Here is a 72,089-nt window from a genome sequence, read left to right on the forward strand (position 1 = left end):
AAAAAGTTGAAATATTAACATGTTACACTTTTCTATATTCTGGGTCACATTAGGAGAAGTCATTAAATTTCAGGCTGTAAGAAAAAAGTGTTTAGTGTGCTTTTACTCGTCTCACGTGTAAAAATATATCACATTTGACTCTGACCAGAATGTAACTTTATGTTCCACCAACATTAAGTCTAACACTTTGAGCTTAGCTGAACAGCAACTAACCACTTCCTTTTCTCTGAGCCACCTCAACAGTGATGTTTAAGTTCCAGTCTTTCATTTCATTCTGAAGGTTATTATGTTCAGTCAAGACCAAGCAGCTCTGCTCTCCATTCAGCTATTAATTATGTGCCATGTCTTTGCAGGTAAAGTGGAGATTTATGTTTGTGATTCATTTTCTCTTGATTTCACTACAGATTTCATGTTATAATGATTGTTTCCTTTAATGTTAGAGGTTCATCAAGTTGACTTCGCGGACATACTGGTGTCTGAGGGAGACGCCATCGTTTTCACTTGCAACATGACAAATGCAAAGCAAATCATCTGGACCAAAGGAAGATTACTTTTTACTTTTAAGGTCTTAAACAATCAGACATTTTCAAATGTCACCTCTCAAAGAATGAGCATAGACTCAAACTTTCCTTCAAGGCTGAATATTCTTGATGTTCAGCATGAAGATGCAGGACTTTATAAGTGTGAAGTAATTTATGAAAAAGGTGTAAGGATTACTGAGTGGAATTTAACTGTTGGAGACGGGGTGTTGGAGATCTCTAAAGGTAGGTAGAGCATGAAGCAGGTTAAATCATGTCTACACATTCCAAAGCTCAAACTGCATGCTACATCAATAATTCACATCTGATTTTATGCAGAAATCAGTTCATGGAGCTATTGTCTATACATACTTACACCTGTAATTGGATTGCTTCTTTGTGGCTTGGCTGCAGCAGTTTGCCTCTGCAGGTGAGTAATAGCTTTTAGATTTCAGATTTGAAATTTATTTCATTCTCATTTGTTTTGGTGCAGAAACGTTGTCAGTACCGGGAACTAAGGCTGATTTCAATATAAAACTCAACCACATCACATCTGTCCGACTTTAAACGGTCAGTTTATCTAAATTATAAACAAACCAGTTTCTGATTTTCTGCCTCCATTGAGCCATGCAGATAGACTTTTGGTTTTGAAATTCTGTGAGATTTCCGCCTCCACCCCTCCAGGGGAGGTACGAGGAATCACATTTCGATGTTTGGTGTTTCCAATACTCTGAATAATCCATAAATCTATCAACTAGAACTCAACTGTTTTCATAGTGACTTTTTCTTCAATTTCATTGTAGTTCCATTCAAATCTGTTCACAGTGAGACCTGTGGATTGTCTGTAGTAACGAGGACATTGTTTCTGCAAAGACAAATGTTTTAAATGCCATTTTCAATACTGTGAGCAGCATAAACTAAGTTTCATTCATCTGCATCGTAGAGTGGATACAGAAATCTGAAAATCTATTTAATTAGTTAATACACATACAACTATTTTACTGACCTTGAAATGTCCTTGGTCTGTGGTATTTTGTGCACAGCTCAGGGTACAAGGAAATGCAGAAAGTGACGCGACCTGGGGGAAGTGTACATCCTGACAAAGCATTCAATGCTGACTTTCGATACTTGACACTTTTTTATACTTTGTGATACATTTTGATTCAAAGTATTGAGGTGCAGCCCTACAATCATCAGTATTTCTCCAGCGTGATATTTGAAACAGCAGTTGTACCTTAATACCGGGAAATACACACAATATAATTCAACATAAAATATGAATGCAATATAAATTTAAAAAATAAAAACATATAGCTAATCAAAACATTTTAGAGACATTTTTTGATGTTGGTGGGCACTCAGGACCTTAGTATTTCTAAAGTCCTTGTTATGGCCCTGATTGCTATAGAGATTAGGCATGTACCTGTAGCTACATGCCTAAGCTCCAATGCATGTATCTATGGTGTATATGCAGAGAATGCATGGATACTTGTATGTCACTGAATAGTAATGCAAACAGAATAACTATAAAGAATTGACAATAATGCAACTGAGCGTCAACAAACTATTGCTTCATTCACAGTTCTGCCAGAAATAGGATTTCCTCAACAAGTTAACCAAATGTTGATAAATGTAACCATATTGCTGTTAATCACAACAGTAATAAAAACATGATAACAGTCACTAATGGCACAAAATGATACTTGTGAGTATCAATGTATAACAAAATAAAAAGACCAGAATATTTTGAAGAATCCATGTTGATGACTTCAAACATTTAGTTTTTCCAGACAAACAGTCCAAAACCCAAAGATGTTCAATGTACAATAATATAAAACAAAGAAAAGCAGCAAATCCTCACATTGGAGAAGCTGCAACCAGAGAATGTTTGATATTTTTACTTGACAAATGATTAAAATGATTCATCAAATATCAAAATAGTTGCTGATTCATTTTTGAGTAATCAATTAATCAATTTCTTTTTCACCTCTACTTTTAAATCATTTATTTGTATTCCACTGTCCCATGTGTGAACTCAGTCTCTTAGAATAATGTGTCTGAAACACCTGGCAATAGTCTGGAGCAAAGTGTCATAATCGATCACAATTCTATCTCAGCAGAAAACTCAGGACCACGACATCAAACCAGGACCCAGTCCCAGACCAGTTTCCTCTTCAGTCGGGGGGAGAGGTAAGAAGAACTTCACATAGTCATGTTTTTCTGCTTTGCTTTGCTTTTCGTTTTTCCTTTCTGCATTGAACTTTATTTTTACTTTCTGTCTCTATAGGTGGTCCCTCCTCAACTGCAGGGTGATGTGGACCGTAGGACGAATAATAAGCAGAGGAGTCAGTACTTGGAGAGGCTCAATTCAATCTATGGTATATAATGAAGTAGTTGTTTAAACTGTCCAGCAGATGGTGATAAAGGCTCAGCCAAAGTTGTGTGAGAAAAGATAAAGGATGTTACTGTGAAGACAAATGCATTAAATTAAAGCCCCAATCCATTATTGGTGCACATCACTAATTTTGTCCAGGTGCAAAGGGAAAAGCTATGAGACTTTTTATGTGTGTGTGACTTTTGTATATGTGCTTCTAAAATACTTGCTTATTTGTTTACATGGTTTAAATTTAATAAAGAATCATCTGAAGTACTATTTCTACTTCTTTACATACTGTACATGTGTTACTGTAAAAATGTTCTAAGATTTGTAACAGAGACTTTTTTATTGAAAGATACTGAAAATAAGTCTTATCAATTGGCTACAATCATTTATAAGTACAGGATACTCTTAGAAATCACATCTTCTGAAGTAGACTGTCCTGGATGTTGAAACCAGGGTGAACAGCAAGCAGTCGGTTTTTAAACCAATTGCATGTCAGTACATTTATGGCTCAAAAGGAGACGTGAGACGCTCTGTTTCAGTATAAAACAGAACATTTATCAGAGCTGACATCTTATTTCAGTAATTGGCTTTCAACATCATTGTGTAAACTAAGAGCAGGGAGAAGATTCTGCATAACTCAAGTAGCATGAAATAAAGATGACGGAGAAGATGATGACCAGCCTCTTATGAGTATCACTCATTTTTCAGTCTGTTGTTGTACAATCCTGCTGTGGAACATGAGACCTCGTGGGTTTGCATCACCTTGAAGGCCATAAACATTTAGTCAAAAGGTTGAAGAAAACTGATACTATCTGTGTAATATTGACAAACATCTACTCATTCAAGCAACACATACTCTAACATATAACTCAATTCACTGACACGTCATGATCTGTTAACCTGTAGATTCCAGCAGGATTCTTCTGTTTGAAAAACTAGAGACAAACAATTATACGGATGTCCATGCTAGTCAGTTACAGTTGACACATTTAATGATGCATTTAAAAAATATTACACATTATAGCCACTAGCTAGATAACAAATATATCACAAATGATGACATCACTCTTCTCTTAGACTTTTATCAGATTTGGTCTTCTATTCAGATTGATTAGGAATTACAGTGTCAGTCACTGTGTTCACCCAGGAAGTGCTCTATATAACATCATAAAGGCCAGGCCGTGCGTTTTACAAGCTTTTCAAAGCAGAGGTGATTGTGTATAGGAAGAGGGAGGCAGCTGATGCTGGTAAAAGACTACATGTTGAATGGTGAGGAAGTTAATTGTACTCTGCACCAGCAGGGGCTGCTGGAATCACTTTTTCCCTCCTTCCTACTACTTCTCACAACATAAAAGTAGTAGGTCAGCATATGAAAGGAGAGTATGTGCCACTGTCTGTGTGTGATGGCATTGACTGCTTTTATAATGATATTAGCATTGCTAAAGAAGCATAGAGTTATGTCAAGCAGTCAATAAAGTCAGTTACTGAAGGCCAGTGTGCAGTAGGTGTCCTGCAGACAGCTTCTTTGCTTTCTTCCTTTCTCTCCTCTCTCTCTCTCTCTCTCTTATAGCAGGGCTGATGGAGCAGAATTTCATTATATGTTGAAGATCTATTTAAAGTTTGACAAGAGGCCTGCAGAGGCCATGTGGTTCCAAGGAGAAAAAAAAGCAAGCTACTTCAATTTATTTGACAGTGGTAGAAACACTGTTCAGTGTGTCTTGGTGTGTTTATTGTGCTTGTATGAAGGGGCATCAGTGCTTTATAGATGCCTAATGAAACACACATGACACCTTCCACTCTCTCTGCTTTGTTGAGTGCATGATGTTACTGCATGTGTTTGTGTGTGCATGAGAGGATTTTTTTTCTCTTCAGTAATGGCAGTCAGCAGGCACCCTTGACCACATTCACCAGAGACTGAGTGAGAAGAGGACCGGATACCAAGCAAGAAAAGAGAACGTTGCTTCTCACCAACCCTGAAAGGTTCACACCCACCCAACAACACATGAACCTCTTCAGAATCATTTCATTTGTTTCCATTAAGGGAGTGAAAACCCTGTCTTTAAAAAACATGTCATTAGCATAGATTCACCGTTATGATTCCTCTTTCCCTCTCTTCAATATCTGCAACTACTGTAGGGAATTATGAGGGCACAACAGTATCGTGGGCATTAGAGTGAAATAGTCCTCAAGCATGATATCAAATTCTGCAAGGCCCTTCCACAAATAAATGCACCTAACACAGGAAGCCTCAACCCTTAGACACATACTTTCACACCCACGTACACATGCACATGGGCACACACACACATATGTTGTCATCTTACACGTACATACAGAATCAATAATACATGACTTGTCAAGTCACCAAGAGCGCTTAAGGTGTATACACACACATGCATGCACAAACACAGAAATCGAAATCGAAATCGAAATCACCTTCAAACTTATTCTGCAGCTTCTCAAGACAAAGAAACGTCTCCTCTGTTGTTTCCTCAACTGCTGGAGAAGTGAAGGGGGTTAGAGCTGAAGTTAGCAACAATCTAACCTAACCTGATGACGCTCTTTTGCTGTCTCAACAAATGCAGATACAAATACAAATACTGGGATCTCTGCACATCCCTAATACGCACAGGAGCTCCTCACAAGATTGTTGGCCAGGCAGTAAGAAAATAAGTCAGAAGAGTAGCCCAAGATCCAAGGACCACTAAAAAAGAGCTCCGGAAAGACCTGGAAGAAGCAGGTACATTTGTCACAGAGAAAACAATAGGCAATGCACTCCACCACCACAGTCACCATGCACGATCACCCTGTAAGACTCTATTACTGAGGAAAAGACATGTTGAAGCTTGTTTGAAGTTTGCTACTCAACATTTAGAGAAGCCTGTAGATTACTGGAAGAATGTGGTGTGATCAGACGTGACAAAATTTAAATTTTTGGCAGCAACACTACACGCCATGTTTGGAGGAGAAATAGCTCTGCATATGACCCTAAAAATACCACACCTACAATGAAGTTCGGAGGTGGAAGTATTATGGTATGGGGCTGTTTCTCTCCTCATAGTACCAGCAGAATCCACATTGTTGAAGGAAAAATGAATGGAGCCATGTATGGGGATATTCTTGAGAAGAATCTGTTGCCATCCACCAGGACAGTGAGGATGAGATGTGGGTGGACCTTCCAACAGGACAATGATCAAAAACATACTGTTGCCTTATTGAGTTAATACCAATGTCTGGTCTTAATTGCATGTGAATAGCTGCACTGGAAATATGTTTACTGACAAAAATGTCAACATGTAGAATACTTATTTCCCCCACTATGTATGTATGTTTGTCTTTTGCATAATCATTCGTCTGATCTACTTTATACCTGGCAGGTGGATTGCTGGGGAATCAAGGAAGTGCAATGTTGATGTATGAAGTTGTTGATATGAGCAGTTCTCGAGAAATATATAAAAAATACCTCATAAACAACGTTGATTTGCTTTGAGTCAATGTGGACAGTGCCACTCTGCCGTTGCAACCCACATTGTGGTTGGAGGTGGGATTACATCCGTAGCGTTAAAGACTTATGTTGGGGGAGACTCAGCAGCCACACCTTACTCTGTTTCTGTGTTTAGCGTCATCAGGTTAGGTTAGCTTGTTGCTAACTTCAGCGCTAACCCCTTCATCTCTCCAGCAGTTGAGGAAACAAAAGATGAGACTTTTCTTTGTTTTGAGAAGCTGCAGAATAAGTTTGAATGTGATTTAGATTTCGATATCTGTGTTTGTGCATGCATGTGTGTGTGTACACCTTAAGCGCTCTTGGTGACTTGACAAGTCATGTATTATTGATTCTGTATGTACGTGTGAGATGACAACATATGTGTGTGTGTGCCCATGTGCATGTGTACGTGGGTGTGAAATTATGTGTATAGGGGTTGAGGCTTCCTGTGTTAGGCGCACAAAGACAGGGTTTTCACTTCCTTAATGGAGTGGATGTGTGCAAACAACCATGTGTGTTTCATCAAGCATCTATAAAGCACTGATGCCCTTTCACACAAGCACAATAAACACACTAAGACACACTGAACGGTGTTTCTATCACTGTCAAATCAATTAAAGTAGCTTGTTTTTTTACCTTTTGAAGACCACAGCCTCTGCAGGCCTCTTGTCAAGCTTTAAATAGATCTTCAATCAGCTTCTTTAGCAATGCTAATATCATTACAACAGCAGTCAATGCCATCACACACACACAGTGGCACATACTCTCCTTTCATATGCTGACCTACTACTTTTATGTTGTGGGAAGTAGTAGGAAGAAGGGAAAAAGTGATTCCAGCAGCCCCTGCTGGTGCAGGGTACAATTAACTTCCTCACCATTCAACATGTAGTCTTATACCAGCATCAGCTGCCTCCCTCTTCCTACACACAATCAAGTCTGCTTTGAAAAGCTTGTAAAATGCACAGCCTGGCCTTTATGATGTTATATAGAGCACTTCCTGGGTGAACACAGTGACAGACACTATTATTCCTAATCAATCTGAATAGAAGACCAAATCTGATAAAAGTTTAAGAGTAGAGTGATGTCATCATTTGTGATATATTTGTTATCTAGCTAGTGGCTATAATGTGTAATATTTTTTAAATACATCATTAAATGCGTCAACTGTAACTGACTAGCATGGACATCCATATAATTGTTTGTCTCTAGTTTTTCAAACAGAAGAATCCTGCTGGAATCTACAGGTTAACAGATCACAACATGTCAGTGAATTGAGTTATTTGTTAGAGTATGTGTTACTTGAATGAGTAGATGTTTGTCAGTATTACACAGATAGTATCAGTTTTCTTCAACCTTTTGACTAAATGTTTCTATTTATGGCCTTCAAGGTGATGCAAACCCACAAGGTCTCATGTTCCACAGCAGGATTGTACAACAACAGACTGAAAAATGAGTGATACTCACATGAGGCTGGTCATCATCTTCTCCGTCATCTTTATTTCATGCTACTTGAGTTATGCAGAACCTTCTCCCTGCTCTTAGTTAACATGATGATGTTCAAAGTCCATATCTGAAATAAGAAGATGTCAGTTCAGGTAAATGTTCTGTTTTAGACTGAAACAGAGCGTCTCACGTCTCCTTTTGAGCCATAAACGTACTGACACACAGTTGGTTTAAAGTTTGGTTCAATATTTAGATTTATTGCACTGATCTGTAAATACCCTCTGAAATTATCCATTTTCATCAAAGAGTTCAAAATTATATTAAAAAAAAAACAACAAGGTGAAATGGTACAAAATTATGATAAACAGACAAACAATGATAACGTCAAGTTAAACTGTTCACTACAGACTATAACTTTTCTCTGGTAGTATATATATAATAGTAATAAATACAGTGAAAACACCCTCATTTTTCCAGTTTTTATTTAGATTTAAGCAGTTCCAACCCAGGAAGTCCAGTGAATAACCTTAAATGGTAGAAATGTACAAATGTAAACAGTTAACTGCCAGAGGTAAAAAAAAAAAAAAAAAAATTTAAAAAAAGGGTTTAGGTTACCCTATAGGTGTCCCAGATTTTGTTGATTACTTCCAAATCCTCTGGCACCCTGGACCAAAAGGGCTACCACTGCATTTAACAGAGCCATGCAATACTCACTGGTCTAGTTGGTCAGGGGTTCCTCCTACAGCAAGATAATGACCCAGAACATACATCCAGGCTGTCAGAACTACCTTAGAAGAAAAGAACAAGATGGTAGGCCTCATGAAACCAGCACAGTCATCATACTGGTTTGGGATGAACTGGAGAGACAGATGAAAGCAAAGCAACCTGCAACACCTTTGTGGGAACAACTGCAACAGTCCTGGGAGAACTTTCCAAACAATATTTGAGTCCTATTGTAGAACAAATGTCAAGTGTGTTAGACTGTAATATCTGTAGAAGGTGTTTTTGCAGATACATTTTAGGGGGTCTTTTCAATCTAAATAATTGATTTCCAAGTTCACTATGAATATGGTTGTTTAACTTGGATCACTTATATTGTATGACAGGTTCTCAGTACCAAGCCTCCAGATGTAGAACTGAAATGTAGGACATGAACTATGTAACTAAGTCTCCAGTATTTGCACTATATGCAACCTGGGGATCAATGTTGTAAAAAGAAGTTGTAAGATAACAGATTTGATTCTTGTAAAAGTGGAAAAAAAAATATCGTGATCAAGACAGTGAACTATTCCTAAGTAGGATGAGTCAATTTATCTGGGTAAATGTACAGTATGATATGTAATTCAGAGGGAAGGACCTTAAAGCTGCTGCTTGCATTCAGCTTCTTACTGATCATTACTCCTCCACCAAAATGTTCATATCATAGACGAAAGAGCCAAGAGAGTTCAAGTGGATGCACATGTTTCTTTTTTACTTTACTGACATAAATCTTTTGTAAAGGGAAGCCATTATTCAGGACCACTATCTGTACATTTAATGGATGAGCAATTCATATTATTGCTTAGGATGGAGGGTTTAACAGTAACGGTGCAGAAGAAATACAATATTTCTTGTTGCAACAGATGAATATTGTCAAAACCTGGCTGTTATGCCACCATAAGCATCATAAAGCATGAAATGAGTTCAACACAATGCAGAGGTGGTTTTCACTGAACATGCATATTTTGTGCATTCTATATGTAAGGGACAATCAACGAGTAGGTGTGTGTTAAACGGTTCACGTCGAAGCGGAGGGTGGTACTTTGCCTCCACGTCATGTCTTAAAACCGTTTAACACACACCTACTTGTTGGTTATCCCTTACTTATTACAAGACTAACTGAAGTGAAAAATGAGTAATGTAATCATTTTCACAGTTTATTTTCAAAAAGGACCAAGCTTGAACTCAATTTGAATTAGATTATTGTATAATAATGATAATACATTTAATTTGTACCACACTGTTCATTCATAGTGAAACTCAAAGTGCTACAGTATTATAACATGTGACTTAACCCTCACATACTGAGCTCTATAACACATTGCTGAACCACAAATCATCCATGAATACCTCATCAGTCATTAATAAATGTGTCATTAATCCTTAATGAAGCTTTCACAGAGCAGACAGAGATCTTTTTCTTCAGGCTTTTATACTTTTTGTTTATGCAGAAAAAACATTTACTATCACACTATATAACAGTCCGATATCACATAAAACAGGAGAGTGATGAATTATATGAAATGTAAAGAATGCAACATGTGTATCAGATAATGTGTGTCAGCTCTACAAAAATGTTTTTAAAAAGTTGAAATATTAACATATTACACTTTTCTATATTCTGGGTCACATTAAGAGAAGTCATTAAATTTCAGGCTGTAAGAAAAAAGTGTTTAGTGTGTTTTTACTCGTCTTACATGTAAAAAATATATCACATTTGACTCTGAACAGAATGTAACTTTATGTTCCACCAACATTAAGTCAAACACTTTGAGCTTAGCTGAATAGCAACTAACCACTTCCTTTTCTCTGAGCCACCTCAACAGTGATGGTTAAGTTCCAGTCTTTCATTTCATTCTGAAGGTTATTATGTTCAGTCAAGACCAAGCAGCTCTGCTCTCCATTCAGCTATTAATTATGTGCCATGTCTTTGCAGGTAAAGTGGAGATTTATGTTTGTGATTCATGCTTTTCTCTTGATTTCACTACAGATTTCATGTTATAATGATTGTTTCCTTTAATGTTAGAGGTTCATCGAGTTGACTTCGGGGACATACTGGTGTCTGAGGGAGACGCCACCGTTTTCACTTGCAACATGACAAATGCAAAGCAAATCAGCTGGACCAAAGGAAGAACACTTTTTACTTTTAATGTCTTAAACAATCAGACATTTTCAAATGTCACCTCTCAAAGAATGAGCATAGACTCAAACTTTCCTTCAAAGCTGAATATTCTTGATGTTCAGCATGAAGATGCAGGACTTTATAAGTGTGAAGTAATTTATGAAAAAGGTGTAAGGACTACTGAGTGGAATTTAACCGTTGGAGACGGGGTGTTGGCGATCTCTAAAGGTAGGTAGAGCATGAAGCAGGTTAAATCATGTCTACACATTTCAAAGCTCAAACTGCATGCTACTTCAATAATTCACATCTGATTTTATGCAGAAATCAGTTCATCGAGCTATTATCTATACATACGTACACCTGTAATTGGATTGCTTCTTTGTGGCTTGGCTGCAGCAGTTTGCCTCTGCAGGTGAGTAATAGCTTTTAGATTTCAGATTTGAAATTTATTTCATTCTCATTTGTTTTGGTGCAGAAACGTTGTCAGCACTGGGAACTAAGGCTGATTTCAGTATAAAACTCAACCACATCACATCTGTCCGACTTTAAACGGTCAGTTTATCTAAATTACAAACAAACCAGTTTCTGATTTTCTGCCTCCATCGAGCCATGCAGATAGACTTTTGGTTTTGATTTCCGCCTCCACCCCTCCAGGGGAGGTAAGAGGAATCACATTTCCGTGTTTGGTGTTTCCAATACTCTGAATAATCCATAAATCTATCAACTAGAACTCAACTGTTTTCATAGTGACTTTTTCTTCAATTTCATTGTAGTTCCATTCAAATCTGTTCACAGTGAGACCCGTGGATTGTCTGTAGTAATGAGGACATTGTTTCTGCAAAGACAAATGTTTTAAATGTCATTTTCAATACTGTGAGCAGCATAAACTAAGTTTCATTCATCTGCATCGTAGAGTGGATACAGAAATCTGAAAATCTATTTAATTAGTAAATACACATACAACTATTTTACTGACCTTGAAATGTCCTTGGTCTGTGGTATTTTGTGCACAGCTGAGGGTGCAAGGAAATGCAGAAAGTGACGCCATCTGGGGGAAGTTTACATCCTGCAATTACAAACATACACATTGTTGTTTTACAGGCTCTTTCCAGTATGTTTAGACTTGATATACTTAATTCTGATCACTTATAGGCAAAAAAATTACAAAATAAAAAAGAACAAGGGCTGAGCATCGATATCGGTCCTTATACAATACTGTAGGAGATATAAACATGATTTGAACCTTTAATTTTAATTTATCAAAATATATCAAACTACTCAATGTGTCAATGTTAAATAAAATGTTTTGCCTACATAAAATATACTCTAAAGTTTAAATGTTCCTGGAAGAATCTGACAAAGCATTCAATGCTGACTTTTGATACTTGACACTTTCTTATACTTTGTGATACATTTTGATTGAAAGTATTGAGGTGCAGCCCTACAATCATCAGTATTTCTCCAGCGTGATATTTGAAACAGCATTTATACCTTAATACCGGGAAATACACACAATATAATTCAAAATAAATATGAATGTAATGTAAATTTAAAGAAAAATCTCACTACTCAAAATATTTTAGAGATGTTTTTTGATGTTGGTGGGCACTCATGATCTCAGTAAGTAAGTCCTCGTTATGGCCCTGGTTGCTATGGAGATTAGGCATGTACCTGTAGCTACATGCCTAAGCTCCAATGCATGTATCTATGGTGTATATGCAGAGAATGCATGGATGCTTGTATGTCAGTGAATAGTAATGCAAACAGAATAACTATAAAGAATTGACAATAATGCAACTGAGCGTCAACAAACTATTGCTTCATTCACAGTTCTGCCAGAAACAGGATTTCCTCAACAAGTTAACCAAATGTTGGTAAAAACCATATTGCTGTTAATCACAACAGTAATAAAAACATGATAACAGTCACTAATGGCACAAAATGATACTTGTGAGTATCAATGTATAACAAAATAAAAAGACCAATATGTTTTGAAGAATCCACGTTGACGACTTCAAACATTTAGTTTTTCCAGACAAACAGTCCAAAACCCAAAGATGTTCAATGTACAATAATATAAAACAGAGCAAAGAAAAGCAGCAAATCCTCACAGCGAGGTGTCATAATCAATCATGATTCTGTCTCAGCAGAAAACTCAGGACCACGACAACAAACCAGGACCCAGTCCCAGACCAGTTTCCTCTTCAGTCGGGGTAGAGGTAAGAAAAACTTCACACAATCATGTTTTTCTGCTTTGCTTTGCTTTTCGTTTTTCCTTTCTGCATTGAACTTTATTTTTACTTTCTGTTTCTATAGGTGGTCCCTCCTCAACTGCAGGGTGATGTGGACCGTAGGACGAATAATAAGCAGAGGAGTCAGTACTTGGAGAGGCTCAATTCAATCTATGGTCTATAATGAAGTAGTGGTTTAAATTGTCCAGCAGATGGTGATAAAGGCTCAGCCAAAGTTGTGTGAGGAAAGATAAAGGATGTTACTGTGAAGACAAGTGCATTAAATTAAAGCCCCAATCCATTACTGGTGCACGTCACTAATTTTGTCCAGGTGCAAAGGGAAAAGCTATGAGAGTTTTGTGTGTGTGTGTGACTTTTGTGTATGTACTTCTAAAATACTTGCTTATTTGTTTACATGGTTTAAATTTAATAAAGAATCAACTCAAGTACTATTTCTACTTCTTTACATACTGTACATGTGTTACTGTAAAAATGTTCTAATATTTGTAGCAGAGACTTTTTTATTGAAAGATACTGAAAATAAGTCTTATTAATTGTCTACAATCATTTATAAGTACAGGATACTCTTAGAAATCACATCTTCTGAAGTAGACTGTCCCGGATGTTGAAACCAGGGTGAACAGCAAACAGTTGGTTTTTAAACCAACTGCATGTCAGTACATTTATGGCTCAAAAGGAGACATGAGACGCTCTGTTTCAGTATAAAACAGAACATTTATCAGAGCTGACATCTTATTTCAGTAATCAGCTTTCAACATCATTGTGCAAACTAAGAGCAGGGAGAAGGTTCTGCATAACTCAAGTAGCATGAAATAAAGATTATGGAGAAGATGATGACCAGCCTCTTATGAGTATCACTCATTTTTCAGTCTGTTGTTGTACAATCCTGCTGTGGAACATGAGACCTCCTGGGTTTGCATCACCTTGAAGGCCATAAATAGAAACATTTAGTCAAAAGGTTGAAGAAAACTGATACTATCTGTGTAATATTGACAAACATCTACTCATTCAAGCAACACATACTCTAACAAATAACTCAATTCACTGACACCTCATGATCTGTTAACCTGTAGATTCCAGCAGGATTCTTCTGTTTGAAAAACTAGAGACAAACAATTATACGGATGTCCATGCTAGTCAGTTACAGTGACACATTTAATGATGCATTTAAAACATATACGTTACTCTTTATAGCCACTAGCTAAATAACAAATATATCACAAATGATGACATCACTCTCCTCTTAGACTTTTATCAGATTTGGTCTTCTATTCAGATTGATTAGGAATTACAGTGTCTGTCACTGTGTTCACCCAGGAAATGCTCTATATAACATCATAAAGGCCAGGCTGTGCGTTTTACAAGCTTTTCAAAGCAGAGGTGATTGTGTATAGGAAGAGGGAGGCAGCTGATGCTGGTAAAAGACTACATGTTGAATGGTGAGGAAGTTAATTGTACCCTGCACCAGCAGGGGCTGCTGGAATCACTTTTTCCCTCCTTCCCACTACTTCTCACAACATAAAAGTAGTAGGTCAGCATATGAAAGGAGAGTATGTGCCACTGTGTGTGTGTGATGGCATTGACTGCTGTTATAATGATATTAGCATTGCTAAAGAAGCATAGAGTTATGTCAAGCAGTCAATAAAGTCAGTTACTGAAGGCCAGTGTGCAGTAGGCACCCTGCAGACAGCTTCTTTGCTTTTCTTCCGGTCTTCCTTCCTCTCTCTCTCTCTCTCTCTCTCTCTCTCTCTCTCTCTCTCTCTCTCTCTCTCTCTCTCTCTCTCTGTCTCTTTCTTATAGCAGGGCTGATGGAGCAGAATTTGATTCACTGTTCAGTGTGTCTTGGTGTGTTTATTGTGCTTTTATGAAGGGGCATCAGTGCTTTATAGATGCCTAATGAAACACACATGACACCTTCCATTCTCTCTGCTTTGTTGAGTGCATGATGTTACTGCATGTGTTTGTGTGTGCATGAGAGGATTTTTTTTTCTTTTTGTCCAAATGCCAGGTTAATGCACAAGGTCTTCAGTAATGGCAGTCAGCAGGCACCCTTGACCACATTCACCAGAGACTGAGTGAGAAGAGAACCGGATACCAAGCAAGAAAAGAGAACATTGCCTCTCACCAACCCTGAAAGGTTCACACCCACCCAACACATGAATCTCTTCAGAATCATCTCATCTGGTTCCATTAAGGAAGTGAAAACTCTGTCTTTAAAAAACATGTCATTAGCATAGATTCACCGTTTTGATTCCTCTTTCCCTCTCTTTGATATCTACAACTACTGTAGGGAATTATGAGGGCACAACAGTATCGTGGCCATTAGAGTGAAACAGTCCTCAAGCATGATATCAAATTCTGCAAGGCCCTTCCACAAATAAATGCACCTAACACAGGAAGCCTCAACCCTTAGACACATACTTTCACACCCACGTACACATGCACATGGGCACACACACACATCTCACACGTACATACAGAATCAATAATACATGACTTGTCAAGTCACCAAGAGCACTTAAGGTGTACACACACACATGCATGCACAAACACAGAAATCGAAATCGAAATCACATTCAAACTTATTCTGTAGCTTCTCAAGACAAAGAAAAGTCTCATCTTTTGTTTCCTCAACTGCTGGAAAAGTGAAAGGGGTTACAAGCTAACCTAACCTGATGACGCTAAACGCAGAAACAGAGTAAGGTGTGGCTGCTGAGTCTCTCCCAAAATAAGTCTTTAACGCTACGGATGTAATCCCACCTCGAACCACAATGTGGGTTGCAACGGCAGAGTGGCGCTGTCCATATTGACTCAAAGCAAATCAACGTTGTTTATGAGGTATTTTTTATATATTTCTCGAGAACTGCTCATACTAACAACTTCACACATCAACATTGCACTTCCTTGATTTCCCAGCAATCCACCTGCCAGGTATAAAGTAGATCAGATGAACGGTTCTCAAGATAAACATTCATACATAGAGTGGGGAAAATAAGAGAGAGAGAGAAGAAGAGAAGAAGAGAGAAAAAAGAAATCACAACATTCCAATCAATAAAATAAGTTATGTGTATTAAATGGGAGTGACACAGAAAAAAAGTATTGAACACACTAAATGAAATGTAGTTAATACTTGATGGAGAAGCCTTTGTTTGCAATGACAGCTTCAAGATGCTTCCAGTACAAAGAAACTAATCTCTCACATTGTTCAGAGGAGGATTTTGGCCCATTCTTCTAAGCAGTCTTCAAATGTTGAAGGTTCTGGGGGGCCCGCTGGTGAATCTTTATCTTCAGTTCCTTCCACAAATGTTCTATTGGGTTCAAGTCGGGTGATTGACTGGGCCATTCCAACATCTTTATTTTCTTTCTCTGGAACCAGTTGAGTCTCCTTTGCAGTATGTTTTGGATCATTGTCCTGTTGGAAGGTCCACCCGCATCTCATCCTCACTGTCCTGGTGGATGGCAACAGATTCTTCTCAAGAATATCCCCGTACATGACTCTATTAGTTTTCCCTTCAACAATTTGGATTCTGCTGGTACCATGAGGAGAGAAATAGCCCCATACCATAATGCTTCCACCTCCGAACTTCATTGTAGGTGTGGTATTTTTAGGGTCATATGCACAGCTATTTCTCCTCCAAACATGATATGTGCTGTTATTGCCAAAAATTTGAATTTAATTTAATTAAGACTTATTTTCAATATCTTTAAATTAAAAGTCGTTCTGTTACAAATATTAGAAAGTTTTTTACAGCAACATATGTACAGTATGTAAAGAAGTAGAAATAGTTCTTTAGATGATTCTTTATTAAATTTAAACCATGTAAACAAATAAGCAAGTATTTTAGAAGCACATATACAAAAGTCACACACACAAAAAAACTCTCATAGCTTTTCCCTTTGCACCTGGACAAAATTAGTGATGTGCACCAATAATGGATTGGGGCTTTAATTTAATGCACTTGTCTTCACAGTAACATCCTTTATCTTTTCTCACACAACTTTGGCTGAGCCTTTATCACCATCTGCTGGACAGTTTAAACCACTACTTCATTATAGACCATAGATTGAATTGAGCCTCTCCAAGTACTGACTCCTCTGCTTATTATTCGTCCTACGGTCCACATCACCCTGCAGTTGAGGAGGGACCACCTATAGAGACAGAAAGTAAAAATAAAGTTCAATGCAGAAAGGAAAAATGAAAAGCAAAGCAAAGCAGAAAAACATGATTGTGTGAAGTTCTTCTTACCTCTCCCCCCGACTGAAGAGGAAACTGGTCTGGGACTGGGTCCTGGTTTGTTGTCGTGGTCCTGAGTTTTCTGCTGAGACAGAATCATGATCGATAATGACACTTTGCTCCAGACTATTTCCAAATGTTTCAGACACATTATTATAAGAGACTGAGTTCACTCATGGGACAGTGGAATACAAATAAATTGTTTTAAAAGTAGAAGTGAAAAAGAAATTGATTAATTGATTACTCAAAAATGAATCAGCAACTATTATTATATTTGATGAATCATTCTAATCATTTGTCAAGTTAAAAAATATCAAACATTCTCTGGTTGCAGCTTCTCCAATGTGAGGATTTGCTGCTTTTCTTTGTTTTATATTATTGTACATTGAACATCTTTGGGTTTTGGACTGTTTGTCTGGAAAAACTAAATGTTTGAAGTCGTCAACATGGATTCTTCAAAATATTCTGGTCTTTTTATTTTGTTATACATTGATACTCACAAGTATCATTTTGTGCCATTATTGACTGTTATCATGTTTTTATTACTGTAGTGATTAACATCAATATGGTTACATTTACCAACATTTGGTTAACTTGTTGAGGAAATCCTGTTTCTGGCAGAACTGTGAATGAAGCAATAGTTTGTTGACGCTCAGTTGCATTATTGTCAATTCTTTATAGTTATTCTGTTTGCATTACTATTCAGTGACATACAAGCATCCATGCATTGTGAATGTGAATGAAATAAATTTCAAATCTGAAATCTAAAGGCTATTATTCACTGCTGCAGCCAAGCCACAAAGAAGCAATCCAAGTCCAGGTGTAAGTATGTAAAGATAATAGCTCGATGAACTGATTTCTGCACAAAATCAGATGTGAATTATTGAAGTAGCATGCAGTTTGAGCTTTGAAATGTGTAGAAATGATTTAACCTGCTTCACGCTCTACCTACCTTTAGAGATTTCCAACACAGTTAAATTCCACTCAGTAATCCTTAAACCTTTTTCATCAGTTACTTCACACTTATAAAGTCCTGCATCTTCATGCTGAACATCAAGAATATTCAGCTTTGAAGGAAAGTTTGAGTCTATGCTCATTCTTTGAGAGGTGACATTTGAAAATGTCTGATTGTTTAAGACATTAAAAGCAAAAAGTATTCTTCCTTTGGTCCAGCTGATTTGCTTTGCATTTGTCATGTTGCAAGTCAAAATGGTGGCGTTTCCCTCAGACACCAGTATGTCCCCGAAGTCAACTCGACAAACTTCTAACATTAAAGGAAACAATCATTATAACATGAAATCTGTAGTGAAATCAAGAGAAAAGCATGAATCACAAACACAAATCTCCACTTTACCTGCAAAGACATGGCACCTAATTAATAGCTGAATGGAGAGCAGAGCTGCTTGGTCTTGACTGAACATAATAACCTTCAGAATGAAATGAAAGACTGGAACTTAACCATCACTGTTGAGGTGGCTCAGAGAAAAGGAAGTGGTTAGTTGCTATTCAGCTAAGTTCAAAGTGTATGACTTAATGTTGGTGGAAAATAAAGTTACATTCTGTTCAGAGTCAAATGTGATATATTTTTACACGTGAGACGAGTAAAAACACACTAAACACTTTTTTTCTTTTAGGCTGAAATTTAATGACTTCTCCTAATATGACCCAGAATATACAAACATGTTAATATTTCAACTTTAAAAACATTTTTGTGCAGCTGATACGCATGTTGAATTCTTAACATTACATATAACAATAAACAATGAAAATGTCAAGTTAAACTGTTCACTACAGACTGTAATAACTTTTCTCCAGCAGTGTATATAATAGAACTGTATACAGTGAAAAGTTTTATAACACCCCCATTTTTCCAGTTTTTATTTAGATTTAAGCAGTTCCAACCCAGCAAGTCCAGTGAATAACCTTAAATGGTACAAACATAAGTAGTAAACTGCCAGAGGTAAAAAAAAAAAGAAAAAAAAAAAAAAAAAAGAAAAGAAAAGAAAAGAAAAAGGTTAAGGTCACCAGAAACTGAAAAATAATGTAATTTCAGAGTTATAAACTCAAGTAATGGTTTAACAACTTAAAGCTTTTCTGCAGCAATGAATGTAAATGAAGCATTTAAAGCTGATGCAAATATTTCCTGCAGGTGTCCAAAATTTTTTTGATTTCTTCCAAATCCTCTGGCACCCTGGACCAAAAGGGCTACCACTGCATTTTGCAGAGTCATGCAATATCCTCTGGTCTAGTTGGTCAGGGGTTCCTCCTACAGCAAGATAATGACCCAGAACATACATCCACACTGTCAGAACTACCTTAGAAGAAAAGAACAAGATGGTAGGCCTCATGAAACCAGCACAGTCATTGAACTGGTTTGGGATGAACTGGAGAGAAGGATGAAAGCAAAGCAACCTGCAACACATTTGTGGGAACAACTGCAACAGTGCTGGAAAAATCTTTCCAAACAATATTTGATTTCTATTGTAGAAAGAATGTCACAAGTGTGTTAGAGTCGAACAGAATGATGTCACGCAGGCTCAATCTGGTGCTACACATCTAATGAGGGTCTGCAGAATGCACAAATATCACTTTAAGTTGACAATCGATACACAGTGTTTTCTGCTTCTATCTTGCACACACAGATTCTCAGTATCTGATTTGCTCACACAAGACTTTGTTGTGACTTCCCCCTGCACATACACTGCTCACATAGTGACACTGACACCTGTGGTGATTTAGTGGTACTGCTGCCTAACAATGACACTGGCAATGAATAACGTACCATAAATTTTTAACTAAAATGAACATTTTCCTCTCATAAACACACATAACGCCTAGGAAACATATATATATGTATATATCAGTGGAAGCTGGTCCATAGAGGCAGAGGAGGTTGCTCCTCCTCTATTTTTTGAGAGGCAAGAGGGAGATCAAAATATTAAAAAAGAATATTTGGTATTCGGTATTATTTATAAAATCTTTTTTTTCTCTCTTCTTTGGAAAAAATCCATTATTGAAATTCTGGTTAAAATGCTTCAACAATGACACCTGCAGGGCAGAAGGAGAAAGGGCAGTCTGTGTGAAGTGGTGGTGGGGAGCAGTGGGGGAGAGTGAGGGGGAGTGGGGGGACAGAGGAGGACAGGCTCATGCTGTCCTCCACAGGGTGGAATCTCCTACATCAATTTAATGTACGTCACTTTTTTCATGCTAATCTATGATTGGCCAAGACACGTAAAATGACGCCCCATTTTTACTTTCTGATGTGAACCTACACTTTTAGATCTGTGAATGTTTTTAGTGTTCAATCTTTCAAGTATTCAGCACTGATCTGAACCTGTATCACATTATAAGCTTTGTGGTACTTTATATATTTCTGTATACTAAGAAAATACACAGGAAACACATGTAAATCATGTGATATATTGTCTGTTTCTGATGAGAACATAAATCTGTTGTCACAGTAGAACAATACTATTATATAAATTTGAAATGCTAAAATGAGCACTTCTTTGTTTAGAAACAATATGTAAATGCTAAATGTCTTTAGATAAGCAGCCTTTTCACCACTCAGGCGTTTTTGTTTTTGAAAGAAAATTGTTTTATTGGCATATAAAATTGCCGTCCACCCCTCTGATTTCATTGAGTGGGGGACAATGATATAGTACGATGCGGTTTGTTGAAGGATTCCATGTTGGTGTTCCTCCTGTCCTCCCCAGTTTTTTGAGTCACCAGCCGCCACTGGTATGTACGCTAATGATGCTGTGCGACACATATGCTTTCTCCTCTAACCGGAAATGCGCCCAACACATGCTGCTTATTCATCTATACAAGCGGCTTTGAGTGAGTGTTTAAATTTATTTGTTTTCTGCAGCAAATAAATTTTAATTTGCAGCTATTTCTGAGTGCTGCGCATTCATTTGCCTGTGTTATGTGTTTTTTTCTTCATAGCTTTATTTACAAAGGACATGCAGAACAAAAACACGATAACAGAAAGAAAAAGAGAGGGAGATGACAAGGGGATTATTACAAAGACACAATAGCCACACAACAACATAAATGCACAGAAAATCATTATTTTACATACATTTCAGAATAATAACAAGTCAGAAGTCTGCCAGTCAGAAGTCCAAACTTTTGACTGGTAGACTGTAAGTCGATGCAATTTCATGGCTTCTTTTGTTTAGTTTAAGACATTTTGTCAGGAAGTCAAAGTAGGTCTATAATTTAGTCATTCATGAAGTGGGGGAAGCTCAGTAAAGTATCTTTCATTTACACACGTTAACATGATATTTACCCATTGATACTATTAATTATTGAAAAACAGAATGTAACTTTATGTTCCACCTACATTAATTGATACACTTTGAACTTAGCTGAACACGCAACTAACCACTTCCTTTCCTCTGAGCCACCTCAACAGTGATGGTTAAGTTCCAGTCTTTCATTTCATTCTGAAGGTTTTTATGTTCAGTCAAGACCAAGCAGCTCTGCTCTCCATTCAGCTATTAATTATGTGCCATGTCTTTGCAGGTAAAGTGGAGATTTGTGTTTGTGATTCATGCTTTTCTCTTGATTTCACTACGGATTTCATGTTATAATGATTGTTTCCTTTAATGTTAGAAGTTCGTCGAGTTGACTTCGGGGACATACTGGTGTCTGAGGGAGACGCCACCGTTTTCACTTGCAACATGACTAATGCAAAGCAAATCAGCTGGACCAAAGGAAGATTACTTTTTACTTTTAATGTCTTAAACAATCAGACATTTTCAAATGTCACCTCTCAAAGAATGAGCCTAGACTCAAACTTTCCTTCAAAGCTGAATATTCTTGATGTTCAGCATGAAGATGCAGGACTTTATAAGTGTGAAGTAACTTATGACAAAGGCGTATGGATTACTGAGTGGAATTTAATCGTTGGAGACGGGGTGTTGGAGATCTCTGAAGGTAGGTAGAGCATGAAGCAGGGCAAATCAAGTCTACACATTTCAAAGCTCAAACTGCATGCTACTTCAATAATTCACATCTGATTTTATGCAGAAGTCAGTTCATGGAGCTATTATCTATACATACGTACACCTGTAATTGGATTGCTTCTTTGTGGCTTGGCTGCAGCAGTTTGCCTCTGCAGGTGAGTAATAGCTTTTAGATTTTGAAATGTATTTCATTCTCATTTGTTCTGGTGCAGAAACGTTGTCAGCAATGGGAACTAGGGCTGTCCAAATTCAAACGGTCAGTTTATCTAAATTACAAACAAACCACTTTCTAATTTTCTGCCTCCATCAAGCCATGCAGATAGACTTTTGTGAGATTTCCACCTCCATCCCTCCAGGGGAGGTAAGAGGAATCACATTTCCGTGTTTGGTGTTTCCAATACTCTGAATAATCCATAAATCTATCAACTAGAGCTCCGCTGTTTTCATAGTGGGCCACAACACCAAACCAGGACCCAGTCCCAGACCAGTTTCCTCTTCAGTCGGGGGGAGAGGTAAGAAGAACTTCACACAGTCATGTTTTTATGCTTTTCTTTTTTCCTTTCTGCACTGAACTTTATTTTTACTTTCTGTCTCTATAGGTGGTCCCTCCTCAACTGCAGGGTGATGTGGACCGTAGGACAAATAACAAGCAGAGGAGTCAGTACTTGGAGAAGCTCAATTCAATCTATGGTCTCTACTGAGCTGATATTTAAATGAAAGCCACAACTTTTAGAACAACCCCATTTTTCCAGTTTTTATTAATAGTTTAATGTCTTAATGTACTCTGAGATTAAAACATAGAACAAATAAACTAGAGTTAAAAACAAGAAATGACGAAAACCTTTTGCTTAACATTTTCTTGAATAGTAGGTGAACAATCAATAAATGTAATATACTGTATATATTTAAATTTGAACAAATCTCAAGACTTTTGTGTTGATTTTTTTTTTCATTTGGGAAGAAAGAAAGAAAGAAAGAACTCATTTACTGTGATATCTGTGAAATGAAGTAGTCATTTAAATTGTCCAGCAGGTGTTGATAAAGTCAAGTGCATTAAATTAAAGCCCCAATCCATTATTGGTGCACATCACTAATTTTGTCCAGTTGCAAAGGGAAAATTTATTATCTCACTACATTTATTAGGCAGCTATAGTTACTATTAACTTTTTATGTTAAGTTTTCATCCAAAACATGATCAGTTTATGATGTGTTTTAGAGAAAATTACCCAACAGTAAATTAAACAGTTAATATTGAATCCGTTGTAAATACCGAAATAATGAGTTTCAATTTCCCCGGTGCAACCCAACCTTAAGAAATGTGTCATTTTCACTGTGCTAAAAACTTTAAATATGTGTCTGAGGAAGAGGAGAAGGAGGAGTTTAAACCAAAATGGCGAATTGACGGTGCATCTATGAGCTGTATAAGTGAACTGGATGGATGGAGACATATTCTTTGTTCCTGTCCTTCTCCGGGACTTCATATTACGACAACTTATCAGCATGTTATGCCTTAATGAGCTGCAAATTGCTGTTCGTGATATCTGCATCAATCCTGGTCAGAGATACACAGGGTATGTATGCTGGCGTAGCATGAAATATGTGTCGCGTTGCTGATTCATCTGTCCACGTTTTGGGAGGGTGTTTAAATATATTGTCTGTCTGGATTCGCAGCAGTTTTCTTCATAGCTTTATTCACAAAGGATATACAGAGCAAGTTGGGGAAAACAAGGGGGGGGGAGATAGTGGGGGCGGGGCGAGAGAGAGATAACAAGGGGATTTTACAAAGACACAAAAGCCACACAACATAACTGCACAGAAAATCATTATTTTACATACATTTCAGAATAATATCAACGGAGACATACAGTCTGCCAGTCAGAAGTCCAAACTTTTGACTGGTAGACTGTAAGTCACCACAGTTTCATGGCTTCTTTTGTTTAGCTTGACACATGTCAGGAAGTCAAGTGGGTCTCTAATTTAAAGTTATTCATGAAGTGGGGGAAGCTCTGTAAAGTATCTTTCATTTACACATGTTAACATGATATCTACCCTTTTAATACTATTAATTATTGAAAAACAGGGATATCTCTGATATTAAGAACTTTCTTTCTTTACAACAGAGAGGTACAACAATTGTCACACAAACAGTAAAAACAAAAAACAAACTTTTTACAAGCCAGATGAGTCCATTCAGTACATTTAAGTACATTTATTGTAAGTCATTTTAGAGTTCAAATAAAATTAACTTCCTTTAAAAGATTGAAAGTCTTCCTAGCTTTTTTGTTCTTCAGATCTTCGATTAAGGTACCATACTGCTTGAGTTCAACAATAAACCCGTGAAAGCAGGGTCTGGACACAAGCATATTCTACTGTATATTTAGGCTAAATCTTTCCAACATTTCCATTTACAGGGTAAATCTGATATAACTTTATTACTAATGCAGTAGTTAATCACCCATAATAGATGACCAAAAGAATTTTGAGGTGTTACCACAGCTCAAAACATTTCTGATGTGTCTGTTTCTGCATGGTTTATTGAGAATAGCTCCAATAAAAATGTGCTCAGAGCTAATAATGTTAGTCTCTGTGAGATTACAATTCCTTAAAACTGAAGAAAACCTGAGGGAACTGCTTAAAAAACAATACGGTGTTTCTCCTATAGCTGTACAGGCCAGGCCTAAAAAATCTTTTTCTTAATGCCAAAAATAAGGCCAAATATGAGGTCATTCAACCCGCTTAACTTAAAAGTATTAATAGAATCCAAGATCTCAAGAGCGCCTTGTTCTCTACTGCCTCAAATAACTTCTTTTTTAAGTTGATGTTTTTTTCCTTCTCCAAATACAGCCTAATCTAACATCTAATCCATCTCCTTGATTACATTTTTTGGGACATAGAGCAACAATGACTGATCTAGTCAGATTTCTTCCGTTTTTGATAACAGAATCTTACCATATATAGAAATATCTTTCATTAACCACAAATTCAGTTTCTTGTTTTTTCAATAATAGGGTCAAAAATTCAGCTTACATCATTGTTACAAATTCTTACAAACAACAGTGCCTAAGTATGTCAGCTTTCTTTAATTAGGATCCCATAACGATCTGTGTCATGGACTCTTTGTTCTCTTGGCTACTCTTCTGTTTCTGTTCTGTCCAGTCCTTTTGGTCATATGGTTTTGCTCATTTATGATTTGAGTTGTATCTTCGAAGGACTGCCTTGCATTATTGGTTAGCTTATGGTGTTGTGTACTTGGATTTATATTCATGTTTATTGTTGGATGGATTAATGTATGCTGGGTTGTATTTTGAGTATTGTGTTTTTTGAGGGGTATTCCATCAACGCAGCTAAAGAAAGCTGTGCTTACTTGAAAAAGCCTGGCCAGAATTAACTGAATCAACAGAATCAACTTTCACTTGAGGCTCAAGCCGTTCCACTAAAGCAGCTTAGCCGTGTCTAGTCAACGCTAACTCTAGCCAGGCTTGAATAAGCTTGCACCGTGTGCACCATGCGTGTGCAGAGTACACAAGCAGCCCAGAACAGTTGATTGTCGTAAAGAAGATACTATGTCACAAAAAGAAGGGAACACTAGAGCGATGCTCTTCTCAGCAGCAGAACAAACCCTGCTGATGAAACTATATGAAGAATATAATGGAGTCATCACCAAAAAGGGCAATACTGCTGCAATTAACAAAGCAAAGGAGATGACTTGTCAAAAAATTGCTGACAGATTAAAAGGATAAATTATACATAGCCATGTAGGAAGCTAATGATAGCCTCAAGGATAGAGGAACAAACTTGTGTCCAGGTGGTTGACGGTTTGATCCCTCGGACCAGCAGTATGAATATGAACATTCAGATCACTGACTGTGGCTATATTTTCAGAAGCTAGATAATATCAGATGTAGGCTATGTAAAAATTATGGTGTAGGCAACTCAGGAGAACAAACTTACCAGCTACATAATCAGCTACTCTTTGACACATTTGCTCTTTTGTAGGATGTCTGTTTGACTTACAAGCATCATTCAAAGTTAAAAATTAAGAAGCTGTAGTTGGAGATGAAGAACCTGGAGAAGGATATAAGTACAGTGGAAGCTGCTTATATTGATCATGTATGTCTGGGTCAAATATCACTATGAGCTAATAATTGTTACAACCGACTTTTTTCTTCATTTCTCATGCAGAATACCGTCTAATTGACATTTGTATATTTATTAGCCTACATGAATATAAAGTAATGAAACAGACAGCTTCACTATTTACTCAATTTTACAGACTGTTTCAGAATACAGTACAGCTGTTTCAAACACGTCTGACTTTTGCCAATGACAAGTTCATCCTTTCCTTAGATTTCTTTCCCTCCTTTTATTGTCATAAGCTTCATGGTGACTCAGCCACTTATCATCGGAGTAAAATACAAAATATAGAATAACCGTAGTTTTAAAATGTTTTTCCATATGTTGTCATGTATGAAGAGACAAAAAATGAACACTGTAAGTGGACAAAACAATGCTGCCACACTTTTATTTCTTACATTATAAATGCTAAGCTTTTAAATAAACGGGTTCACTCCAAAACAAAGGTGACCATGAATAAAAAGGGTGATTAACTGAAATAGGTATTTTTGTAAAGGTCTCTCACAGTTCTTCCATCTTAATTCCCTGAACACGGTCAAAAGTTCAGAGACAAAAGTAATCCAAACAGGAAAAGACACATGACTGAAGTGTCTTGTGGGAGTCTGTTTCCAGACACACAGATAAAGTTAGCTTGACAGTTAGCCTGCCATGGAGCCACAGTAATGGAACAGAACTCTTATTTAAAATAGTGAGTCATATAAAAAAAAAAAGCCAGGCTTTTCCTTTAGATTCAAAATTCAAGATCTTTTATATTATGTGTAGTCTGTAGCCCCCCCAGTGCCACTCACAAAAATAGAAACCACACAAATGGACCAACAAACAACAAGTCACAAAAACAAAACTATTTTTTATGTTGTAGTGAGGAGGGTGAATTGAGGAGTCTCACAGCCTGAGGAAAGAAGTTACTCTGTAGTCTGGTGGTACGACAGTGGGTACTTCTGTATTTTTTGCCAGATGGCAGCAGGGTGAACAGGCTGTGGTTGGGGTGGGTATTGTCTACTAGTATCCTTTGGGCTCTATGCATGCTTGTCACCTCACCGATATCATTGATGCTCAGTAGATTGGAATTTTGCCTTCTTAAGTTTCCTTAAGAAATACAGTTGTTTCTGAACTTTTTTTTATACTGGGGTGGAGATGTGTGATGTCCATGACAGGTTCTCTGTGATGCTGATACTCAAGAACTTAAAACTGTTCACCTGCTCCACCTCAGCTTCACTGATGTAGACAGGGGTGTGTGTCTTTGCCTCCAGAGTGCTAAGTTTTCTAATCACTTTTATGGGGGAGATTGTATTAAATGCTGAGCTGAAAGCAACAAACAGCATTCTGATGTAGGTGTTGTTATTTTCAAGGTGTGCGAAAACTGAGTGGAGGACAGTGGAGATGGCATCCTCTGTGGATTTGTTGGTTCTGTATACAAATTGGTGAGGGTCCGGGCTGTCTGGGATGTTGTCTTTGATGTGCTTGAGAATCAGTTTTCAAAGCACTTCATCAGAATAGGTGTGAGTGCTACAGGGCAGTAGTTGTTTAGACTAGACATAGACGCAAACTTTTTCAGCACAGGGATGATGGTGGCTGTCTTGAAGCAGGTGAGAGCACTCTACTGTGACCGTGATATGTTAAAAATGTCAGTAATAACATCAACTAGCTGGTTGGCACATGTTTTTAGTACATCTGCCCTGCATCAAGCCGTTAGCCCCGCCCTGCTTCCTTTGTTGCATTCGAGTCCACCTGCTCCGCATTTCATGACAATCTGTTCAATTATAAGTTTTAATTGGTAATAAGATATTTATCCATATTCATCTTCAAACCCTGAAACCCTAACACTTCTCCACTGCATTTATTCTTATGAAAGGTGACTTTTAAAATAATCTACTTTGAATAATAATTTGTGTCTGATATAGTTTTTCCACAAAAACATTATTTCTTAAAATAACATCTACTCATTATTCCTAATCCTGAATCTATATATATTTAATATAAGTTGAACTGTTGGAGACAAGATGTCTCCTACTTCACTGTAAAGTCAGTTCTCAGTGTTTGTGCACTGGAGGCTTAAAGTTGCCACATCACACATGTGAAAGTTGGATATTAAACCAGCCAAAATAGTTTTTGATGTCCTAAATACTGTTCGTAGACCCACCCCTTAGATTTTCAGTGAACACAGAGAAACTTTCCACTGTCAGCGGATGAAAGTGAAAACAAGATCACTAGAAATGAGCCAGAAATTAACATTTATTCTTCTGAGGGTTTTTCTATCTCCAAATATCCAAGAATCCCATTCGTACACGTATGTAAGTTCACAGTCAGTAGTAGTATTCCTTGGAGGCCATCAATCTGTATTCTTGTCACAAAACGGTATTAAAAATCACCTTATTATATTACTTAAGTCGAAGGATAAACTAAATAGAGGAGGGACTTTTGCTTCAATATTTTGGACAATGCAGAGTTACTAAACTTATTGTTGGTATATTGAAGTCCTCTTCCACTCAAAAATGTTTTCTTCTTGTTCCCTCAGTTGGATGTTTGAGCTTATCTGTTCAGAATGATGTTTGTGCAGAGTTTGACACTGAAAGGCTGTTTCCACATTCATCTATTTTCCACTTACTCTTGATGTTTGTCATCAATCTGGTTCAGATGTACAAATTTGTTAATTCTTGAGTCTTTTGTTTTCTTTTTACAAGTTTGGTACATTCAGAACAGTGTGTTTCATTAAGAGCTTGATTTGTCAGTTAGTGTATTATCTAAACTGTAAAAAAAAAAAAAAAAGCTTGTGTTGTACATAATTTTAAATTGTTTAGCAATTTTGTTTGTGCTCTTCTGTTTTTCTCAACCATTTTTGAAGCCAATTCTGGTCCAATATTCAACTTGTGCAAGTGTGATGTGGAAACTTGAAGCCTCCAGTGCGCAAACACTAAGAATGAACTTTTTATTATAGGAAAAGTAGGAGACATCTTGTGTCCAGCAGTTAAACTTCTGAAATGAAATATATTTATAGATTCTGAATTTTTAATGAGGGAGAAGGAGTAGATGTAATTTTAAGGATTTTAACATAGTAATTATACTTCTTTTGTGGAAAAAATATCAGACACACATTTGTGCTACAAGCAGAGTGTTTCTGTATGTCTTAATAACTGTCTGGAGGGGATCTTTAATCAGAATAAATTGACTGTGATTTATATCTACAACTAAAATAATCCATCTCCAAGACATTTTCACTGTGTAATATTTGACCTCTAAATGTATCCTTTAAAATAGCGAACCCTGCTGTCAGATTACTGCCATTGGAAAACCATATCATCAGATTCATCTGTTGAACATGCATGAGTTTCCTGAATAAAATGAAAATCAGCATCTTTGCAATATAAAAGAGCTTTTCTCTTAAGTGGCTCACATGCTGTATACCTCTGACATTTATAGAAAAGACTTACAGACATACACAAACAAACATACAGAACAAAGAGGAAAAAAATACTTGTTTAGAGTCAACTCAACCTTTTTCTATAGGCTATGGGATTCTGCGCAGTTTTAAGGCTGCAACTAACAATAATTTTCATTATCACTTAATCTGCCAATTATTTTTTCAGTTAACTGATTAAAAATTAGTGAAAAAATGCCAAGAGTCCAAAGAGAGTCTTTAAATGTCCTGTTTTATTCAAACATAAGTCCAAAACCCAAAGATTTCAGTTTACAATGATATATGACAACAAAAAGCAGGAAATCCTCTAATCTGAGAAGCTAAAACCAGAGAATGACTGGCATTTTTCACTATTTTTGCTTGAAAAAGAACTGAAACAATGTATTACCAAAATGGTTGCTGATTGTTTTTCTGTCATCTGTTCAGAAAAAGGCAAGCAGTTGTGTTGGTGGAAGTGTGTTTTTTCAGGCACCAGTGAGAAGAACTAGTAAGTCTAGCTCAGGTCTGTTCTGTTCAAGCCTGGTGTGAATGTTTGCATCCATGTTTGTTTTTATGTATGTTTGTGATCTGATTGCCTGATAAGATTTTATGTACCTTACAGGTGTCAAGGTGACTGGAGGAGAAATAACTGTGGTGCAAGGAGAGACAGCTATCTTACCCTGCAAACTCACTGACACAAAGGAAAGCCTGACACAGATTTCCTGGCAGAAGAAGACCAGAGGAAAACCACAAATTGATAATTTTTTTACAATCACTGACACAGGTATACCACATTTTCACAATGGAAAAGATGATCGATTTCAATTTGTTGGGAGCATTACTGACTTCAATGGATCTATCCAGTTATCTGATGTCTCACTCTCGGATGAAGGTGTTTACACATGCATCTTCACTTTGTTCCCCAGTGGAAATTACAAGGCAGAGATACCTCTAGACCTGCATGGTATGACAAAACTTTGTGTTAAAATGATCTGTATTTTGTGTGTGTGTGTGTGTGTGTGTGTGTGTGTGTGTGTGTGTGTGTGTGTGTGTGTGTGTGTGTGTGTGTGTGTGTGTGTGTGTGTGTGTGTGTGTGTGTGTGTGTGTGTGTGTGTGTGTGTGTGTGTGTGTGTGTGTGTGTGTGTGTGAGAGAGAGAGAGAGAGAGGGAGAAAGAGAGAATGTCTTGTTTTTATCTTCTTGCTTGCATGTTGACTTAATTATGTACGTTAACTCCCCTAGTGCCTCCCATCACAAGCTTGAAGGACAATCGTCCTACCTTGGGTAATCAAGAGGTTTCCCTTGTTACCTGCATGGCTGCAGGGTCTCGGCCTCCTGCAGAAGTGAAGTGGCAAATTGATACTCTGACAGAAAAGGTGAAGCCAATAACCAACTCTACCCACCATGACAACGGTACGACCACCACAGTCAGCTCGCTGTTTGGGGTACCCACCAGAGAAATCAACCAGCATTCAGTCCTGTGTGTCGTCACCAGTGTTGCCCTGTCGAAAGAAAAGATCCTGCCCTTCACCATACAGGTCTACTGTGGGTATACACTTACTTAAACCTAAACCAGTTTCTCATGTAGTTTATTTTTCTTGTTGATTTTTTTTTTTTTTTTTTTTTTTTTTTTTTCATCCTCAAGGTGACGTATTGTGCACATTTCCAGGTCAATAATTATGCTGGGAGAAACCTCTTTCCCAGTGATTTAGGGGGGGGGACTAGTCAAATAGTCTGATTTAGATGAGCTCAGGAAGAAGTTGATCTTACCTTTCAAGGAACACCTTGGTCATCCTCTCGCTTTGTTGTTGCAATGGATTTTGTAATTCAGTTTTGTCAAATTCCTTGTAACCTTTTCCTTTTCCAATAGCCTTACATGTGATTTTCATACAATTATTAATTGTAATCATTTTTAAACATTGTCTGTTGTTCAGATATGATTGTTTCTCAACATTTCTTTAGACAAAAACACACAAGTATCAAGGATCCATGTGTGCCAAAAAATTCATTGACTGCCTTGTACAATACATTTGTCTGTTTCTTTTGTGATCTCTTAAGGCTGCTAAACAGCTATTGGTGTGAATTCCCTTTGTGACTGTGACATCATCCCTTGTGTTACTCTCCATTGCTGTTGCTTCATGTTTCAACAAACAGGCTGTGAAAGGGGCTTTTCTTCTTCAAGACAGAGATGAAGAAATCAGCTAGAAAAAAGACAAAGGGCACAGTCAGGCCAGAAAGAGGCAGAGCAAAATGCCATCTCAGGTCAAAGTTATAGGCAGTATCAGAAGCTAGCTAGTTCTCCAGCTACTAGCTTACTGTCTTGTGATCTTTCAGTAGCAGACCTTCCCATGGGGCTTTAGCACTGAACTTTTAGTTGTACCAAAGTTCACTTGAAACTCTTGGTAATCTCTTGAATTAACCCAATTGTGAAAACGCCTTAAGACAAGAGAGAGAATCTTTTAAAGGTGCAGTGTGTAGAATTTAGTGGCATCTAGCAAAATGAACTTGGCAGGAATGGAATAAAATATTCATTAGTATGTTTTAATTAGAGTATAATCACCTGAAAATCAATTGTTTTCAAACATTGTCTTTTTGTTACCTTAGAATGAGCCCTTTATATCCACATAGGGAGCGGGTCCCCTTCCACGGAGACCAGCATGTTGCAACACCATGTTTCTACAGTAGCCCATAATGGACAAACCAAACACTGGCTCTAGAGAGGGCCTTTCATGTTATTTGCGAGTTTCACTGCCACCGTAGGTTCTCCTACACACTTTGAAGGGGAGTAGGAGGGGGAGGGTTTTTTGTTTTTTTTTTTGCAATCTGCAACCTCACCGCTGAATGCCACTTAATCCTACACACTGCACCTTTGTTATTTCAGGGTTTAAATAACTGACTACTTAGTGACTTGAGTTGAGGACACACCTGCACACATACTGTAGTACATGCACAGTATTCCAGTTAAGAGAGTGTCAATCAGTCATATTATATGATCTTTGCTTGGACATAGTTATACATACTCCTGTATTACACACATAATTCATATGCAGCATAATGAGCAATTCACTACATAAATGGCAGCCAGAAGTTTCAGTTAATGACATATGACAGCCCCCAATATAGAGTCAGCTTACAGACTGCTGTCTGCATAAGTGTTCAGTGCATTGTGAGCAGTGCGTTTATTTCAGTTAGATGCATACATAGGAAGTCAGTGTGACAGACCTTTAAAAATAGATTGGATGTTTAAAGATCCCCTCCATACAATTATTAAGACATATCAAGATGCTCTGCTTGGTACAACAATGTGTGTCTGTCCTTAGGAGTTAAACAACTTCTGTATGTCATTAAAAACACGATTTTCAGGGTTTGTGTTACTCCTTGAAGGTTTACAAATACTATTAAACTGTGAAACAAAAAATAATTATTTTGCTATTCTTCATGAAAAGAGTACACTAACCCCAAACCACAAATTTCTTTAAATAGACAATGTTTTGATTGCAGTGAAATTTTGATATCAGTGCAGGTGTGACCTTTTCTTTTTCCAATAACCTTAAAGAACAGGTTTACAATTTGGAGCCTTTTTATTACACTGCTAATCTACAGACATCTGGTCTCTAGCTTCTAGTGACTGTGTGGGAGAGTCCCACATCACTCAGTGAACACGCCTCAATTTCTCCTGCCAGCTCTATAAAGGGACTATTGTAAAGGTAGACAGAACATTCTCTGCAGGTCAAAGAATAAGGGACAATGCAGTACTGCCTGTCTGTTGTCGGTTAGTAAAACATTCCTGTGTGATGAGTGCTGAGAAACAGCCTTTATTTATAAAAAGACAACAGCAATCTTTCAAATGCAGCAAATCCAGTCTAAACAAGCAGACTAGTTTTTGCCAGCTGGTATATTTAAAGGCCTTTGTGTATTGTAAACATTTGTAAATTTGAGAAATGCATCTCAGAAAGACCTCTGTAATGTCCACTACTGAGCAGGGTAGAGATGAAAATTAAAAACCTTGTTCAGGGTGAGTCATAATATAGCTCATCCTCTCTCCCTGTTTCTCACAGTCTCACCCATGGAAGTGAGTATCAGTGGATCAGATAACTCATTTCAATGTGTAACTGAAGCCAACCCTCCCGCCAACTTTACCTGGAGCAGGTAAGGTAGTTTTTTTAACAAACAGGTAATATATAACCTTGACACCTTGTTTTGTTTGTCATTCTCACAGACTTTGAACAAAGGTGAAAGAGTCTTGCTGTTTGTTCTCTGAGTTTGAATTGTATATTCTGAAATTGAAATTTGGTTGGACAAAACAGGAGGAAAAAAAGCATTTTTTATCACATAGAGCTTTAAAGAATAGATTCGCTGCTTTGCAACTCAGACCTTGTTAAAATGTTTTTCATTTTAATTTTCAATTCTATAATTGATGATGACCTCGTCTTTGCTCGGGGGGCCCAGAAGTTCACAGTCTAGTCTGACAAGTCTCATGTATTCTACCAATAAAAATGATGTTAATCCTGCCTTTCATGACGTGTTGTTAACTTGAGTGTAGCTGTTACTAATAGAAACAAATCCGTGAAAATCCAACTTAAATTAACTTTACATTCCATGCTGAGCTTTGTTTGTTTCAGATCTGATGGGTCATGGCCTCAGTCTGCTGTCAGAGCAGAGGGTGCAGTGCTTCACCTCTTGAGCATGACCTCTGACCTGAATGGAGAGTACCAATGCGAGGCATCTAATTCATATGGAAGAAAACATGGTCGCCTTTATTTGCATGTGATTTCAGGTGAGGTCAGGTTTGATTTGACTGTGGGGGTTTTGTCAAATTGTGTCTTTTGCATTCATTCTTGTTCTGTGTTTTTGAATTTGAGTCTGTTGTGGTTTTGTTTGATGAAAAGCTCGGACATGAAGTAGGAAGTCAGAGCAGATTGTTCATGCCCACTTGAACACCTCCCTGTGAATGTATTCTAGCTATGCCCAACTGAGAGGGCAACCAAGGACAGACCTACAGTTGCCAAAAGTGGGATAAAATTTCTCCCAGAGGATTTCTATCTATTTACACCTGCCCACACTCCACCCAATGCACTATGGGGAAAATATATAAATATAGTAAATATGATAACAACACTTCATATAAAGTGGAAAAAAAGAACACATTATTCTTATTAGTAAAGGATGTAAATATCAGTAAATTAAAAATTGGGTTATTATGCTTTTCCAATAACAAGAGATTATAATTATTAAAGGAATGGTTTGACATTTTTAAGAAATATGCTTATTTGTTTTCTTGCCAAAAGTTAGATAAGAAGGATACCACTTTCTTGTCTGTATGCTAAATATGAAACAGAAATGTAAAAACAACATGTTGTGGTTTTAGGGGGAATTCTGTGCTGTAACTATTTCTTGCCCGAGTGCAGTAAAGCTTCGTTTAAACGTCTGCATTAAGGGGTTATGCCGTATTTATGCTGAGGTTATGCGTGCTTGTGTTTTCTCCCATAAATACCTGATACCGGTAAAGAATGTTAGTTAAGACAACATTAAGGAAGAAACTGAAGAAAGAGTCATTAATCATTTCACTGCAAAGCCTCTGCTCACCATGACCACCGTGAATGAATGAACAGAACAAGGCCATTAAACCTCCTGGAGTTTTGTTGTTACTGTGAGGTTGTCTGGCAACCAACAAAAACCTCTGGGCTGCTTATTACTGATACCTCTTTGACATAAATGGAGTCATGTAAAAGTCTTTCCATATCATGAAATTCCCCTTAATAGCATCACAAACTAAAGCCACCAAAATGACCTTGAGATCGAGTCAATACCTCTCTGACACAGTGTAAACAAAAACTGAATAAGCTAAGATTGGAGGGCTGTTGTATTGGACTGTATTAGATTTAGCTAGACGCACCAAATAAACAGGCAATGCACAATATATTATACCAGTATTATAGCATTATTCTCTCTTCTGTCCTGTCTCCCTACAGGAGGATGCAGTGCTTGTTGGACCTTATTTGTTTTGCTTATCCTGAGTGGAGCTGCTGCTGCTGCAGTGTGGTACTTTTATAAATCTGGGAAATTTTGGAGGTACTGAGTACAGTAGCACTTTACTTCAGTGTAATATGCAGTAATACTGCTAAATAAACAAGCGTATGCATATGTATATATGTAAGTCTTTTGTTGTATATTAATTGGTGGTTCATAATCAAGGACAACGGACAGGCAGGCAGTCCCAACAACTTCAGGTTCACCTGATGGGGCTCGTGGAGCAGAAGAGACAGTGGATCTACGTACACAAGCGGAGGCAAAAGAAACATGTATATTAAATTTGTTATAATGCTTTATGGCTCTTTTAAATTTCCATCAAAGTAAAATCTTTGTGCCTTTAAATTTGTCTCTTTTTTTTGTTTTGATATTATGTCTATCTGCTTATCTTTTCTGTTTTAGTATTTGTTTAGAGTATTACACATGTTTTGTCAGTTTTGTCATTTCTACATTTTTAAATTGAGTTTAAAAAATATTTTCTTTCAGTAATCCGTAGATACCTTGAAACTCATCACAGACTCATTTGAAATTGAATGTTAACTAAATATATTGAATTGTCTCCTTTTAGAGATCTCTGTGACAACCATGGAAGCAACTGGATGGAGAACAGTTGGACTGCAGGCATTTAACTGGCTCCGTCATTAACATTCCTGTTAACAGATGCAACAGAGCAGATGCTGTGTATTTATTTATATCAGTTTCCCTGGAGTCTTACTACTACTAGCAAACTTGTTTGTTTTTGGGGGTTGTGGGTTTGCTACTGTCTTGGTGCAATCACGCATCAACTGCTGTTCACATACTGATTTGGCAAACTGTCAAAAGAGCTCGAAATCTCTTTGGCTGCTTATCACCAATGGCTCCAGCAGTAGGCAGATAAGCTCTGGACATATTTTCCATCAAGTGTGACTTCATTATGACTGAATTTAGCATGAGAAGAAATAAAAGCACTCTTAAAGGGGCCGACGCTACTACAGTACTCAATCCAAAAGGCAGCATACAGCAAACCAAGAATGAAAACTACTAACTATAAACCTGCGTCTGTATGTTTTGAACATACTCTACAATATTAATTTTTTATGCTGTCAGAATGTGGCTTTTTCCGAAACCGTATCACACTGAACTCTGTGCTACGATGTTCAAACTGAAAGCTTAAATTTTAAAGATGAAGTTGAAAATGGCAATGGAAATAAGAAAAGAGAAATATAATAAATAAAACAAATACAAATATGAAACTCAAAATGGGAGGTGGAAAAGCTTAAATGGGAATACTTAAATTAAAAGCTTAAATAGAAGAAAATAAATCAATATTTTTTTGCATTTGCACTTTACCATTTGCCATTTTAAATTTCATCTTTTCTATTTTCCATTAGGCATTTACCATTTCACATTTGTCATTTGGCTTTTCAAGCTGTATGTAAATTAAACGGCTGGGCAGCAGAGGCACTTTAATCCTCTGTTACACTTAGCAGTTAAGACGGTTGGTGGGAAAACATGTACAGAGCTTATCTAATGGAAGTTGGAGCTGTTGGTGATAAAGCAGCCAAAGACCTTTCGAGCGCTCTTTAGTTTGACAAGCAAGGTTGTGACAACATCCATTCCTGTTTTGGTCCGTCTTTTGAACAGCAGTAGATGCATGTTTGTACCAATCACACACTAATTTTGTCTCTTTTAATTTTCTATTTTGACTTTTAATTATAATTATGACCAAAAATATCCTCCATAGTACAACACCACCTTTAACTATGACCTCTATAAAAAACACATAATTGTCCATTCATGATCATATCCTATATTTGGTTGCCAAGAGAGTTCAAAGCGGTACAGACATATTTCTTGAATGTGTTTCTTGTTATACGCATCTGCAGCTTTTTGTCATGATGTTTTAAAGTGGAGAAGATCTTATCTTAAAAGTGTTTTCTTGAGTTGATATGTGTATGTGCTTTATCACTTATCAAATGTCGTTACTTGTTTTACTTGTTTGTAATATTAGTGTTGGGAAAACCCAGTGTGGAACAGGCTTTATCTTTTTGGCATCAGTGTTACACAACTGCTGTGCTTTGAACTCTATAGTTATGTGTGTACCCATGAAAGAAGTGAGCAAAAACAGCATTACAGGACGTATCCATATTCTTTTAAGGTCAAAATGAAGTTATATGTTGCAAACTCTGCAAAATAGATTACTCTGTAATGTTAACTGTTTCACTGCATCTCCATGCACGACAACATCCTGTTGACCTGCATGTAAACCACTTTGCAGACTGATCTGAGAAAGAAACAAGCATCCAGGTACACAGTAGACTTGTGCATTTTTAGACCACAGCTTATTGTTAGTGCAGTACATTCAATTTATTTGTGAGTTTTAGAGCTGGGTCATGCTGAAACAATGCTTTGAGCTTGATGCTAACGTTAATATGCCAACATGGTAACAATAACAATGTTAACATGCCCGTAAACACAAAGTACAAAGTGGTCAACAAACCGACATTGTCCATCTAATAATTGTTTAGACCATTGGCTCTCAACTAAAAATATCAACCTTCTGGTGGAAATAAGAGGAAATCTTTGGGGACCACTTAAGTTATCAGGATACATTATCTTGTACCAAGAATATCAAAACCAAACTACTGAACTACTACTAAAACTTGAGACCTGCTGGTTGCCCTAGATGAAAAGCTATTAGGATTCACCCTTTGGGGACCTTGAACATCTGCACTAAAATTTAATGGCAATCAAGTCAATAGTTGTTGAGACATCCCACACATAAACAAAAATGCCAATTTAATGGTGACATTACAGGAAATTTTTTTTTGTCATATTTTGGTTTTACTTATCTATAGATATGTATTTATACGACACTGAAATCTTTGTTTAGTGTTCTCCAGTCACTCTGGGCTGGAGGTAGGCTACAGTTTCTCTTGGAATAATCTTCTTCAGTCAATATCAACAAAGCAGGACAGTAAACACACCCAACCTGGTTCAAACATGGTTTACATAATAAGAATAATGACTAATAATAATGATGGTCTTTTATTATATGTTTGCTTTATAGTGAAATTATGCTGTAATTTTTGGGATTTTGTTATGTTTCTTTCTAGTTTTTAGGGGTTTGACAACAGTTAGTGAACTTTCGTGTTTGGCTTGAATTTATTTACATTTCCACCGTGTGTTCTTTAATTATCTCCCTTGTTGCTAGACAAAATGTGTTGTTTGTTACTTGCGTCGTCTGTATTATAATTACATCCAGATAAACATTACAAATGCCTCAGTGTTCTGTTCTATATCTGTATTTACAATTTGCACTCTCTCACATTCCAAAAAGCAGCAAAACAGACCACACCCTTGTGACTCTATCATTACAAACCATGTGGAGGCATAATGGCTGTCACAAGGCTGTCACAAGGCTAGTCTTATGAGGATAAAAATGTCTCTCACTGGAAGGGTTGACCTCACTTAACCCAGTGTACAGGCACTTTTCTGATCCCAGAGAAAAAATATTTTAGGAGCAATTTTTCATTGCTCCCAAGTATTTAACCCTTTCAAGTGGTCACTACAGTGGACAGCTATTCAAAAGCTGTTTTCTTATATATGCATGGGTTTTAATGCTATAGTTGCACATCAGCCAACACAGTGGACTCTAGTGTGTCATCCCATACACTGCCATCCATTGGCCAGCCTTTGTAAGTGCAACACAAATTTCTCAAAACCAAGATGGCTGCCGGCCGACTAGGAATACTCAATAGCTCAGGAATATCTTGCCAATCCTTCTATAGTAATAGACCCTTGCAGGTAAATAAAATTTTGTAACATCAAGTAACAACTAAGGAGTAATACAATTGTTAAAATTTCCAAGTATTGATTTTATATTGGGAGAAAATGACAATTAATCATCTGTCCACTAAGTTGGACAAACTCCTTGAAAAATGTGTGTTTAAAAAAAATGAAGTTCAAATATTTTTTTTCACACCTAAAGAGGAATAAAAACACTATATAAAAAAAAAAATAAAAATCCTGACTGAGGTTATCATAATTCATGCATGAAAGGGTTAAAGAAGAGTTGCTCATTGTGTTACATCCATCACCACACACTATTTTAAAGCCTTTTTTAATAGAATACTCACATATCATATGCATCTATACTGGTGAAGTTGGCTTACTTAGATTACTTAAGCTTTGGCTTAGCTTTGAAATTACATTTTTCACCAAAGGGAGACTAGATTTTCTTTCTCACAGTGCAGTGACACCACAAGGATATTGTTTCAGGGTGAGTGTAAACAAGGAGAAAGATCACAATGATTCATAACTCTATCAGTACATATGGCATGTAAGTATTGTATTAAGTCAGACATGAAAAATTACAACCCATCCTTTAAGTTTAATTACAACTATTTACAAAAACTCACAAAGAATCTGAGCTCTACTGAAAATACTGTAACTCATGAGTCTCAGCTGGTCTTTGTGACATCCTTATTATCGAAGCTACTACAAGGAACTTTCATTTTGTGTGATTTTGGCAGCCCCTGTGGACAAAAGTGGTAGTATTTCCCAGAATGAAGACTGCATTTCCCATGAGCACCACCACCCATGTCGTAAAGATTTTGATCTGGCATTTGTTTTGGAAGCAAATGAAAGAAAGACGCAGCTTATTTTTAATACTATTTTTATTTTTTAATCACAGCTGTTTACAGGATGCAAAGCGATGAGGTGATGTATCTGTTTGTGGCTACGTAAGATTAATAACTGGAATATGACAATGGTGAAGCAAAGTAAACTTTGTTTTAGTACCATTCATACACCTAGGTTACATGTAACAGTAAACATCAAGGTGGTCTGCACAAGATGTCGTCTCTTGCTGTTCTGCATTCCAAAGGTCTGACTTTTAGTCTTAAACCCCATCAAATCATCCCACAATATGAAAAATTAGTCTTACTGGCTCATTTAGTTTCTAAACAAGGAGCTGCACTTTACCCGTGTTAATTCAGGTCATGTTGCATGGAGCTTCAGGTCACCATCAGCACATTCTGGTTTGAATGTCTGATTGTGCCCATGAATGTATGCATTGTCTAGAGCCATCTCCCTGGCCTTGGTTACCAGGACAATGCCAGTTCACTCTTTATCAGAGTGGCTCCTGTTTTCCCCAAACATCACAGTAATGTAAATATGGGCTCTTTTCTGATTGTATTTACTTCCCTAATTAATGAACCTAATGGGTTAATTGCAGCAGCAGTGTTTCGTCAGATTTCATTCCAAATATTTATGACCAATTTTGAACATAGAAACAAAAACATTGCTGCCTGAAATGCATGTATTTTTAAAGATGATGAAATCCTAAACCAGCATAACTACTAGAGGTCTTAAGATGACAAACATTGCCTCCCACATCATTGCCACCTCCATCACTGCTATTCTTTATTTAGATGGTGTTAAATGAAAAGAACTGTTTTCTTGTGTGGGTTACCACAATCTTACATGTACAGCCTTATTAGTACAGCTGCTCTATGTTCCATGACCTCATGCAATATGTGCATGCAGCAAGGGTGCAGAATATATGTAGCCACAATGTCCTGAAAGATTATATATGGACATTTTCAATATTTAGAAATAAAGCAATGGGTTGTAAACCATTAAAATTACTGTTTAGATGGGAATTTGTATGCAACACTTATCCTTGCATTTCCCAAACTTTTTTTTTTAAACCACACACCCCCTTTGACAGGTATCTATCAGCTCTTGCTAGCAGACATATGACACATATTCCAGTAAAAAAAATGGTAGCCAGTAGCAGTGATAAAACTAACATAAAACATTAGCTTTACAGGCAGTGAAAAATTTACTGATTGTGTCCCAAACCATCAACCAGCGGGATGAGTTAAAAGCACAGAAGCCCCCCTCACAAGAGTAACGTAAGCATGAAAGCAAAAAAGTAATGTTATCATATAATACCTGCTGTTTGACAGCTGCACAGGACAGACACATTCATTCTAGTTTGTAACGTTAGAAATCGGGAAATCATGCTTTCCTCATAATATACTAGACTTAGAGATTTACTCTGTATTATTGATCAGCCACACAGGATCATGACAAGAGACTATGCACACCTGTTGTATTTTATTTCTCCAAAAATGTATAAGTGTAACAGCATGATGTATTTTCCACCCAGCACACTGAAACTGTACATCAAACTGATCACCAAGTGGGCTTAAAGACTGAAGTAACTATTCAGAGTGAAAAGAATTTTAGACAGAGGATGTGAAAATGCCCTATGTGTTATAGACATGGTTGTTATTGTGGGTGTTAAATACACAGTGATGTTTTTTAAACATTGTAATGTGGAAAAGTTACATATTATGTCTTTAATTTCCTATAAAATGATGAGATATTTCACACATTAGTCCACTTTCAGTGCGCCCTTGCTTTTTGCACTTCATATTTATTGCTGTTCATACTTCATACAGAGAACAAAAGGGACTTGACCACACCAATTAATTCACAGCCTTTAATTGTGCAAACGGCTAACAATTCAACACTACTGTGTCTTTATCAAGTGGACAAAGACATGAGGCAAACATAATATGTTATCAACCTAAACCTGATGTGCAGTTGTCATTAGATAATTGGTTGAACAGGGTTTCAAATGTATTCGATAATGAGTCCACTGGTGGGAGTTGCTATAGTCAGTGTCCAAGCAACACATCCTTAACAACATGTTAGAAACAGAAGAACATAGACCTCTCTTAAAGTTACAAGGACAGAAGTTAAAAAACAAGTACAAATATCCGTCAAATGTGACATATTAAAGGAAACATGACATATTCAGTTCTTCATTTTTGTCATATGTCATTTATATCATCACATCCACATACTGGTAAAAATACTTCATTAACTGCAGCAGTGCACATGTTGTCTATATGCTGAAATGTCCCTCTGGTCTGGTTTATGTAAACAAAACACTAAACTAAAAGAGCTTTAAAGATTCACATATCTGAACATAAGACTGCACTACATTCACAAAACACGGACTATGCTATTGCTGGACATTATGCACTGGCTAACCAAGGCTCTGCAGCATCATTAAAGTTCTGGGGAATGGAAAAGGCCTCACCTCACTGCTCCACAGAGAGGCATGATGGATTTACACTCAGTGGAACACAGTGGAGCCCACTGTGGAACTGAATTTGTCATGTTTCCTTTGAGTTGTCATCCATGACGCATGCTTGTATCTGTACTTTTTCTAATTTTATCTTTGTAACTCTTAGAGAGGTTTGTGTTTGTTTGTTCTTTTGTTTCTGACATGTTGTTAATGTTGCTGGAGGATGTGTGGAGAACCCTGTTTCAACTGCTTATACTTCATATAAGTGAGCACTGGGTTTGTTACTGAAAAGCTGATTATTGCTGTGTCGTTGCCTGACATCAGTTTCCAGGCAGTTTACATATATATCTTCTGTTTGCTCATGCTGTGGGGGAAAAAAAGTAAAGAGCAGAAATCAAAAATTGAACTCTAGGCTTACAGTTACTGCAGTCAGTTCACTTTGATCTCGGTCTCTTTGCAAAACAGATTTTGTCTTTACTTTCTTTGGTTGTTACTTGAACTCAAAGCGAACCAACTCCATTCCTTATATATCTACAGATTGTATATTAGGTGAATCTTCTCAAATAACAAAATAATAATTATTTTGCTTACCATGTTTGCGTATGGAGATTGAATGCTATGTCTGTAAAAGAGACTGACATTAGAGCTAGAATCCAAAATTTACAGGTTTGAAATGCTGATTTTAGTATCTTGTTTATATTTTAGCAGTTGAGAATAAAAGAGTGTTATAGAATGACTTGAAGTAAATGTAACTTACTGTGCATGCTGTTTGCAGACTCTTTTCAGAAGGATCAAAGAAAATATAAATACCAGGCAACAAACACAAGGAACAATAGTTGCCAAAGCAATAACCAGCAGCTCGTTCTGATTTTCAGCTTTGTCTAGGAAGAAACAAAATGCACAGTTAAACTCAGAACAAGCCCAATATGTAGTTAAATTAAGCTCACTGTCATAGAAAAACTGTTTCCTTTGTGTGTGTAAGATCAATGTTTCACAAAGGAAGGAGAGGAGCTGCTCTCATTTCCTGTGGTCTCTCAAAACAGCCCAAGCACTTTGCCATTTTGCCAATATGTAATTATAATACAATATCGAAGTTCAAAACATGACAAGCTATTTATTACAACAAAGTGATGAGGAGATTCTTCTGTGGAGTTTTGGCAAGCAGTGTAATAAATCTACCCTTAGAGACTATTTACTATGAAGTTAATAACAGTGCAGCCATTGCTGTCCAACTTTTTGTGTTTGTGTCTTGAGGACAGATGGGTGAGTGTGTTTGAGCTTTTTAGTGTGGGATTGTGTTTCCTGTAATTTAGGTCTGATTAACACACCTGTCACATTTGTAACTATCAGCTCCCACGTATGTTCCAAGGGTGCATGGAGGGTTGTGACCTCACAGGTATAGTTCCCTGTATGAGACTTCTGGACTTGGTCCATGACGAGTGCGTACTGTTCGCTCTCTGACAAAGACATGTTTATGTTCAGGCGGACAGCTTCTTCATTGACGTGTAAGGTTGTCTTCGGCCTGAAGCTGTACAAGTTAACCCCATTCATTTTCCATGTCAGCTGCTCGAACGTGCTGAGAGACAAGTTACAGCGCAGGACCACTTTGCTGCCCACCAACTGTGAGATGGTTATGTATCCTTCTGAGAGGGAAACAGACATTTCATATGGTGAATTTAATTTTCAATGTTACCATGTTGTCAGAATTCTGTTACACAACAATTAAAGGAAATGTTTGCACAAAATGCTTATACGCTGTCTTGCCAGAGTAAGATTAGAGGATCAATACCACTTTCATGTCTGCCCATTCAGTTTGAAGCCAGAGCTGACAGCTGGTTAGCTTAGCATATAGACGGGGGAAACAGTTTCGAAATCTACCTACAAGCACTTCTAAAATTCACTAATAAGCTTGTTATATCTTATTTGTTTAATCTGTACAAAAACTTAAGCAGAGTGGTGTCATAGATGTTGTAAATGAATTTTACCTGCAGGTGAGAAAATCCAGAACATGCAACATATCAGAGAAAAGGTCCAGTTGATGGCCAAATATCTAGAAAAATCTTCCATTCCATCTTGAAACAAAGACAATTTTGTTTTGAACATCATATTTACTGTATATGTGGTCAACTCAGGAAATAGGGTTTGAATGTAAGTGGTATTTTGCCCAAATATTGTATTTTTATTTAAACTTTACTTACTAACAAATAAAGCCTAAGTGAAATTAAAAATCTGCTTCTCAAGAGTGTTCTGGCCAATATAAGAGGCAATAACTATACGTTACAAACTGACAAAATGAAAAAAATAACAATACATGTCAAAAGATCTGAATTAGACAATAATGTGACTGTAAAATTATAAATAAAACTGCCATTAAGAATCATATAAAACATCCTTTCCAAACACAGATACAGTGCAATAAATTTAAGTAGTAAGTAGTAACTACATTTACTTACCGGTGGTGAGTAGGATTTTACAGCAGTAATGATGATTAAAACTCACAGCTACAATGTATGACACCGTAGCTGTATGCATCTGAGGTGTTAAGTTCAAGCTTGGCCGGGCCACACACACACCAGAGGTGGTTTCCACACAGGAAGTGAATGTTTGTATGACACTGGTGGTCTGTGAACATTTGAGTTATGTGCTATGTTTTCTTTGAGGTGACAGACCATGCTGTGTCTTTACTCAGACATTTATTGCAGACAATCTATTGAAAAATGTGAATAAACCCTGAGTTGTACTGTTCTACTCGTAAGACCACCTGAGTTTGAGAGGCCTTAGGTCACATTACATTTTTTTACTTTCTTTTTCATGTTTGAAAATGCGTCATTACAAACAAAAAATATGAACCTGCAAAAATATGGATGAATAACGGATGATGTATCTTCATTTTGGCAGACATTGTGCACCCTGAAAATGAAAATGTAAACATGGGATGTGTCATAATGTTAGCGTGTATGAAATGAAAATAACATGGAAATTTGCACAATAGCATGGGGGTGTTTTTGGAAATTTCAATCACCCATCTCATCACAGCTCTTTTATCTTGAATAGATGTGTGCTTTCAAAAGTCACATGAAAACATGCAAACCATATCCCAAATCTGACGCAATGTAAGCAACACAGTCGGAACAACTCGATTCACTTTTGTGTCAGAGAGTAGAAAAACTAATGTTGATGCATGTTGATCCGAACACTGAGAGTAGTCTAAATGCAGTCTGTATGACATTGAGATATTCCTGTATTTGCACAGTTTTACTAAAACACAGCTGCTTCAGCGCAGTTCAGTTTGGCAGAGAAAGTGGTATTGAATTATAATCTGTTGACTTTTCACCATCATGGAATCTGTTCTCAAAATATTTTTAGTGTGTCAGCTGTGTCTGACACGCAAGGAAAATACTGTACGTCAAGTCCTCTTATACAGAAGCGTCCTAAGAGATTGAGCTAGTTAATGAATGTGAGTATTCTTTGTATCAGCTTCTCTGCAGGTTGAGTTTGTCCAAATGACACAGATGTCCGCTAAATATCCTAAATCTAAAATGCCCATGTGCTTCTCTTTGAAGAAAATATTCACTGTATCAAAACATCCTGTGCTTGTTTGTGTTTTGCTGAATAATCACCAAACAACAGAGGTGAAACATAAACTTCCCAAACCAAACCACAACTAAAAGGGTGATGACTATTAGACATATGTTTATCAGGTGGCCAGAAACACAACTCAAGCAGGATGTTGCCCTAGGCACTAAAGTGATAACACATTTGGGTTGTGTGTGCATGCCAGCTTGTTTTGGAGTTGCTGTGCCCCTAGTGGCAAATAATAAATTAATTCAGTTTAAAAGTATAGAATATGTGTGGAGGGCAGATTCACTGAAAGCTTTGATAGTGGTGATGGAATACTACTATTAGAAGTACAAAGATGTTGTGATGTTTATTTTTGTCATTTAAAATGTCTATCTATCTTTTCTATAAATGAGAGATTTTAGGAATGCATCTTTATAAATTTTGATTAACGTTGCAATAATGTCCAAATGACCAGATGTACAATCCAGCCATTCAAATAGATGATTCAGCTCTCACTTTTCCTTGTGATGTGCATATCTTTAAACAAATACAGAGAGGCTGGATCCTATTGAGCCAGAGCAGTGACATTTACATTTCTGCATCTAAAATAAAATTTGGCATTCAAAACAATACCTGAAGCATGACCATGTTGTTTTACATACAGTATACCTTCTGAGAGTGTGAATATCCTCAGTTTTGAGATTCCCCATTATTTTTTTTATGTTCAGTGTTTTTGAAATGTATTTGCACTTTTAATAGTCAAAAGACACTCTGTGCCTTAATTTTAAAGAACAACAGCATCAGTTTCATAATAATGGTGTAATTAGCATGAACAAAGTACACTAAAGCCAATAGTGAAATGCATTTTGTCAAATTAAAACTGTTTAGCCTTAAACAAGGGAAAAAACTACAACTGAAGATAGATGAGTACTTGCCACTCACTTCCTGGGTAACTTGCAACCCACTTCTTTAAATCTGCTTAAATATGACACAGACCAGCAGGATGTGGAACAACCACACACAGTGGGTGAAGTGTTGGCATCAAAGGAGGCAAATTATCATCACATTAATATCTGAACAGTGAATTTGACTCTTTGTGTTTGCCTGTATTTAATTTTCATCTTCAGCACCATGGTTGATAAGGTTGTGCATTCATAAAACGCTCTCTTGCCTGGAGTAAATAAAATAAATCCCACACTTCTCTTTCATCATGAGTTTTAGAGTATCTGTGATCAAACTATATCAGATTTCTTCATTTTTCTTGCTGAAACTCTCCTCTTGTTGACAAATCATAACTCATGCCAGACACTGATAAATTATAGTAAAATCCACCTGTGATGATTTGACTCTCAGTGGTAATGGGTGACATTACTGTGTGCTGATAAAATATTCCAATAGACGTACTTTTAAAAAAGTATAATTTTGAATGCAGAACTTATAAAAGACTCATAGGGCTACAACTAACAATTATGTTCATTATCAGTGAGTCTTCCAATTATTTTCTTGATTCATCGATTCATAGTTTTTTCCATAAAATGTCAGGAAATGTCTGACATTTTTGATGAAAATGTTTGTTATAATTGTATAGAGCTCTTGGAGATGACTTCAAATGTCTTCTTTTGTCTAATCATCAGTCCAAAAAGTTATTCCAATTCAGTCAAATTTTTAAAAAATCAATTAAATAATGTGAAAATATTGTGTCATGCAGCGTAATGAGTTTGCCATGACAGAAATTTGTTTAAGTCCCACTCAAAAATGTTTTTCTTCCTGTTACTTCAGTTGGATGTTTGAGCTTCACTGTGTAGACTGCTGTATGAGTTTCACACTAGGAGGTAGGGATGTGCAGAGATCCCAGTATTTGTATTTGTATTTGAATAAAAGTAGAAAGAGGCTTAAAAAGGCCTGTTTTTGTTTTTATGACACTTTTAATTTTAGAAAATTAAAGTGTTACAATAAGTGTTCATGAATAAACTGCCTTACAAGGGAGGTCCCCACATCAGGTCTTGAACTGGAGTCTCCCAGATCATAGACAACTGCGCTGATTACTGAGCTAAAACTTTGCTCATCACCTCATGCAGAAAGACCTCTTCCTATTTATACACCCATAACACAGAGACAGCACACTGTGTAAGGTGTAGGGAGGAACTTCAAAGGCAATTATTGCTTTGTACTTTTCATTTATTGCCTATTTTTTACAACCTAACTCTGTGGAAAGGAGAAGGGGAACAACAGGTTATGGAGAGTCCCTTGGGAGTACTTTGCTTGTGTCAGTAGCTCAGCTTTATCTCTGGGGAACATCCCCGACAAATATTTTTTTTAGTATTTGTATGAAACAAATATTAGTATAAACTACTACCCACTATTTCTGCTTTGCCAAATAATGTATTTGTATTCAGGCACACCCCTACTAGGAGGATGTTTTCACATTCATCTGCTGAAAGTGGAAAGTTTTTCTGTGCTCATCAAAAAGTAAAGTTTTGTATCCCTGAGCAGGATTTGCGACATAACAACTAGTTTGGAGCCAATCATGGTCCAGTATGAAGAATTTCTGACTAAGAACTTTTTTTTTTTTTGTGGTAATGGAATACTACCAGTAGAAATACAAAGATGTTGCGATGTTTATTTTTGTCATTTGCAATATCCATCCATCTTTTCTACAAATGAGAGATTTTATGCAGGAATGCATATTTATAAATTTTGATTAATGTTGTAATAATCTCCAAATGACCAGATGTACAATCCAGCCATTCATATAGATGATTGGGCATACATTTAAACAGACAGAAAGGCTGGATCCAGTAATAAAATACTTTGTACAATACAGTCACCTGGTGGTGATTCAGTGGAAATCCTGACAACCCTTTATCATTGACTCCATTCTTGTAAGAAATCATAAAGGTCCGTTTGCACTGAATGTTTTTAAGACTTTCCATCCTGACTGAGAATGCATTATGATCGTAATTCCAAAGTGGAGTTTGAACGCCTTGTGTTTGCATGGGTTTCCCCTCACAGTGTACAGGCAAGGGCATAATTTATAGGGGGGACATAGGGGCCATGTGCCCTGCACAATGTTATATTAAAAATAAACAGAAGATGCTGCATGCAATAGGACCACACAGAAACAACTCCCCCTCCCCTCTGCTCTCGAGCTCTCATTCAAATCGATTTAAACAGTCAGCAACTCAGCAGATATGTCCAAACCCCCCAAAATAAAGAAGACAGAGGACATTAGAAATTTTCTTCAAAAAAAAAAAAAAAAGCGTGTGAGTGATGTCTTCAGACACAATCTATTTCGTTAACATCAGGGTTGCCAACTTTGGGTACCTGGCTGGAGTGAGGTTTTGATGCCATTGACTTAACAACGTGTACGTGCACACGCATTTATTCACACGCACAAATTAGAAGTCAGTTCAACCCGTCAGGGTGAACTTGTTATAATTGCATGCAGCTCTTGGAGACGACTTCAAAAGTCTTGTTTTGTCCAATCATCAGTCCAAATAAATTCTTCCAATTCAATCAGTCAATCAATATAAAATAAATATAAAAATATAAAGAAAGAATGTATTTAGAATGATAAAGAAATGTTTATTATTGTATACAGTGTATTATAATATATAGTTATATCTTGACTTTTGGCTTAATCTATGGTTTGTATGTTTCTCTTCACACATATACACCAATAGGCCACCATTGTATTTGTCTGTTTGAAGTGCTGGCTGCACTGGTTACCTGTTCAGGGCTGGTGACATCAGAGGGGAAGTGAATAGTCAAATAACCTACTTTTATGACAAGATAACAGTCTTTGGTACATATAAATGACATTTTTTGGTGATTGGTCTCCTTACTTTAATAATAACAGACACATACACATTCATGTGTGTTTAAGTGTATACATTTTCATTCAATTTCATTCTTGATGAAATCTTTGCTTTATTGTATGTAATAACTGTCTGTGAATATTGACAATAAAATACAGAATGTTGGTGACATTCTGATCATTATTTCCAGAGATATATGTGATAAGGTAGACCTTTAGAAGACCTCAATTTTCACTATTTTCAGTCTTGGGGAGGGTCCAAACATCAACCAAATAAACTAATTTTGCAGCAAGACATGTTTATACAACCATCCATTTCAAAAACTAAACATATTAAAGTTATGAAAAAACATGGTTATGCTTTGTTGTACCTCAGGTAGGGGTATCTCAACTTAACTCAACAACAACTAGGGCCCTTAGTTTCTCTACTATTTATATTTTTTATATTTGTAATTAATTTAGATTACTTTGTAGATATCTGTTTTCCCCTTGACATTTTCTGTCGCTCAGTGTAAAAAAATCCACATTAAATCCTCTTTGATTAAATGTATTTAAAGAATAAAATGTGACAAATTCCACTGTATATCTGTATACATATACAGTGCATTCAGAAATTATTCAGACCCCTTCACTTTTTTCACATTTTGTTATATTGCAGCCTTATGCTAAAATAATTTAAATTATTTTTTTCCCTCATCAGTCTACAGTCAATACCCCATAATGACAAAACAAAAGCATGTTTTTTTTTTTGCAAATTAATTAAAAAGGAAAAAACTGAAAAATCACACTGACATAAGTATTCAGACCCCTTGCTATGGCACTTGAAATTTAGCTCAGGTGCCTTCAATTTCTCTTGATCATCTTTAAGATGTTTCTACACCTTGATTGGAGTCCACCTGTGGTAAATTCAATTCATTGAACATGATTTGGAAAGGAACTCACTTGTCTATATAAAGGTGTTACAGCTGACAATGCATATCAGAGCAAAAACCAAGCCATGAGGTGGAAGAACTGCCTGCAGGGCTCAGAGACAGGATTGTGTTGAGGCACAGATCAGGTGAAGGCTACAAAAAATTCTGCTGCATTGAAGGTTCCCAAGAGCACAGTGGCCTCCATTATTCTTAGATGGAAGAAGTTTGGAACAACCAGGACTCTTCCTAGAGCTGGCCACCCAGCCAAACCAAGCAATCGGGGGAGGAGGTTCTTGGTAAGAGAGGTGACCAAGAACCCGATGGTCACTATGGTTGAGCTCTAGAGATCCTGTGAGCAGATGAGAGAAACTTCCAGAAGGACAGCCATCACTGCAACACTCCACCAATCTGCTTTTTGGCAGAGTGGCCAGATGGAAGCCTCTCCCCAGTCAATGACACAGGAAAGCCCACTTGGAGTTTGCAAAAAAGTTCCTAAAGGACTCTCAGACTATGGGAAACAAGATTCTCTGGTCTGATGAAACCAAGATTGAACTGTTTGGCCTCAATTCTAAGTGTCATGTCTGGAGGAAACCAGGCACCGCTCATCGCCTGTCCAATACCATCCCAACAGTGAAGTATGGTGGTGGCAGAATCATGCTCTGGGGGTGTTTTTCAGTGGTAGAGGAGGGGAAGCTGAATGGAGCAAAGTACATAGATATCCTTAATGAAAACCTGGTCCAGAGCCCTCAAGACCTCAGACTGGGCTGAAGGTTAACCTTCCGACAGGACTATGACCCTAAGCACACTGTCAAGACAACGCAGGAGTGAGATCTCAATACTTCTTCCACCACTGGCTCCAGTCCACATGCATGACAAGTATACACAGTAACTGAAATGTGTGTGTATATACACATTGCCGTTCATTAAATTATTAATTTTAATCTAATAATAAACTAATTTTATCAGTGTGGTGCGACTCGTGCAGAACAAAGATCCATCTGACAAAAATCAGATGGTGGTGATTTATTTATCATTATGATTCACTAAGTGAATTTTAGTGTACATATGTATGTATCAGCAAAATGTATTTAAATTATGAAAAATAAAAGTACTTAATGGTCCCAGTTAGTGTTATATTATATTATTAAATTATTTTTTTCTGATGCATTAACATGTAAGAAGTCTTTCAAAACTACAGCTGGTCAAAACTGAGCCAATTTAAACAATTATTCTGTTGGGGATTTTTTTAATAAATTGAAATATGAATCTGCAAAATAACATGTAGCTTTAGCTGTCAGATTAATGTCATAGACTAAAAAAGTGCAGTGTTATCTGCTAAAATATAGTAGACTGGAAGTATAAAGTAGCATAAAATTGAAGTATAAGAACCTCATAATTTTAATTAAAGTACACTGTCGTCCTACACAAGTTCAGCAGCTTCAAGAACCTTTGAAATTGTATTATTTCAGTGTGTTTTAGCATTAAAGTTATAGCTTTATGAATCATAATAAATTTATTTTTGTTTTTGTGTGTTTGCTTTGCAGAGAAACACTGACACAACACTTCTTGACCACGTGTGACTTTTTATTGCGTTGGTTCACATTCCAAAAGAAGATACTGCTACACATCTATCAGCAAAGAAGACTACAAGTTACTTAGCTACTTTTTTTCCAAAGATTAATTATGTCTTCTTACAAACATACAGGCAATGCAACAGTTCTCAAAATACAAAAAATCATACATTTCCAGTCATATCACTTTATAGATGTACACAAGGACCAGAATCGTGCTTCGATTGTAACGCTGTTAAATGCTTTCATGTGTTCAGCAATTTGGTGATTCATTGAAGGCTCTCTTTGATTCAGGTTCCACAGCATTGGATTATGGGAGGCGAAAGGATGGCTGGGGGTCACAAAGGGTTCAAAGCTGCCTTCTCTCTCAGAGTTTCTTTAGAGCCATTTGATCATACCCCCAAAACCAACACAGTGAGATGTGTGTGTGTGTCTGTGCAAACGAAGGAGCACTTGCCGGATGTTTGTATCTGTACTTTTTGTACTTTTATCTTTGTAACTTTTAGAGAGGTTTGTGTTCTTTTGTTTCTGACATGGTGTTAGGGGTGTGGTGCTTGGACACTGACTATGGCAACTCCCTCCCTTGGATTCTTTATCTAATAGATTTGAAACCCTGTTTAATCAATTATCTAATGACAACTGCATACCTGGTCTAGGTTGATAACATATGTTGTTTGCCTCATGTCTTTGTCCACTTTGACTCTGATGAAGACACAGTAGTGTCAAAATGTTAGTCTGTTTGCACAATTTAAGTTTGTGAATTAATCTGCATGCTCCAGTCACTTTTGTTCTCTGGAAGTTTGCTGTCTTTGAACTGAGAAGCACCTGATTCAGCTTGGTTTTGCTGGAGGAAGGGAGGAGAACCCTGTTTCAGCTGTTCATATTTAATAAAAGTGAGCACTGGGTTTGTTACTGAAAAGCTGATTATTGCTGTGTCGTTGCCTGACATCAGTTTCCGGACAGTTATATATATAACTTCTGTTTGCTCATGCTGTTTGAAAAAAAAGTAAAGAGCAGAAATCAAAAATTGAACTCTAGGCTTACAGTTACTGCAGTCAGTTCACTTTGATCTCGGCCTCTTTGCAAAACAGATTTTGTCTTTACTTTCTTTGGTTGTTACTTGAACTCAAAGCGAACCAACTCCATTCCTTATATATCTATAGATTGTATATTAGGTGAATCTTCTCAAATAACAAAATGATAATTATTTTGCTTACCATGTCTGCGTATGGAGATTGAATGCTATGTCTGTAAAAGAGACTGACATTAGAGCTAGAATCCAAAATTTACAGGTTTGAAATGTTGATTTTAGTATCGTGTTTATATTTTAGCAGTTGAGAATAAAAGTGTGTTATAGAATGACTTGAAGTAAATGTAACTTACTGTGCACGCTGTTTGCAGACTATTTTCAGAAGGATCAAAGAAAATATAAACACCAGGCAACAAACACAAGGAACAATAGTTGCCAAAGCAATAACCGGCAGCTCGTTCTGATTTTCAGCTTTGTCTAGGAAGAAACAAAATGCACAATTAAACTCACAACAAGCCCAATATGTAGTTAAATTAAGCTCACAGTCATGGAAAAACAGTTTCATTTGTGTATGTAAGATCAATGTTTCACAAAGGAAGGAGAGGAGCTGCTCTCATTTCCTGTGGTCTCTCAAAACAGCCCAAGCACTTTGCCATTATGTCATTATAATACAATATCCAAGCTAAAAACATGACAAGCTATTTATTACAACAAAGTGATGAGGAGATTCTTCTGTGGAGTTTTGGTAAGCAGTGTAATAAATCTACCCTTAGAGACTATTTACCATGAAGTTAATAACAGTGCAGCCATTGCTGTCCAACTTTTTGTGTTTGTGTCTTGAGGACAGATGAGTGAGTGTATTTGAGCTTTTTAGTGTGGGATTGTGTTTCCTGTAATTTAGGACTGATTAACACACCTGTCACATTTGTAACTATCAGCTCCCACGTATGTTCCCAGGGTGAATGGAGGGTTGTGACCTCACAGGTATAGTTCCCTGTATGAGACTTCTGGACTTGGTCCATGACGAGTGCGTACTGTTCGCTCTCTGACAAAGACATGTTTATGTTCAGGCGGACAGCTTCTTCATTGACGTGTAAGGTTGTCTTCGGCCTGAAGCTGTACAAGTTAACCCCATTCATTTTCCATGTCAGCTGCTCGAACGTGCTGAGAGACACGTTACAGCGCAGGACCACTTTGCTGCCCACCAACTGTGAGATGGTTATGTATCCTTCTGAGAGGGAAACAGACATTTCATATGGTGAATTTAATTTTCAATGTTACCATGTTGTCAGAATTCTGTTACACAACAGTTAAAGGAAATGTTTGCACAAAATGCTTATTCGCTGTCTTGCCAGAGTAAGATTAGAGGATCAATACCACTTTCATGTCTGCCCATTCAGTTTGAAGCCAGAGCTGACAGCTGGTTAGCTTAGCATATAGACGGGGGAAACAGTTTCGAAATCTACCTACAAGCACTTCTAAAATTCACTAATAAGCTTGTTATATCTTATTTGTTTAATCTGTACAAAAACTTAAGCAGAGTGGTGTCATAGATGTTGTAAATGAATTTTACCTGCAGGTGAGAAAATCCAGAACATGCAACATATTAAAGAAAAGGTCCAGTTGATGGCCAAATATCTAGAAAAATCCTCCATTCCATCTTGAAACAAAGACAATTTTGTTTTGAACATCATATTTACTGTATATGTGGTCAACTCAGGAAATAGGGTTTGAATGTAATTGGTATTTTGCCCAAATATTGTATTTTTATTTAAACTTTACTTACTAACAAATAAAGCCTAAGTGAAATTAAAAATCTGCTTCTCAAGAGTGTTCTGGCCAATATAAGAGGCAATAACTATACGTTACAAACTGACAAAATGAAAAAAATAACACAATACATGTCATAAGATCTGAATTAAACAATAATGTGACTGTAAAATTATAAATAAAATTGCCATTAAGAATCATATAAAACATCCTTTCCAAACACAGATACAGTGCAATAAATTTAGTAACTACATTTACTTACCGGTGGTGAGTAGGATTTTACAGCAGTAATGATGATTAAAACTCACATCTACAATGTATGACACCGTAGCTGCATGCATCTGAAGTGTTAAGTTCAAGCTTGGCCGGGCCACACACACACCAGAGGTGGTTTCCACACAGGAAGTGAACGTTTGTATGACACTGGTGGTCTGTGGACATTTGAGTTATGTGCTTTGTTTTCTTTGAGGTGACAGACCATGCTGTGTCTTTACTCAGACATTTATTGCAGACAATCTATTGAAAAATGTGAATAAACCCTGAGTTGTACTGTTCTACTCGTAAGACTCCCTGAGTTTGAGAGGCCTTAGGTCACATTACATTTTTTACTTTCTTTTTCATGTTTGAAAATGCGTCATTACAAACAAAAAATATGAACCTGCAAAAATATGGATGAATAACAGATGATGTATCTTCATTTTGGCAGACATTGTGCACCCTGAAAATGAAAATGTAAACATGGGATGTGTCATAATGTTAGCGTGTATGAATTGAAAATGAAATGGAAATTTGCACAATAGCATGGGGGTGTTTTTGGAAATTTCAACCACCCATCTCATCACAGCTCTTTTATCTTGAATAGATGTGTGCTTTCAAAAGTCACATGAAAACATGCAAACCATATCCCAAATCTGACGCAATGTAAGCAACACAGTCGGAACAACTCGATTCACTTTTGTGTCAGAGAGTAGAAAAACTAATGTCGATGCATGTTGATCCGAACACTGAGAGTAGTCTAAATGCAGTCTGTATGACATTGAGATATTCCTGTATTTGCACAGTTTTACTAAAAAACAGCTGCTTCAGCGCAGTTCAGTTTGGCAGAGAAAGTGGTATTGAATTATTATCTGTTGACTTTTCATCATCATGGAATCTGTTCTCAAAATATTTTTAGTGTGTCAGCTGCGTCTGACACGCAAGGAAAATACTGTACGTCAAGTCCTCTTATACAGAAGCGTCCTAAGAGATTGAGCTAGTTAATGAATGTGAGTATTCTTTGTATCAGCTTCTCTGCAGGTTGAGTTTGTCCAAATGACACAGATGTCCGCTAAATATCCTAAATCTAAAATGCCCATGTGCTTCTCTTTGAAGAAAATATTCACTGTATCAAAACATCCTGTGCTTTTTTCCTATGAAAAAATGAAAAAATGTTCTCAAAAGAGAATCTGACCACCCCTTCCCAAACCAAACCAGAACTAAAAGGATGATGACTATTAGACATATGTTTATCAGGTGGCCAGAAACACAACTCAAGCAGGATGTTGCCCTAGGCACTAAAGTGATAACACATTTGGGTTGTGTGTGCATGCCAGCTTGTTTTGGAGTTGCTGTGCCCCTAGTGGCAAATAATAAATTAACTCAGTTTAAAAGTATAGAATATGTGTGGAGGGCAGATTCACTGAAAGCTTTGATAGTGGTGATGGAATACTACTATTAGAAGTACAAAGATGTTGTGATGTTTATTTTTGTCATTTAAAATGTCTATCTATCTTTTCTATAAATGAGAGCTTTTAGGAATGCATCTTTATAAATTTTGATTAACGTTGCAATAATGTCCAAATGACCAGATGTACAATCCAGCCATTCAAATAGATGATTCAGCTCTCACTTTTCCTTGTGATGTGCATATCTTTAAACAAATACAGAGAGGCTGGATCCTATTGAGCCAGAGCAGTGACATTTACATTTCTGCATCTAAAATAAAATTTGGCATTCAAAACAATACCTGAAGCATGACCATGTTGTTTTACATACAGTATACCTTCTGAGAGTGTGAATATCCTCAGTTTTGAGATTCCCCATTATTTTTTTATGTTCAGTGTTTTTAAAATGTATTTGCACTTTTAATAGTCAAAAGACACTCTGCCTTAATTTTAAAGAACAACAGCATCAGTTTCATAATAATGGTGTAATTAGCATGAACAAAGTACACTAAAGCCAATGGTGAAATGCATTTTGTCAAATTAAAACTGTTTAGCCTAAAACAAGGGAAAAAACTACAACTGAAGATAGATGAGTACTTGCCACTCACTTCCTGGGTAACTTGCAACCCACTTCTTTAAACCTGCTTAAATATGACAAAGACCAGCAGGATGTGGAACAACCACATACAGTGGGTGAAGTGTTGGCATCAAAGGAGGCAAATTATCATCACATTAATATCTGAACAGTGAATTTGATTCTTTGTGTTTGCCTGTATTTAATTTTCATCTTCAGCACCATGGTTGATAAGGTTGTGCATTCATAAAATGTTCTCTTGACTGGAGTAAATAAAATAAATCCACACTTCTCTTTCCTCACAGGTTTTTACCCAGATGAGTATCTGTGATCAAACTATATCAGATTTCTTCATTTTTCTTGCTGAAACTCTCCTCTTGTTGACAAATCATAACTCATGCCAGACACTGATAAATTATAGTAAAATCCACCTGTGATGATTTGACTCTCAGTGGTAATGGGTGACATTACTGTGTGCTGATAAAATATTCCAATAGACGTACTTTTAAAAAAGTATAATTTTGAATGCAGAACTTATAAAAGACTCATAGGGCTACAACTAACAATTATGTTCATTATCAGTGAGTCTTCCAATTATTTTCTTGATTCATCGATTCATAGTTTTGTCCATAAAATGTCAGGAAATGTCTGACATTTTTGATGAAAATGTTTGTTATAATTGTATAGAGCTCTTGGAGATGACTTCAAATGTCTTCTTTTGTCTAATCATCAGTCCAAAAAGTTATTCCAATTCAGTCAAATTTTTAAAAAATCAATTAAATAATGTGAAAATATTGTGTCATGCAGCGTAATGAGTTTGCCATGACAGAAATTTGTTTAAGTCCCACTCAAAAATGTTTTTCTTCCTGTTACTTCAGTTGGATGTTTGAGCTTCACTGTGTAGACTGCTGTATGAGTTTCACACTAGGAGGTAGGGATGTGCAGAGATCCCAGTATTTGTATTTGTATTTGAATAAAAGTAGAAAGAGGTTTAAAAAGGCCTGTTTTTGTTTTTATGACACTTTTAATTTTAGAAAATTAAAGTGTTACAATAAGTGTTCATGAATAAACTGCCTTACAAGGGAGGTCCCCACATCAGGTCTTGAACTGGAGTCTCCCAGATCATAGACAACTGCGCTGATTACTGAGCTAAAACTTTGCTCATCACCTCATGCAGAAAGACCTCTTCCTATTTATACACCCATAACACAGAGACAGCACACTGTGTAAGGTGTAGGGAGGAACTTCAAAGGCAATTATTGCTTTGTACTTTTCATTTATTGCCTATTTTTTACAACCTAACTCTGTGGAAAGGAGAAGGGGAACAACAGGTTATGGAGAGTCCCTTGGGAGTACTTTGCTTGTGTCAGTAGCTCAGCTTTATCTCTAAATATTTTTTTTAGTATTTGTATGAAACAAATATTAGTATAAACTACTACCCACTATTTCTGCTTTGCCAAATAATGTATTTGTATTCAGGCACACCCCTACTAGGAGGATGTTTTCACATTCATCTGCTGAAAGTGGAAAGTTTTTCTGTGCTCATCAAAAAGTAAAGTTTTGTATCCCTGAGCAGGATTTGCAACATAACAACTAGTTTGGAGCCAATCATGGTCCAGTATGAAGAATTTCTGACTAAGAACTTTTTTTTTTTTTTGTGGTAATGGAATACTACCAGTAGAAATACAAAGATGTTGCGATGTTTATTTTTGTCATTTGCAATATCCATCCATCTTTTCTACAAATGAGAGATTTTATGCAGGAATGCATATTTATAAATTTTGATTAATGTTGTAATAATCTCCAAATGACCAGATGTACAATCCAGCCATTCAAATAGATGATTGGGCATACATTTAAACAGACAGAAAGGCTGGATCCAGTAATAAAATACTTTGTACAATACAGTCACCTGGTGGTGATTCAGTGGAAATCCTGACAACCCTTTATCATTGACTCCATTCTTGTAAGAAATCATAAAGGTCCGTTTGCACTGAATGTTTTTAAGACTTTCCATCCTGACTGAGAATGCATTATGATCGTAATTCCAAAGTGGAGTTTGAACGCCTTGTGTTTGCATGGGTTTCCCCTCACAGTGTACAGGCAAGGGCATAATTTATGGGGGGGACATAGGGGCCATGTGCCCTGCACAATGTTATATTAAAAATAAACAGAAGATGCTGCACGCAATAGGACCACGCAGAAACAACTCCCCCTCCCCTCTGCTCTCGAGCTCTCATTCAAATCGATTTAAACAGTCAGTAACTCAGCAGATATGTCCAAACCCCCCAAAATAAAGAAGACAGAGGACATTAGAAATTTTCTTCTTCAAAAAAAAAAAAAAGCGTGTGAGTGATGTCTTCAGACACAATCTATTTCGTTAACATCAGGGTTGCCAACTTTGGGTACCTGGCTGGAGTGAGGTTTTGATGCCATTGACTTAACAACGTGTACGTGCACACGCATTTATTCACACGCACAAATTAGAAGTCAGTTCAACCCGTCAGGGTGAACTTGTTATAATTGCATGCAGCTCTTGGAGACGACTTCAAAAGTCTTGTTTTGTCCAATCATCAGTCCAAATAAATTCTTCCAATTCAATCAGTCAATCAATATAAAATAAATATAAAAATATAAAGAAAGAATGTATTTAGAATGATAAAGAAATGTTTATTATTGTATACAGTGTATTATAATATATAGTTATATCTTGACTTTTGGCTTAATCTATGGTTTGTATGTTTCTCTTCACACATATACACCAATAGGCCACCATTGTATTTGTCTGTTTGAAGTGCTGGCTGCACTGGTTACCTGTTCAGGGCTGGTGACATCAGAGGGGAAGTGAATAGTCAAATAACCTACTTTTATGACAAGATAACAGTCTTTGGTACATATAAATGACATTTTTTGGTGATTGGTCTCCTTACTTTAATAATAACAGACACATACACATTCATGTGTGTTTAAGTGTATACATTTTCATTCAATTTCATTCTTGATGAAATCTTTGCTTTATTGTATGTAATAACTGTCTGTGAATATTGACAATAAAATACAGAATGTTGGTGACATTCTGATCATTATTTCCAGAGATATATGTGATAAGGTAGACCTTTAGAAGACCTCAATTTTCACTATTTTCAGTCTTGGGGAGGGTCCAAACATCAACCAAATAAACTAATTTTGCAGCAAGACATGTTTATACAACCATCCATTTCAAAAACTAAACATATTAAAGTTATGAAAAAACATGGTTATGCTTTGTTGTACCTCAGGTAGGGGTATCTCAACTTAACTCAACAACAACTAGGGCCCTTAGTTTCTCTACTATTTATATTTTTTATATTTGTAATTAATTTAGATTACTTTGTAGATATCTGTTTTCCCCTTGACATTTTCTGTCGCTCAGTGTAAAAAAAATCCACATTAAATCCTCTTTGATTAAATGTATTTAAAGAATAAAATGTGACAAATTCCACTGTATATCTGTATACATATACAGTGCATTCAGAAATTATTCAGACCCCTTCACTTTTTTCACATTTTGTTATATTGCAGCCTTATGCTAAAATAATTTAAATTATTTTTTTCCCTCATCAGTCTACAGTCAATACCCCATAATGACAAAACAAAAGCATGTTTTTTTTTTTGCAAATTAATTAAAAAGGAAAAAACTGAAAAATCACACTGACATAAGTATTCAGACCCCTTGCTATGGCACTTGAAATTTAGCTCAGGTGCCTTCAATTTCTCTTGATCATCTTTAAGATGTTTCTACACCTTGATTGGAGTCCACCTGTGGTAAATTCAATTCATTGAACATGATTTGGAAAGGAACTCACTTGTCTATATAAAGGTGTTACAGCTGACAATGCATATCAGAGCAAAAACCAAGCCATGAGGTGGAAGAACTGCCTGCAGGGCTCAGAGACAGGATTGTGTTGAGGCACAGATCAGGGGAAGGCTACAAAAAATTCTGCTGCATTGAAGGTTCCCAAGAGCACAGTGGCCTCCATTATTCTTAGATGGAAGAAGTTTGGAACGCCCAGGACTCTTCCTAGAGCTGGCCACCCAGCCAAACCAAGCAATCGGGGGAGGAGGTTCTTGGTAAGAGAGGTGACCAAGAACCCGATGGTCACTATGGTTGAGCTCTAGAGATCCTGTGTGCAGATGAGAGAAACTTCCAGAAGGACAGCCATCACTGCAACACTCCACCAATCTGCTTTTTGGCAGAGTGGCCAGATGGAAGCCTCTCCCCAGTCAATGACACAGGAAAGCCCACTTGGAGTTTGCACAAAAGTTCCTAAAGGACTCTCAGACTATGGGAAACAAGATTCTCTGGTCTGATGAAACCAAGATTGAACTGTTTGGCCTCAATTCTAAGTGTCATGTCTGGAGGAAACCAGGCACCGCTCATCGCCTGTCCAATACCATCCCAACAGTGAAGTATGGTGGTGGCAGAATCATGCTCTGGGGGTGTTTTTCAGTGGTAGAGGAGGGGAAGCTGAATGGAGCAAAGTACATAGATATCCTTAATGAAAACCTGGTCCAGAGCCCTCAAGACCTCAGACTGGGCTGAAGGTTAACCTTCCGACAGGACTATGACCCTAAGCACACTGTCAAGACAACGCAGGAGTGAGATCTCAATACTTCTTCCACCACTGGCTCCAGTCCACATGCATGACAAGTATACACAGTAACTGAAATGTGTGTGTATATACACATTGCCGTTCATTAAATTATTAATTTTAATCTAATAATAAACTAATATTATCAGTGTGGTGCGACTCGTGCAGAACAAAGATCCATCTGACAAAAATCAGATGGTGGTGATTTATTTATCATTATGATTCACTAAGTGAATTTTAGTGTACATATGTATGTATCAGCAAAATGTATTTAAATTATGAAAAATAAAAGTACTTAATGGTCCCAGTTAGTGTTATATTATATTATTAAATTATTTTTTTCTGATGCATTAACATGTAAGAAGTCTTTCAAAACTACAGCTGGTCAAAACTGAGCCAATTTAAACAATTATTCTGTTGGGGATTTTTTTAATAAATTGAAATATGAATCTGCAAAATAACATGTAGCTTTAGCTGTCAGATTAATGTCATAGACTAAAAAAGTGCAGTGTTATCTGTTAAAATATAGTAGACTGGAAGTATAAAGTAGCATAAAATTGAAGTATAAGAACCTCATAATTTTAATTAAAGTACACTATCGTCCTACACAAGTTCAGCAGCTTCAAGAACCTTTGAAATTGTATTATTTCAGTGTGTTTTAGCATTAAAGTTATAGCTTAATGAATCATAATGAATTTATTTTTGTTTTTGTGTGTTTGCTTTGCAGAGAAACACTGACACAACACTTCTTGACCACGTGTGACTTTTTATTGCGTTGGTTCACATTCCAAAAGAAGATACTGCTACACATCTATCAGCAAAGAAGACTACAAGTTACTTAGCTACTTTTTTTCCAAATATTAATTATGTCTTCTTACAAACATACAGGCAATGCAACAGTTCTCAAAATACAAAAAATCATACATTTCCAGTCATATCACTTTATAGATGTACACAAGGACCAGAATCGTGCTTCAATTGTAACGCTGTTAAATGCTTTCATGTGTTCAGCAATTTGGTGATTCATTGAAGGCTCTCTTTGATTCAGGTTCCACAGCATTGGATTATGGGAGGCGAAAGGATGGCTGGGGGTCACAAAGGGTTCAAAGCTACCTTCTCTCTCAGAGTTTCTTTAGAGCCATTTGATCATACCCCCAAAACCAACACAGTGAGATGTGTGTGTGTGTCTGTGCAAACAAAGAGACACTTGACGGATGTTTGTATCTGTACTTTTTGTACTTTTATCTTTATGAATATTATAGACTTATAAACAAAGTTCGGGAACCAAAGACCACGCCTTGTACGCAACCCATTTCCGCACCACAGGGTATTTAAACACACCATATCCGCTCCTCTTCCCTTTGTCTCAGCTTGCAAGCACCCTGTGACACACCAGCATAAACTTAAAACTTCTTACTCACATCATGGACCTCGAACTGCTCCTCAACGGGGGAGGAGGTTCTTGGTAAGAGAGGTGACCAAGAACCCGATGGTCACTCTGGTTGAGCTCTAGAGATCCTGTGTGCAGATGAGAGAAACTTCCAGAAGGACAGCCATCACTGCGACACTCCACCGATCTGCTTTTTGTAACTTTTAGAGAGGTTTGTGTTCTTTTGTTTCTGACATGGTGTTAGGGGTGTGGTGCTTGGACACTGACTATGGCAACTCCCTCCCTTGGATTCTTTATCAAATAGATTTGAAACCCTGTTTAATCAATTATCTAATGACAACTGCATACCTGGTCTAGGTTGATAACATATGTTGTTTGCCTCATGTCTTTGTCCACTTTGACTCTGATGAAGACACAGTAGTGTCGAAATGTTAGTCTGTTTGCACAATTTAAGTTTGTGAATTAATCTGCGTGCTCCAGTCACTTTTGTTCTCTGGAAGTTTGCTGTCTTTGAACTGAGAGGCACCTGATTCAGCTTGGTTTTGCTGGAGGAAGGGAGGAGAACCCTGTTTTAACTGTTCATATTTAATTAAAGTGAGCACTGGGTTTGTTACTGAAAAGCTGATTATTGCTGTGTCGTTGCCTGACATCAGTTTCCAGGCAGTTTACATATATATCTTCTGTTTGCTCATGCTGTTGGAAAAAAAAGGTAAAGAGCAGAAATCAAAAATTGAACTCTAGGCTTACAGTTACTGCAGTCAGTTCACTTTGATCTCGGTCTCTTTGCAAAACAGATTTTGTCTTTACTTTCTTTGGTTGTTACTTGAACTCAAAGTGAACCAACTCCATTCCTTATATTTCTACAGATTGTATATTAGGTGAATCTTCTCAAATAACAAAATGATAATTATTTTGCTTACCATGTTTGTGTGTGGAGATTGAATGCTATGTCTGTAAAAGAGACTGACATTAGAGCTAGAATCCAAAATTTACAGGTTTGAAATGTTGATTTTAGTATCTTGTTTATATTTTAGCAGTTGAGAATAAAAGTGTGTTATAGAATGACTTGAAGTAAATGTAACTTACTGTGCATGCTGTTTGCAGACTCTTTTCAGAAGGATCAAAGAAAATATTAACACCAGGCAACAAACACAAGGAACAATAGTTGCCACAGCAATAACCGGCAGCTCGTTCTGATTTTCAGCTTTGTCTAGGAAGAAACAAAATGCACAATTAAACTCACAACAAGCCCAATATGTAGTTAAATTAAGCTCACAGTCATGGAAAAACAGTTTCATTTGTGTGTGTAAGATCAATGTTTTACAAAGGGGGGAGAGGAGCTGCTCCCATTTCCTGTGGTCTCTCAAAACAGCCCAAGCATAATTTTGCCATTATGTCATTATAATACAATATCCAAGCTAAAAACATGACAAGCTATTTATTACAACAAAGTGATGAGGAGATTCTTCTGTGGAGTTTTGGCAAGCAGTGTAATAAATCTACACTTAGAGACTATTTACCATGAAGTTAATAACAGTGCAGCCATTGCTGTCCAACTTTTTGTGTTTGTGTCTTGAGGACAGATGGGTGAGTGTATTTGAGCTTTTTAGTGTGGGATTGTGTTTCCTGTAATTTAGGTCTGATTAACACACCTGTCACATTTGTAACTATCAGCTCCATCCAACAGACATTTCATATGGTGAATTTGATTTTCAATGTTACCATGTTGTCAGAATTCTGTTACACAACAATTAAAGGAAATGTTTGCACAAAATGCTTATTCGCTGTCTTGCCAGAGTAAGGTTAAAGGATCAATACCACTTTCATGTCTGCCCATTCAGTTTGAAGCCTTAGCATATAGACAGGGGGAAACAGTTTCGAAATCTACCTACAAGCACTTCTAAAATTCACTAATTAGCTTGTTATATCTTATTTGTTTAATCTGTACAAAAACTTAAGCAGAGTGGTGTCATAGATGTTGTAAATGAAAAGTCAGAGAAAAGGTCCAGTTGATGGCCAAATATCTAGAAAAATCCTCCATTCCACCTTGAAACAAAGACAATTTTGTTTTGAACATCATATTGACTGTATATGTGGTCAACTCAGGAAATAGGGTTTGAATGTAAGTGGTATTTTGCCCAAACATTGTATTTTTATTTAAACTTCACTTACTAACAAATAAAGTTACAAACTGACAAAATGAAAAAAAATAACACAATACATGTCAAAAGATCTGAATTAAACAATAATGTGACTGTAAAATTTTAAATAAAACTGCCATTAAGAAAAAAGCAAAGGATGTTATTACGTGGTCAAAATTCAGCCTTGTTGACATCAGTGGTTACTAGTTAATGCAGTGAAGAATCAGTAACTATGGAAAGTTCTTGTCAGTTTCATACAACCTTAAGAGACCTCTTACGTGCTGCTCCATTCTTGCATAGAGTGTAATGAGCTTTCCATGACTCATCCCACACAAAAATGCTTTTCTTCCCGTTACTTCAGTTGGATGTTTGAGCTTCACTGTGTAGGCTGCTGTATGAGTTTGACACTAGAGGGCTGTTTTCACATTCATCTTCTGAGGAGGGAAAGTTTTTTCTTTGCTCATCAAAAAGTAAAGGCATGTACCCAAGAACAAGATTTACATAACAACTAGTTTGGAGCCAATCATGGTCCAGTATGTCCAGATTAGTTGTCCTTCTAGGGCAATGATTCACATATTCTGTTTAAAGTTTAATGTTTATTCAAAAGAGAATCAAGGCACTAAAGTGATAATACATTTGGGTTGTGTGTGCATTAGACATTAATTGGTACTTTGCCCAAATATTGTTATACTTTTATTTAAACTTTACTTACTAACCAATAAAACCTAAGCGAAATTAAAAAACTGCTTCTCAAGAGTGTTCTGGCCAATATAAGAGGCAATAACTATACGTTACAAACTGACAAAATGAAAAAAATAACACAATACATGTCATAAGATCTGAATTAGACAATAATGTGACTGTAAAATTATAAATAAAACTGCCATTAAGAATCATATAAAACATCCTTTCCAAACACAGATACAGTGCAATAAATTTAGTAACTACATTTACTTACCGGTGGTGAGTAGGATTTTACAGCAGTAATGATGATTAAAACTCACATCTACAGTTTATGACACTGTAGCTGCATGCATGTGAAATGTTAAGTTCAAGCCTGGCCTGGTCCAACACACACCAGAAGTGGTTTCCACACAGGAAACAAATGTTCATATGACACTGGTGGTCTGTGGACATTTAAGTTACGTGCTTTGTTTTCTTTGAGGTGACAGACCATGCTGTGTCTTTACTCAGACATTTATTGCAGACAATGTATTGCAAAATGTGAATGAACCCTGAGTTGTATTGTTCTATATGCAGTAACAACAATAATAATAATAAAGTTTATTTATATCACACTTTTCATAACATAAAATGCAGCTCAAAGTGCTTTACAAAAAATGTATTAAAAACAAACATAAACAGATATTTAAAAATAGGAAACATTAAAACAACCAAGAAAAAACAAAAAAAAGAAACAAAAAAACAATAAAAAATAAAAAACTAAGAAGATAAAAAGAGGTAAGAAGAAAGAAAGAGGTAAAATCATCAGGATATAAAGATAATACAGGTAGTAAAAACAGTAAAAAGCAAATAAAAGGTGCATAGCTTCAAAAAGCTGCCTCACCATACTTTTTGTATTTTACTGCACATTTAACCAGCCAGCCTTAAGCAACCTAAGGGAACAGTTTGGGACATACTCTGACAAGCAATCTGAAAGATATGAAGGTACTAGACCTTTTTGGGCTTTAAAAACAATTAAAAGAATTTTAAAATCTATCCTCAACATTATAGGTAGCCAGTGCAATTAGGGAACATATTACAACAGTATTAGCGTCATACTGTTGTAATATGTTCCCTTTTCTTAGTTTTGGTTAAAATTCTTGCTGCTGAGTTTTGAAGTTATCCTGAAGTTATGAGTTGCAGCCAATCAATGTTTTACTTGGTAAACCAGTATAAAGTGCATTACAATAATCTAAGAGTTAAAAACAAAGGCATGAGTCAGTTTCTTAGCATCTTCCAATGTAAGGTAGGGCCCACTCTTGCAATGTTTCTTAAATTATAAAAAACTATCTTTGAAACATTGTGGATGTTACTTTTAAAATTCAAATCAGAGTTGAGGATAACACCCAAATTTTTTACTTTTGGCTTAATCTGTAGAGCCAGATTTCCAAGCCTGCTTGAAAGTTCTTCTCGCTGTGCATCTGTGCCAATTATAAGAACTTCTGTTTTGTCTTCATTTAATTTAAGGAAGTTACCACTCATCCACTGTACAATGCTAGAGAGGCAATCGATCAAGGGAATTAGGGCCTCCTTATCATCTTGCACTACAGATAAATATAACTGGGTGTCATCTGCATAACAATGAAGATTTACACCATGGTTGCGAACAATTTCTGCAATCAGAAGCAATTCCTATTGGAGAAAAAGAACAGTAGTGAACCAAGAATTGAACCCAGAAGAACACCAAAGAGAGAATCACGCTTGTCTGACACATGTTCACCAAGGCTGACAAAATAGCTTCTGCCAGTGAGGTAAGTGTTAAACAAGTTCAGCGTGGCTCCAGAGAATCCAATCTCCAATCTCTCAGAGAGTCTCCAACTCTCTGAGACCCCCTGAGTGTGAGAGACCTTAGATCACATTACATGTTTTTATTTTCTTTCTCATGTTTGAAAATGCATCATTACCACAAAAAATATGAACCTGCAAAAATATAATGTATATTAAACCGATCGTGTATCTTCATTTTGGCAGACATTGTGCACCCTGAAAATAAAAATTGCAAACTGGCTTTTGCAATTGAATTTCAGTTGTGTCATAAATGTTAGTGTGTATCAAATGAAAATGAAATGGAAATATTCATTTGCACAATAGCAGCATTCTCACATTCTCTGTTCTCAAAACATTTCTAGTGTGTCAGCTGCATCTGACACACAAGGAAAATACTGTCCATCAAGTCCTCTTACACAGAAGCGTCATAAGAGATTGAGCTAGTTAATGAATGTGAGTATTCTTTGTACCAGCTTCTCTGCAGGTCGAGTTTGTCCAAATGACAAAAATGTCCACTAAATATCCTAAATCTAAAATGCCCATGCGCTTCTCTTTGAAGAAAATCACTGCATTTAAAACTCTACATTTTAATTATTGAACTGTCAATAATTAGCAGTATGTGTGTGTGAAAAAAGCACAGGATGTTATGATGTGGTCAAAATTCAGCTTTGTTAAGTGGTTACTGGTAAATGCAGTGAAGAATGAAGAAGTAACTATGGAAAGTTCTTGTCAGTTTCATACACCCTTAAGAGGCCTCTTACATGCTGCTCCATTCCTGCATAGAGCATAATGAGCTTGCCATGACAGCGACGCGTCCCACACAAAAATGCTTTTCCTTCTGTTACTTCAGTTGGCTCTTTGTTTGAGCTTCACTGTGTAGACTGCTGTATGAATTTGACACTAGAAGGCTGTTTTCACATTCATCCTCTCAAGAAGGAAAGTTTCTCTGTGCTTATCAAAAAGTAAAGGCATGTACCCATGAACAGGATTTACATCATAACAACTAGTTTGGAGCCAATCATGGTCCTGTATGCAACTTATGTGGAAACTTGAAGCCTCCAGTGCACAAATATTGAGAATGGACTTTTCAGTGAAATAGGAGACATCTGGTGTCCAACAATTAAACTTGTGAAATGAAATATTTACATATTTGATTTTTAATCAGGGAGAAGGAGTATATGTCATTTTAAGAACTTCTGACTACATATCAGACACAAATTATTATTCAAAGCAGAGTATTTTTATATGTCTAAAACCATGTCTGGAAGGCATATTTTACCTTCAAGGTACCAGTATGTGGTTGGTCTTCTGTTCTGCTGTGCCCCTAGTGGCAAATAATAAATTAATTCAGTTTAAAAGGATAGAATATGTGTGGAGGGCAGATTCACTGAAAGCTTTGATAGTGGTGATGGAATACTACTAGTAGAAAAAAATGTTGTGATGTTTATTTTTGTCATTTACAATATCCATCCATCTTTTCTATAAATTTCTATAATTTTAAAAAGATTTTAAAATAGGAATGCATCTTTATAAATTTTGATTAATGTTGCAATAATGTCCAAATGACCAGATGTACAATCCAGCCATTCAAGTAGATGATTCAGCTCTCACTTTTCCTTGTGATGTGCATATCTTTAAACAGACAGAAGGACTGAATCCAGTAATAAAATACCTTGTACAATACTGCCACCTGATGGTGATTTAACAGAAATCCTCACAACCCTTTATCGTTGACTCCATTAAATTCATTTTGCTGGAAATCATAAAGGTCCGTTTGCATTGAATGTTTTTAAGACTTTCCATCCTGACTGATACATTATTATCGTAATTCCAAAGTGGAGTTTGCTCTCCTTGTGTTTGCATGGGTTTCCCCTCACAGTGCAAAGGCAGGGGCATAATTTACGGGTGGGGGGGTATAGGCGCCATGTCCCCTGCACTTTTTCAGAAGGCAGTATTGGATCCCTTCACTTTTTACAGTCTGAAAACTAACGTTATATTAAAAATAAACAGAAGAACCTGGGAACTGGGGTGAGCAAAGGCATACTTTCTTCATGTTATATTTGTAATGTGTTGTTGCAATCCTCATGAATTATGTGTATTTGCTGCATTATCATGATTAGGGATGGGTATCGTTAGGATTTTATCAGTGCTACTATTATCGATACCCCTTATTGGTCCAGTATTAGCCTAACCAGCACGCTGTGGTTGTATAAAACATACTGGTGGTGGATGGGACACTGCAGGCAAAGCAGTTGAAAATATCGCATTTCCACATATTGCTTCTTGAACAGGTGGTTTGATAAAGTACCTATAGTCTTTTTACTTGCAAAGGTTTCATTGTGAGCATAGTTGTCGTTGACGTTATCTTTCACTTCACCTGGTTCACTCATACCTGTCAACACTGGGCTTTGAAAATAAGGGAGATTTTCCAGGACCCCACTTGACTGTAATTTTTACATTATGAAAAGGGTTTCCTCACTTGGCTCCAGAGACCTAATCACCAGATGCCTTTACTGCCTGCTCTGCTGTAATCAAATGGATGGTTGATGTGTTCCTTGTGGATTCTTGGGTGCGCTTGACCTAGCATGGTTAACATCATTTTTCCCTCCATAACCAACACTAAATTCCAGTTACTGAGGTCAACAACCTTTTAACAGCTTAAGAAAACATCATGTTAATAGAGTTGTTGTGTAGTGTTAGTGCCTGTATTAAAAGATCTGTAAGTCCTTTTATAGCAGGTTTCAATTTTGTGCTTTGACTTTTGTTAGTGCAGATGCTCTTTAGTTTACATTTGGATAACAGATTGTGCCTTTCAAAATATTTGCCAGAACAGTAATCCATCTAGATACAGGTGGAAGTTCCTTATCAGTTTTCTTGCTTTGAATGTGTTCATGTCTCTCCATCACCTGACGCCTGACACCTCTATGTGTTTCTCTTTCCTTCTTAAACTTTTCCTTTCAATCTTCTTAATTATGGTGTAATTAGCATGAACAAAGTACACTAAAGCCAGCATAAAATGCATTTTGTTAAATTAAAACTATTTAGCCTTAAACAAAGGGGAAAAAACTACAACTGAAGATAGAGTACTTGCCACTCACTTCTTGGGTGACTTGCAATCCACTTCTTTAAACTTGCTTAAATCTGACCAGCAGGGATGTGGGGCGATCACACACAGTGGGTGAAGTGTTGGCATCAAAGAAGGCAAATTATCATCACATTAATATCTGAACAGTGAATTTGATTCTTTGTGTTTGCCTGTATTTAATTTTTATCTTCAGCACCATGGTTGATAAGGTTGTGCATTCATAAAACGTTCTCTTGACTGGAGTAAATAAAATAAATCCACACTTCTCTTTCCTCACAGGTTTTTACCCAGATTAGTCTACTTTATAAGAAACGGAGACCACTATCCTAACTGATACCTTGAATAACATGAGCTCTGAATATTTCAACCTATTTGAAATGGTGTGATGGTGGAACAAAGATGTTACTCAAAACAAACAGGCCAGGTCTGTCTAAAAAAGATTCTGTCAATAAAAAACAAAATACCAAATGAATATGAAGTATGACTATTGTTCTGTCTGTTTCTTTTACTATTTATTTTAGAGTAGCTCTCATCAAACTTTATCAGATTTCTTCATTTTTCTTGCTGAAATTCTTGTTGATAAATCATAATTCATGTCAGATGC

The 72,089-nt window shown here is 36.8% G+C and overlaps 3 protein-coding genes and 2 long non-coding RNA genes across 8 annotated transcripts; 2 read left to right on the forward strand and 3 right to left on the reverse strand.

Annotated features, from left to right (window-relative positions):
• The first annotated feature begins 214 nt into the window (after positions 1–214).
• Positions 215–3,220, forward strand: LOC122992237. Of its 2 annotated transcripts, none has more exons than XM_044365969.1 (5): positions 215–353; positions 441–764; positions 858–948; positions 2,636–2,708; positions 2,806–3,220. In XM_044365969.1, exons 1-5 carry the CDS (start codon positions 287–289, stop codon positions 2,902–2,904), a joined length of 654 nt encoding a protein of 217 aa, XP_044221904.1. In that variant the 5' UTR covers positions 215–286; the 3' UTR covers positions 2,905–3,220. The 2 variants fall into 2 exon arrangements, with proteins under 2 accessions (XP_044221904.1, XP_044221905.1); XM_044365970.1 differs by having other exon boundaries at positions 2,639–2,708.
• A 14,758-nt stretch (positions 3,221–17,978) lies between these two features.
• LOC122992244 lies at positions 17,979–19,024 on the reverse strand. The gene is made up of 3 exons (XR_006405999.1): positions 18,550–19,024; positions 18,148–18,459; positions 17,979–18,054 (listed from the first exon to the last, which is right to left on the reverse strand). It is a non-coding gene; the product is annotated as an uncharacterized LOC122992244 (long non-coding RNA).
• Positions 19,025–23,530: 4,506 nt separating this feature from the next.
• On the forward strand, positions 23,531–38,990 carry si:ch211-214p13.3 (nectin-3-like protein). Of its 3 annotated transcripts, none has more exons than XM_044365947.1 (8): positions 23,531–23,739; positions 30,319–30,660; positions 30,937–31,239; positions 33,753–33,843; positions 34,317–34,471; positions 35,667–35,766; positions 35,890–35,983; positions 36,293–38,990. In XM_044365947.1, the coding sequence occupies exons 1-8, from the start codon at positions 23,607–23,609 to the stop codon at positions 36,302–36,304; spliced, it is 1,230 nt and encodes a 409-aa protein (XP_044221882.1). In that variant the 5' UTR covers positions 23,531–23,606; the 3' UTR covers positions 36,305–38,990. The 3 variants fall into 3 exon arrangements, 2 of the variants coding, with proteins under 2 accessions (XP_044221882.1, XP_044221881.1); XM_044365946.1 differs by having other exon boundaries at positions 23,532–23,739; positions 35,890–35,996; XR_006405998.1 differs by lacking the exons at positions 35,890–35,983; positions 36,293–38,990 and adding an exon at positions 34,584–34,705 and having other exon boundaries at positions 35,667–35,758.
• Positions 38,991–54,050: 15,060 nt separating this feature from the next.
• On the reverse strand, positions 54,051–55,816 carry LOC122992520. The gene is made up of 4 exons (XM_044366345.1): positions 55,734–55,816; positions 55,275–55,361; positions 54,618–54,932; positions 54,051–54,178 (listed from the first exon to the last, which is right to left on the reverse strand). Exons 1-4 carry the CDS (start codon positions 55,810–55,812, stop codon positions 54,051–54,053), a joined length of 609 nt encoding a protein of 202 aa, XP_044222280.1. The 5' UTR covers positions 55,813–55,816.
• An 8,242-nt stretch (positions 55,817–64,058) lies between these two features.
• Positions 64,059–65,070, reverse strand: LOC122992245. The gene is made up of 3 exons (XR_006406000.1): positions 64,856–65,070; positions 64,690–64,720; positions 64,059–64,462 (listed from the first exon to the last, which is right to left on the reverse strand). It is a non-coding gene; the product is annotated as an uncharacterized LOC122992245 (long non-coding RNA).
• Between the last annotated feature and the right edge of the window lie 7,019 nt (positions 65,071–72,089).

This window comes from Thunnus albacares, chromosome 11, assembly GCF_914725855.1.
Source record: "Thunnus albacares chromosome 11, fThuAlb1.1, whole genome shotgun sequence".
NCBI classification, from domain to species: domain Eukaryota; kingdom Metazoa; phylum Chordata; class Actinopteri; order Scombriformes; family Scombridae; genus Thunnus; species Thunnus albacares.

What these genes read in the sequence shown, in the direction of transcription:
- LOC122992237 (XM_044365969.1), top strand. Translation starts at nt 287, where the DNA reads ATGTTCAGTCAAGACCAAGCAGCTCTGCTCTCCATTCAGCTATTAATT. An exon ending in GGTGTTGGAGATCTCTAAAG is followed by an intron (nt 765 to 857) that starts GTAGGTAGAGCA and finishes GATTTTATGCAG; the next exon opens with AAATCAGTTCATGGAGCTAT. An exon ending in CTCTTCAGTCGGGGGGAGAG is followed by an intron (nt 2,709 to 2,805) that starts GTAAGAAGAACT and finishes CTGTCTCTATAG; the next exon opens with GTGGTCCCTCCTCAACTGCA.
- LOC122992520 (XM_044366345.1), bottom strand. Translation starts at nt 55,812, where the DNA reads ATGCATGCAGCTACGGTGTCATACATTGTAGATGTGAGTTTTAATCAT. An exon ending in TAAAATCCTACTCACCACCG is followed by an intron (nt 55,362 to 55,733) that starts GTAAGTAAATGT and finishes CTTTGTTTCAAG; the next exon opens with ATGGAATGGAGGATTTTTCT. An exon ending in GATAGTTACAAATGTGACAG is followed by an intron (nt 54,179 to 54,617) that starts GTGTGTTAATCA and finishes GTTTCTTCCTAG; the next exon opens with ACAAAGCTGAAAATCAGAAC.
- si:ch211-214p13.3 (XM_044365946.1), top strand. Translation starts at nt 23,607, where the DNA reads ATGGAGACATATTCTTTGTTCCTGTCCTTCTCCGGGACTTCATATTAC. An exon ending in GATACCTCTAGACCTGCATG is followed by an intron (nt 30,661 to 30,936) that starts GTATGACAAAAC and finishes TAACTCCCCTAG; the next exon opens with TGCCTCCCATCACAAGCTTG. An exon ending in CTTCACCATACAGGTCTACT is followed by an intron (nt 31,240 to 33,752) that starts GTGGGTATACAC and finishes TGTTTCTCACAG; the next exon opens with TCTCACCCATGGAAGTGAGT.